General features: G+C 47.2%; 1 protein-coding gene and 1 long non-coding RNA gene across 5 annotated transcripts in view; one reads left to right on the top strand and one right to left on the bottom strand.

Moving 5' to 3' along the window:
- LOC107507342 overlaps positions 1 to 6255 on the bottom strand; it is a 6275-nt gene extending 20 nt beyond the window's left edge. The window contains exons 1-5 of one of the 3 annotated variants that reach the window (XR_001596137.2): positions 6101 to 6255; positions 5047 to 5305; positions 3588 to 3910; positions 1106 to 1215; positions 1 to 993 (exon numbers count right to left, since the gene is read on the bottom strand). The exon at positions 1 to 993 is cut by the window's left edge and continues 20 nt beyond it. This is a non-coding gene — a long non-coding RNA (uncharacterized LOC107507342). Of the gene's footprint in view, positions 1216 to 3587; positions 3911 to 5046; positions 5306 to 6100 lie in introns of all 3 variants that reach the window. The other 2 variants (XR_001596136.2, XR_001596138.2) reach the window with 2 other exon arrangements.
- Positions 6256 to 16662: 10407 nt separating this feature from the next.
- On the top strand, positions 16663 to 65609 carry BOD1L1 (biorientation of chromosomes in cell division 1 like 1). 2 transcript variants are annotated; one of them, XM_016138405.2, is made up of 26 exons: positions 16663 to 16997; positions 22747 to 22871; positions 26732 to 26922; positions 27421 to 28029; positions 28616 to 28765; positions 30820 to 30986; positions 32075 to 32186; positions 32837 to 32975; positions 33984 to 34056; positions 35900 to 41816; positions 43763 to 43827; positions 44810 to 44894; positions 48069 to 48112; positions 49427 to 49484; positions 50956 to 51026; positions 51649 to 51721; positions 53590 to 53669; positions 55248 to 55332; positions 55665 to 55738; positions 56629 to 56704; positions 56789 to 56823; positions 57828 to 57873; positions 59349 to 59395; positions 59493 to 59577; positions 59985 to 60138; positions 64409 to 65609. In XM_016138405.2, exons 1-26 carry the CDS (start codon positions 16761 to 16763, stop codon positions 64530 to 64532), a joined length of 8922 nt encoding a protein of 2973 aa, XP_015993891.2. In that variant the 5' UTR covers positions 16663 to 16760; the 3' UTR covers positions 64533 to 65609. The 2 variants fall into 2 exon arrangements, with proteins under 2 accessions (XP_015993891.2, XP_036083409.1); XM_036227516.1 differs by lacking the exon at positions 16663 to 16997 and adding an exon at positions 17145 to 17383.
- The last annotated feature ends 5199 nt before the right edge of the window (positions 65610 to 70808 follow it).

Here is a 70808-nt window from a genome sequence, read left to right as displayed (position 1 = left end):
TGCTCATATTAAAGGAGACATACCCAGGGGAATTTCTTTATCGTAGAGCATATCATGTAGGGTGCATCAGAGAAGAGATGCCGCCAACTGATAAAGAATATTCCTCCCAAATAAACGACTCCCACCCAAATCCTCCCCTCGAGATCTGCTTTTGGAAGAACCCGAATCAAGAGACCATTGATCCTGATTTCAGTCTTGGCTCTGTGCGACCTCACAGGAGGAGCTGTCGCAGCTTAGAGTCCCTGCTTTCTCATCAGTAAAACGGAGGTAATAATCAACAGTACCCACCTCACCTGGTGCCGGCGGAATAAAAAATATAGACCATTTGCAACACATCCGGTACAAAAGAAGTGCTCAAAGATGTCATCGTCTTCGTCCTTTTCGAATCGAGTTCTAGCCCCAATGTTTTTTCTTCGTGTCAGGGTGCTGTGAGCTACTCGGCCCAACATTCTGTCTTTAAATGAAGCTTAGGACAGCATTGGTGGGGAAAAGGTCTGGAAGAACACTTTGCCCCGGAAAGGGGCTGTCTAAAGCATTGGAAATGAAAGGTAAAGATAAACAACCACTTCTCTGAAGAAAAAAAGTCCAGATGGAGAATTTCTCCAGCAGTAGGATACATTAATCTCTGTGGGCACTTAAATAGATGACTTTTAAAGGGGTGTGATTATAGCTACCATGTATTGAGATATCACTATGTGCCAGGAATTTATAGTCAAAGTCTTGCTTCATCCTCACAAATCTTTAAGATAAATGCTCTTTTAAATCTCAGTTTTGCAAATAATGAAACAAAGGTTCAGAAAGAAGAACCCGTTTGCCTAAAGTCAGAGCCAGGATTTGAACCCAAGCCTACTTGACTCAGCTCCAGCTGCTGTGGTGAGCAGAATCCTGATTCAGAGCAAAATGTCAGGAGCTTGTAGCCCATGCTTAAGTTCCAAGTCCCTGTGTGATCCAGAAGGGAGGTTTTCCTTTCCTAAAGGAATGGTTCTCTCATCTCTGAAATGAGAGAGTTGAGTTAGAATTGTAGTTCTCATGGGAGTGGTACCACCCCGAAGGATATTTTAGAAATTACTGGAGATGGCTGGCACTTTGATGAGAGAACACTCACCAGCATTTCATGGTTGAGGTCCAAGAAGAGTAGACTCCCTTTGTGATGCTTGAGACAGCCCTGTCCAATGAAGAACATGCTTCATGCCAGATATATCTCACAGAACATTCCTGGAGCCAAAAAAGTTAAGCGAACCTACATCCCAACTCCATTTACATCCAAAAAGAAAGCATTCTTATGTGGTTTTGATGTACAATGAATTTTCCTTAGCCAATTGAGGGAAGGTTGTATTTTCTTTTACTAGAAATTTTACCAAGACTTGGTCACCTTTGGAAAATCATGTCACCAGCAACGCAACTCATGCTAGAAGTTAGCAGGCCATCAGATCTCTCCCCCACTCCACACCGGACTGAGCAAACGTAAGAATCTGGGTATTTCATTGTGTCTTCTAACATAGCAGCCCTCAAATATTTATATATTGACATACTCATTACCTTACCGTAAATTACTTTCTTAAAATTTTTTTTTCCTTTGTAGAATAGTTAGGATACCATATTGATTAAAAAGGAAATGCATGTGTGGACAGGTTTTATTACTTGTGAACTTCAAGATATTTAAGGAGGCATTATAAAATACTTGTTTTTAAAAAGGGACTCTGGGCACAGAGAGAGAGGTTCTGTCCTCAATGTTCACAGAAACATGACAGCCCCATTCCAAAGTCAAGTCCAAGATGCACAATAAGCAAATATTTTCATCTACTCGAAAGTGAGTCATTAGCACTGACTCTGGGCCAGAAACTGCTGTGGGTTCCAGGGGTGCAGCAGCGTCTGAGACTGGACAGCCTGAGTCTGTAGAGCTTTGTCTGAAAAAGGCAAAGGCTCAAATCTACTGAAGTTAATATTCGCCTCACCCAAGGCCTGCTAATTCCCCTATGAGGTATATACTCAAGAGAATATGGGGATATGTCCACCCAAAGACAATGCAAGACTGTTGATAGCAGCTTTGTTCATAATAAGCAAAAACTGCAACTAATTCAAATATCTTTGAAGAGAAGATAAAGAAATAAATTGTGGGGTATTCATACAATAGCTTTAAGAAAAAAGCACAAACTACAAATACAACAAAAACATGGATGAATCTCACAGACATTATGTTGAACATGCAAGCAAGATACAAAAGTGAAATGACAATTAACTTTGTTTTTTAGCTTCATATAAATGCTACTTATATAAAGTTAAAGAACAGTCAAATTTAATCAGCGGTACTAAATATCAGAATAGTAGTTATCTCTTGGTGGAGATATTATTGATGAGGCAAGCACGCAAAGGAACCTTCTAGAAAGTTGGGAAAATTCTGTACCTTAGTCTGTATCATGATGGCGATACAGGTGTATTTAAATTACCCAGGTGTAATTAGGAATTCATCAAGCTGAACACTTAAGATGACTGCATTCTGACAAACTTTAAAGTACTTAATTACTTCAACTACTTAATTACTTACCTCAATTAAAAAAAAAAAAGAACTCTATTTGAACACCCCAGTTTAAAAAATTAGTCATTGCAAAACGAAAAGCTTCTGGAATGAGATAAATCTGGGTTCAGATCTCATTTTCACCACTTCCTACTCTGTAAGACTTTGAGAACTTTCCTCAGTCTGTCTGAGCCTCTGTTCCCTCATACAAAATGAGTGTAACAGCACATTTCTCCTCAGTTTGCTGCGGGGAGTGAGACATAACATATGTAAAAGTGCCTACTAGTCCGTTTCTTCTCTAGAAATTTCACACTCCATTAGCTCCAACTTCCCCAAAGGAGGTCTTCTGTCAGGGATGGCAAATATGGGACAGTGGCCCCCACTGCTCCCTCCTGAGCCTGAGGACATGGCTAACCAACTATGGCACTCTTCCTTGCTGACCCTTAAAATCCATTTCCACACAGTTCTCCCCGAAGCTGCTTATTCCGTGAGAGCTGGCACGTGAAATAAAACCTACAAGTCATCATGACCTGTGTCATATTTATCTTTGCCTTGTCTGTAGCATCTATTACAAAGACTGGTTGAGCTTGTGCAAAATGATGAAAAAACTGATATTTATTTAGCATCTAACGCTCAACATACTGAAACCGGAGTTGAGTACCTCTTAAATCCTCGCAAAACTCCTGTTAGCAGAGCATAATTCTTATTGAACAGTCACAGAGAGTGATACTAAAGCTTATTTAACTTGGGAACACTGGTCAAACAGATCACAGGTAGCTAAGCCAGCTTTAAATCCAGGTCTGCCTGCCCCAGCGCCCAAGGTCTGTCCACCACGACATGTCATACTTCATCAACGACGGACACCCAATGCGTGTCCAACATTAGACGACAGACAGCTATGGACAAATCATCCAGAATCCAGAACAAGGAAAATAGACATGGATTATCCCAATAGGAGTGAGTTATAAAGGGAATACGGGAAATGATTTTATGTCGAGAAGTAAATAAAAACAAAAGTGAGGCCTGACGGTTAAACAGGCGCACGACAGAGTCAACATTCTGCAAGACTCACAATTTACTGGCTGCTAATGCTGCAGATCTGCTTTTTCAAACACGAGCACATCGGGCATTCTGCTGAGCGAGCAGAGCGAGCCTTGGGGAGCCCCAGGTGAAGTACGGCGACCACGCTCTCTGCAGGGTCTTGCACGTCTTCCTTGCTTTCGATGCGGTCTGCTTTCCTGCCCGCTTCGTGGACCTCATTAGAGACCAGAGGTGGGGACACGGCGCTGCCCCCTGACAAAAGGAAGCCCTCTGCTGGACCCAGCAAGCACAGACCACGTGCGTGTCTGGGCTGCTGTTCTGAATCTGAAAATACATGTCGTAATGCCCTCTCTCCTGGGGAGGAAGAGAAAACAGAACACAAAATGGGGAGAGGGAACAACGTCTGAGCCGAGCAGGCCTGCAGAGGCCACTGTGCCCGTTTACCTAAATGTCAATCATGTTCGCCATATGCCTGTACCATCTGTGGTATTATTTACTTATTCTCTTTTTTGTAAATAAGCCCACTTATTTAACTGCATTTAGCCTCATCCGAAGCAATAAATCAATGACATTATACACTTGAGGTGCTGCTTATGTTTCTCCTTATAGATAGTAAAACAAATACGGCAACTACGAAAATTAAAAATGTTCATCCAAAAGCACAATGAGATATCACTGTGCACCTGTCAGAATGGCTATTATCAAAAGGACAAAAATAACAAGTGTTGACAAGGATGCAGAGAAAAGGGAACCCTCACGCACTGCTGGTGAAAATGTAAGTTGGTGCAGCCACTATGGAAAACGGTATGGAATTCCTCAAAAAAGTTAAAAATAAAACTACCAGATGATCCAAAAATTGTACTACTGGGTATTTAACCAAAGGAAACAAAAGCACTAACTCAAGAAGACATCTGCACCCCTATGTTCATCACGGCATTATTAATAATGGCTAAGACATGGAAACGACCTGTGTCCATCAATGCATGAGTAGATCAAGCAAATGTATATCTCACACACACACACACACACACACACACACACACACACAGTGGAATATTATTTGGCCATAAAAAAAGAAGAAAATCCTGCCATTTGAAACAACATAGGGGGACCTTGAGGGTATTGTGCTAAGTGAATTAAGTCAGACAGAGAATGATAAATACTATCTGTTAAGGTAGTCAAAAGGTACAAACTTTCAGTTCTAAAATAAATAAGTCCTGGGGGTGTAATGTACAGTGTGGTGACTACAGTTAATAATACCGAATTGTATATTTGGAAGTAGCTAAGAGACTCGATCTTACACGTTCTCATCGCAAGAAAAAAAGAATTGTAACTATTTGTGGTGATGGATGTCAGGCCAGACAGTGGGAAGGAAAAGAAGAATCTCCCAGAGGCGATTCATCAGGAGGGGGCATGTGGACCAGTTGTTGGAGCACAGAGCTGGTTCCGGGCAGTGAGGAGATGATGCTGTAACTCACAGGACCGCTCACCTTGCTGGGTGCTGGGCTGTGCCGTAGGAAATACAGTTGCTCCTGTACGAAGTGGAAGAGCTGGCATCTGACGGCCCAGGCCAGTTGGAGAGGACTGTCCTTAACCGCAGGTGACCCAAGAGAAGGACGATCGTCCTGTTCTGAGGAACCACTGCCCAACTGGGGGACTCCCAGCTTCAGCGGGTGACAAGGATTCCAGGTGTTCTTCTTCTCACCTGCAGGGCCCCAGAGGGGTTCTTGGGCATCTCATGAAAGGCCCCTGAAGACAAGGGGGTGAGTGAGGGAGACTGCACCGCCTGCTAATCTGAGTAGGTGGAGCGCTGCTGTCCCAAAGTGGCTGTTGACAAAGGGGACTCGTTTTGTATATACACGAGCTGTCAGGTCTAGAGACTTTCAGGTTATGAACATATGTGCCAACTGACGCTTAGAGAGGCTTAATAAGAGGATCCCAGCCGGTCTTAACCCTCACCGCACATTATTAAGAAATTTCTAAAGCAGACGGATGCTGGGCTGAAACCCAGTCCATCTGAATCAGACTTTTCAGTGGGGCCAAGGAATCAATTATCTTTTAAAAGCTCCCCAGGTAAATCTAATATGTAACCAAGTTGTGAAGTACAGGACTAACCCAAGATAGAGAAATAGATGGTAGATGATAGATGATAGATAGATAGATGGATAGATAGATAGATAGATAGATAGATAGATAGATAGATGCCCCATTTTATGGATTAGGACTATAAGGGTTAGAAATTCGAATGAGTAGGCCAAGGTCGTTCAGTTGATAAGTAGCAGAATTATATGTCAAATCTAGGTCTGATCGCTTACCCCATATTGATTTTACTCTACCTTGTTGCCTTGAGGATTCTGGAGAATGAGGGGAAAGAACCAGGGCAGCCAAAAGAGAATAAAAAATCACCCCATCGCCCCCCACCCCTCCGCCAAAAACTTCAGTTTCCTCCCTGTTAACCTTCTTGCAGTGAATAAAAGGGAGATTTCACACACAAAAAACTCTCCTGCATGCCACCGAAAAGCCATGAAGGCCAAAGCAACATACTTCAAAAAAGGTTTTTCTCCTCACTTCTTTCTAGCAGAAACCGTTGTCAAGCTCGACGTTCCGGCGGCATCGCTGGGAGGCAGGCACTGGGCAACAAAGGGGAGAAAGTGTGCGGCTCGTGTGGCTTGGAACACAAGGGAGCCACACCTGTGCTGGGGCTCCCCGGTCCCTGGAGCCTGGAGCACAGAGAGAGAGAGAGAGAGAGAGAGAGAGAGAGAGAGAGAGAGAGAGAGAGAGAGAGCGCACGAGCGAGAGAGCGCCCCCTAGTGGGGGAGATGGGTGGTTCCGGGGCAGCTTCCAGGGCTTCAGACATCACCAGAGGGGTGGAGCCTCCCTGAACCAGCACCTTGCAAGTGACTCTAGGGCAGGAGCCCTCTGAGTGTCTGTGAAAATTTAGTAAGCATAATATTTCAAGTAGAGCTATTGAAAGTTTATAATGCACAGGGTCCTAAGCAAAGTCTTTCATGGGCACCCTCCCCGCTACCCCCCCCCCCCACACACACACACACACACGCACGCACGCACACACTGCGAGGTTGGCAATCTTCTCATCACAGTGGTGAGGAAACGAGCCCAGAGCCGTGGAGAATTCACCAGCCCAAGTCACAGAGCAGGTAGTGATGCAGCTGGGATTGAACCCCAGGAGGGAAGTTCCAGTGACCCTCATTTGCTGCCAGGACCGTGGGGTCTGCCTGACTACAGAACTCTTGGCCGAGTCCATGACGGGGAAAACTGTGGGCAGGAACTGAGTGTCGGCCAAAATTCTGTCCTGACACCCACCCCGCTGTGTTTCCAAGTCCTCAGCCTGTTCTGTAACTAGGTAGAAAAAAGGGGTGAGCGTGGGGGGCACTTGCCTCGGTGTCCCGCTAGGTGTTTAAAATGGGCTCTGCGGGGGAAAGAAAGGCCTGGTCTGTCGCACTTGCCAATTTCTGTGGTGTGACACTCCCATTGTGGCCGATTTCAAGCTACCAACTTGGCATCAACTACTTCGCCAATTTCCTGAAAATTTAACCTGAGCTATGTGAACTGGCTCCAGGACACCTATGAATTAATTCCGTTCTAAGAAAATGCTGCTTGCTCGCTAGAAGCTGGGCCTTCCTTCAACCCCAGGCCTAACTGGTCCGGAGTGTTTTAGCGTCCGTCAGTGGTGCCGGTCCATTTTTCTTCCTTGTAGCGGTAACTCACTTCGGCGTGGCAGACCCACGCGGTCTGCTTGTGTGACTGACATGAGTAACACACGCTAGTGAACGAAAGGTCTGAGTGTGATGGACCGAAGAGCCAGTGACGGTTGAGTTCAGTGGGTGAAAGAACAGATTAGAACTCTCGAAACTCACAAAGTGGGGTGGGAGTGAAGATGAGCTCCGCACATGTATCTCGGGGGCAGATCGGGTGTTCACGGCAAATCACGGAATACCAGGCTTCAAAAGCCAATATGGAGTGAGATAAATAATAATGGGACCACGATAAAGGAAAGAGGAGTGTGGAGGCTGCGGAGTCTGGCTTCCCTCAGGCTCGGGGCTGCTGCGCTTCTTCTAGGAATGCTGGGTTGACTTGAGTCTGGTCTTCCCGGGGGCGGGGAGGTGTGCTCGAATGCAAAGGCTTTGGGGGGAGATCTGTGGAATGGTTCAAATTACTCAACATTTCTAAGCCTCAGTCTCCTCGTCTGTAGAATGGCGACGTTAACGACTGTGAGAGAAGTTGCTGAGATGACTTGAGTGTGAGCATTTATCCGCATTTTATTTTGAGTCGGTTGGAAAGGGAAAGACTTCAAAGAAAACTAGTTCAAAGATCTTCCTCGGGGAAGAAAACAAATGTGACTTAACTAACAGTTGAGAGTTTTAAAAGAGGGCTGTCTGGTTTAAAGACTATTAAGACAGCATCAGGCTTAAAGAGCACCGCACCTTTGAAATCCGGTTAAAGGTTACTGGGCACATCTAAGGAACAAGAATTAGCGGAGTGGAGTCAATCGAATGTCCCAGAAGGACTTTCGATTGCATTAAAGTCCATCAGAAAAATACTCCAATGCTGTATCAGCAGCGCTGGAACCTCTCAAAGGACCAAAAATCACATCCGCCCACACAGTTCTGGCCCAGATCAGGCTTGGAATGAGGTCCTTTTACAGTCACCATCACATAGGGCTGGCGTGAGGATGAAATGACGTGGTAACAGCAGCAAATGCATACCGAGTGTGCATCCCGTGCCAGCTCTGGTGGTGAGCCCTTCGCATCCAGCGTGAAGTCATGTCATTCACCGGTTTAGAATTCTCTAGGGGCTTCTCACTGCGCTAGAGACAAAAAAAAAAAAAAAATCCCCTGTCTTGTTGTCAAAGCTCTACGTGACCCGATTCCATCTGCTATGACTCTGTCCCCCGCCTGATATCCTTCATCTGCAATGACCTTATTCCTGGTCCTCGAACACATCAAGCTGCTTCCTGCCTCAGGCCCTTAGCACCAGCCATTGCAGCTGCCAAGGCTGCTCCTCATTTCCCACGGCCGGCTTCACCCTGACATTGAGATATGAGAAGGATCTCCCCTAACCTGCAGGTTGCTACCCAGCTCATCAAGCGAGAAACCAACAAAGCTGAAATGCAAACCCAGTTGTGGCTCCATCCTTAATCATTATAAAAATAAGCGTCTTCGACTACCCTTCCTCTTTTATATACTACACACTTAGTCTAGGAAATGAAAACAAATCTGCCTTTGCTTTAGACTTAAATTTGAATTAGTTCCTCTGACAGTCATTAGCCAAAGGGCTATCTACTGCTTACATAAGTCAACATTAAAAAAAAAAAAAAAGTCTACTGTAGGAGTGAATACACCTATAATTATGTGAATATATCTTTTCTATGACTGACCTTGAAAATTAAGCTACTTAACAATTTGTTCCTGCCTTCCAAGCCCTCTGCCCATCCAGGGTCTATCATCTCTTTCAAAACCAAGTTCAAGGCCACCTTTCCTCAGCGTGCTTCGTTGACTAGCTCAGCTGTTCCAGACACCCTTCCATGTGTGCACACATTCATGTTCTTCCACTTTGCCCTCATTTCTACATTATCCGACTACCCTTATTTCATCTTACATGTCACGTGTATGCTTAACAGGTATGTTCCATCTTTCCAATTAGCATGTCGGCTTCCTGAGACTGAGCCCATGCTCCCTAGGCTTCCTGTCCTGGTCAAACCTGCCTAGGACCAACAGGACGACATAGAACACCTGTACAGTTGATTACCTAATAGCAGATAGTGTGAATATGTAAATGAAAGAGCATTTCTTTCTTTCTTCATTCCTTATTGAAAGTTCTGAATTTGGGAAATAACACAGGCGCTTTCTTTATTGCAAAACTCACTGTTTAAGCACCATTGTAAGTTATTCAACATATTTACCACTTCATTGTACTTCTGAAAACGTAAAATAGTACGAATTCCAATTTATGTTTAATCTAAAAAATCTTGGCCGTTACTCAGGCTTTTATTATTTTAACGGTTAACTGAATCTCACCTTTTTAAATCGGGGTCTCTCATTCTTGGTGCTGAAAAAGAATGTTGCAAAACATTTAAACACACCCTCTGTGCTTAAATACAGAAAAGTACAATTGTCACTTTAGTATCCGTGGTCTAAAATAATTGTCAATGAAAAAAAAATAAAACAAAATAAAAAATTGTCGATGAATGTTTATATTTAATCATCTTTCAAAAAGGGGCATGTCTTCTCTTTTTCCAACTAACTCTGATATCTCTTGAGTACTATGGTTCGACTCCACGGAAACCATTCTTGAATTAAATCTGTCTAGCAAAAAAGATCTCGCTTTTAAAGAGTCACCCCACTCAATCCATGGCCTTCCTGGACTAATATGAAAACAGCAACCCATTGACTGGAAGAATATCCGATTTGAATCAACGTTTTGATGCATGTGGGCAATGACTGGTAGCAAGTGTCAAGCCAGGGTTCAGTTTGTTTACGGAGAGGCCAACATTGATGAATGTCGATATTCATTAGGCTCCCGTACCCACTGTACCATTCTTCACAATCCCTCCTCATTCAGTTTCCTCCCATCGCCGTAACCAGGCACATTCCACATGGAACAATAGGACTTTTGTCAGTTAGGATGTTTATTGGGATTCGTCTCACGTAACCAAATGATAGGTAAGGACAAGTAGGTCTTAGGAAGATACGGAGAACACAGGACCTTGACTGTCCATCTCTCATCCGAGCTTCACTCTGTGGGTTGGCAGACTTTCCTTTTTCTTCTTCTTCCACAGACTGGCTCTGTCCACACAGAAGAGGCTGTGGGTGTTGACTGCCTCCTCCAGACATCTACCAACACTGTTGCCACAGGAGAGACACACCAGTGACCTTCCAAACTCCCAAGGATGCCTCTAACTGGTGCGACCTGGATTCGGGGCACATCTCTAGTCTATTTGCTGTTGTCGATAGTCATCTGTATTTCCCTAGTTTTCTACAAGGAAGTTAGTTGGGTTACCAGTGTCATCGCTGCCATTTGAACTTAAAACAATTAAATTAAAGGCAATAAAATTGGATGCTACCCGAGATGAGCCGGCTGGCAGCCCAGACTGATCCGTCTCATGAAGGGGCCCAGCCTTCAGTCTCACAAGGGCAGAAGGTGAATGCTAGTCCATGAAGCATGAATCTGAACCCTGGGTGGTTTCCCATTAACCAAGCTCTCTGAGCTCATGTGTGAAAGCCATTCATGGAGAGAGGGAGATGACCGCCAGGGGAAAGCTCCCTATATTTGCTGACCGCCACTTTCACTTCCTACAGGCAGATCCAAAGGTGAAGCCAAACATGACCCAAAGGTTTCCTCATGGTCAGAGTGTCTGACAAAGGGATGGATTCGATGGTCGTGGTGGCTGGAGCTAAGCAGCGAACGTATGCTCTCCAGACACAATGTCCATTCCAGACACCTTGGATCCCACCCCTCTCCCAGATGCCATGCCAGCATCTCCCCTCTGAAAAGATGCCTTATGCATCGGTAGACCATTCGCATTACTTAGGAATACAAATCGCTAGTTCCAGTCACTGTCTTCTCATCCCTCTCAGAACGTCTACCCAGATGACCTAGACTGGATTTGGGGCATTCCGATCTTATCACAGCAATGCCACAGATCTTGCTTCCATTCCTAACTGTTTCCTAACTTCATTCTTGGAGGTGTGATTTTTTGTTTTCAGTGCATGTACCATCTAGAACATTCAGGAAACACACAACACACACACACACACACACACACACACAGGCTATTTTTAAAATAAAAACAATGTTCTTAAAGACTACTTCTTCTAAATGCAAAGCTCCTTTCCATTTTTATAAGCAAATAAGGAGTATCTTTTATTTCAAGCCATCTGCCATATTGCCAGCCCAATTACCAAAATAGCCAGCAACATTATAACTCAGAAACATTAATAGCTACTGGTCATTTATCTTCAAAATGAATCTTACTTCTGTGAATATGATTGCTATTGGTACCAGATTAACTCTTAAAAGCAAGAAATGTGAAAAAAGTAATGTTACCTGCATAAAAGGAGTATCCTCTTCTGGAAAAAAAAAAAAGTTTAAACAAGAAAGCAAGAAAGAAAAATATAACAAAAAGGCAATCAATCACTTAAGGAAACTATAAATAGCCAGCAGAGTTCCCCAAACATTCTAAAATAACCGTGTTTTAGAATTCTTTCTCAGGATATCCAGCACTTCTCTCAAAACCAAGAGCAATTTCTTCATAAAGTAGCAAATCTGGGTATGTGTTAATCAACAGTTTAATATTGATTGATGGTTGTATCAGAGACTATTTCTAACAGAAATAATATAAGCATATGAGCATTTACTGAGCTCGTCATTTGTTGAAGTAAATGAGCATTTATTGAACACATCGCATAAGCCTGATACCAAACCAGAGACCTGGTTTTCTGCCTTGATTCTTAGCATGACTAGAGACTCTGTGACAAACTCTGACCCTTTTCCTTTCTTCTGCTCTTTCCTCGGCATGCAGAACGTCCCCTCTCTCTTTGTCCAAACTCCACCTATTCCCAATAATCCATTTCATCTCCATGACATGTGACGAAGCATTGTCATTTACATGGCCTGGCTAAGTCCCTACAACAACCCTGTGTGTCAGGCATTATCTCCACTGTTTCAAGAAGGAATCTGTAATCTAGCGAGAGACGTTCTTAAATACAGGCTTGCCAACTCCAGTCACAACCACACCTTTGCTGCATCCTTTTAACCCAGGGGTTGGCAAACTTTTCCTCTAGAGGGCCACGTGGTAAATGCGCTCAGCTTTGCAAGCCCCATAACCTATCTCAACTCTGGCCTTACAGCAAAAGTAGCTATAGACTAGAAATTAAACAAACCCAATGGAAGTGTCTATGTTCCAATAAAACTTTATTTATAAAAACAGGTAAAGCAGACTGAGCCTGCAGGGTGTACTTAGTCTAGTCCAATGTTTTTCAAACGATAATCTATCAGCATTTGTTAAAAATGTGAAGCCTCAGGCCCTGCCCCAGACCTACCAATCAGAGACTGAGAAGGGAGCTGCCCCTGCGTTTTACCAGGCCCTCCGGGAGATTCTGCTGCTTGCTGAAGTTTGAGAACCACTGCTAACCTTCCCAAATGAGCACATGGGACTCCCCTATTACATAAAGTGTGAATAACTAAGGTGACTGATATGCCCCGCTGCACCAGAGAGCCTCTCTCCCCTACCTCCTCCCCATCACCATTTTTCTCTTCCTCTCTTCCCGCTCCAACATCCTGGTGGCTTATGAAACCCAATCCCAGTTCTCTGTTGCCATCACTGCTACATCTTGCCATCCCAAACCCAGCCTCCCTTTCCCACCAGCTCGAATCCCCCAGCCCCCTTGAATTCTGCAGCACCTCCAGGTGACCCGTGGCCACACGCCTGCCACATCCGAAGCACCCCTACCCTCGGGCACTCTGACTGGCAGGGAACGAGGGCATTTCCGGTCTCTGCTACATGTATAGAACCACCCCTGCCCCTCTCCACCCTCCTACCATCTCCCTGTGCCACTCTCATCGCCATCTCCCGACCCTAGTTCTCACAGGGGAAAAAGCAATCCACTTCCCACATTCATTTTGTGTGACATTCCGCCTTACCGCCAAGTCCACCTTCTTCGGCTATTTTATTCTGCAATAGAAGTAGAAAAATAGCTGAGACCATGGAGTTTGGTTTGGAAAGGTAAATGATACACCTTCTCCTCTTCCCTCCCTTTACAGAAACTGTTAGTGGGGTGCTTTGAACCCCACCCCCAGAACATGTTCCGTAATAGAAGAAGTGAACTTCCAAAGTTTGACTGGGCTTTGGGTTGATGAAGAGTCTTTTAGGAAATGAGACTCATCAGTCTCTTGATGATGAAAGGCTGGGCCCCTGGCCTGGTTTGGTGGGGATGCCCTGGAGTTGGAAGGCCCTGGGGATGTGAGGGAAAGGAAAGGAACTACTCTGCCTAGTACACAGATGGCTCCCCGGAGTTCAGAGACCAGCATATTGTAAACCAATGTGTGCCTTTTATTGGATTAGTCCCCAGAAACAGGCTTTAGATTGGATAGGCACAGTGGGGCATGCTGGACTGCAGAAAAGAGAAGAAATCACAGGAGCCAAATACTTGGCAGGAGTCTGGTGCCCAAGGGAACAAATGGCTAATACAAGGACTGCCATGATAACCAACCATTGTTCCGCTCATTCCCAAACTGTAAAGTTTAACTTTCGCCTTAGCATGAGGCTTAGGAAATAAATTCAGCATTGAATCACGTTCACAAAGAAAGTATTTCATCCTTGTTGGGATAGCCTGAATTCAGACACACACACAGTGCGGCAGGGGGGCGATGGCAATTGTTTTTGAAGACTTCACCTCTTCCGTACCCTTGCTACTGTCAAATATTACATTACTCTTTCTAAAGAAACAGAGAACAAAGCAAAGAGTGCTTAAATAGCTTTTTATTTTTTAAGATTTAAATGTATGCTATTTTACCCCATAGGTATTCACAATACTCATCCTTAGGACCTGTCTTGAGTGGAAAGAAAAACATTTTTGAACAGCCAAAGTAGTACAGACCAGTAACTCTCACTCTTTTCAGTGTAGCTAGAATGTTTTCTAAGGCTATAAAATTGTTCAAGTTACACTGTATCCAGTACATGTGTACCCGCTATAACTTGAACTGATGGATATAAATATTATGTTTTTTCTCTTAGATTCAGTGTGTATTATTCAATAAGTCAATTAAAACACATTTTATAAAATCAATTGTGAATTATTTAAGGTATAATCAATTCTCACCTTATTACATTGTAGAAAATATTTACTGTTTCCTATATGATGTTCACAAACATAAAATTATTTTCTAGTCACTGAACTTATTTTTAGCAGCAATACCTTATTGTTTCATTTTTTTTTTTTTACATTTGATCATCATGACTAATTAAATTGTGGGGTTTTGCTGAATTTTGTGGATGATTCTTATTGAGTTATTCCCCAAAAGCCAAATAAATCTGATATATAGCTATGAACTGAAAAAATACCATGTTCTTTATCATACTACACAGTTAATAAATAACATACATTTAGCAACATATATTATGCTGTTGGTGATGAGGTAAGAAAAACACCTTGTTTTCATAACTAATTTTGAAAATGGATAAAACAATGATATCTTACATCATTTTAATCTTCATCGTTTTTAGTAATAAATCTTTTAAGATTCATTCCATGACTTTGTCTCTCTGCAGTCTTCATTATACTCCTCAAAATGCATGAGCCTTCTTTGAATTGAAACAACGAAGTCAAACTGTTTCTGTGGGAAAGTAATATCCAATTTGGTTAGTTCCATGATGAAAACAAGCTGTTAATTAAGTTACATGACAAACATTTTTCACACTTGTCAGTGTCACCTTGAATGAGCTGTACCACTAGCTGAAAAGTTAGTGGTACAAAATTAAGCCACCTAACGACGACAACAAACATTTTATCCAAAACTATTTATGAAAATGAAAAACATTTTGATTTTCCCCAAAGTTTGACCATGTCAGGTTAAACATGGAACATCTCATGGGGGGGGGGGCAGGGAGTGAAGAAAACAAAAAAGAAATTTATTTAATGGTCATTTGATGTCTCGATAAAACCTATTTAGTATATTTCCCAGAAACTGGAAAAAGAGAAGAGAAAGAATGAGGACTAAGTAAACAAATCCTTTAGCAAGTCAGGTGGTTTTCAATTCTTTGCTTTCAACAAAATTGGAGGGCCTAATGGAATAGTCAGCTCACAGATCATCAGACGTAATTTTTAGAGATCAAGAATTGAGTGACATTGCTACTATAAACTAAATTGTGGGGGTTTGCTGAATTTTGTGGATGATTCTTGTACAGTACTTGTTTGCATGAACAGGGTCTCTAACGGCAGACAGCTATAAAAACTGGAAATAGGAATAAACTGTTGCACAACCCTCTTGTTCTACCAATAAGACATATTTGTCCACGGACGTATGAATTTTTAAAACAATAATATCCATTTCACCGAGATGCATTTTCTAATAAATTTTATATTCTACTTAATAATTTTGAAAACTTGTAATATTTATGTTGCTTTGATCATGTACTAATGATTAAAGATAACTCAGTCCAGAATCAGGCACTGTGCTTTCTAGTGTAACCTTCGGCAACTTCCTTAATCTCTCTGGGCCTCAGTTTCCTGCTTTGCAATTCGGGGACAATAGTAGGGCTGTGTCGTTGCAAAGACTGTATGAGTTAATGCATGCAAAAGCTCTTAACGCCATGCCTGGCGCACACTGCGCGCTGTGCAAGCGTGGCCTGCTATTATTATCACAGTAATCAAGAGCCAGCCCGTTAAAACTAAAAGCCTGCGGGTTCGTCTCCGCCGGCAGGAAGAAGGCGCTGGAGGGGTCGGGTGCTAGTCCGCAGGCCCCAGGAAAAATGCGATGGGCTGGGGAAGAGGGACAGTAGGCGCCCTGGAGCTACCTGCTTGCGGGGAAAACAGGGCAGAATCATAGGAGAACGAACACAATTGGGAGCGTTTGGACCAAGCCGTTCCACGTACAGTTTGCATTACAAATGTCTATGCATCTCGACGGCTCCGCGAAACAGGAGCAGGAGCGTCGGGGCTCCACGCCGCCGGGGGCGGCCCCGGGCCAGCGCGCGCTCCCCGCGCGGGCGTGCAGTGGGCGCGCGGGCCCCGGGTCGCGTGGGCCGGACGCAGGCCCGCCGAGGACGGCAGCCCTGCCCCAGCCCTGCCCCGGCCGCCCCGCCGCACCCGACGGCCACAGACGCCCCAGCCGCCCCGCCGCACCGCCGCCCCGCCGCCCCGCCGCCCCCGCCCGCCCCCGCCGCCCCGCCGCCCCGCCGCCCCGGCCGCCCCGCCGCCCCGCCGCCCCGCCGCGGCTGGCCACGCCGCCTGGCCTCGCGGGGGCGCCCGCGCGCGCCGCGGCCGGAAGTGTCCCCTCGCGGCTCCCGTCGTCGGCCCGTCGCCGGCGTTGGCGCCGCCTTTTCCTGCCTTCCCTCGGTTCCCTTTCACTTCCGGGGCTGCTCTGGATCCGCTGGTTCCGTGACAACATCCCGCGGGCCTCCCTCGGGCGGCGGGACCGGTGCAGCCGCCGCCTCCCAGGAGCGCCCTCCCCGGCCCCGGCCGCCATGGCCACCAACCCGCAGCCGCAGCCGCCGCCGCCCGCGCCACCGCCGCCGCCGCCGCAGCCGCAGCCGCCGCCGCCGCCGCCCGGCCCCGCGGCTGGCCCGGGCGCGGGCGGAGCGGGCGGCGCGGGGGCCGGCGCCGGGGACCCGCAGCTCGTGGCCATGATCGTGAACCACCTCAAGAGCCAGGGGCTCTTCGACCAGTTCCGCAGGGACTGCCTGGCCGACGTGGACACCAAGGTGCGGTGCGCGGGCGTGCGGGGCGCGCGGGGGACCCCACGGCCGCCGCCCCGGGCAGCGCCCCGCGTGCGTGCACCAGCCCGCCGCGCCGCGCCCTCCCAGGCCGGGACCCCCGTGCAGCGCGCCGCCCCCCGAGCTCCCCGCGGAGCCGCCGCTCGGTGCCAGGCCCCGTGCCCGGCACGGCGCGTCCATTCATTCTCCGGTCCTTCCCCCGGTCCCGCCGCTCAGGCGCTGGGAACTGACCGGTGAGCAAGACCAAGTCATTGTTCTCACGGGGACACGCTTGGAAGCAGTAGCCAGTACTTTCATCTCTGTTTTCTTTCTTTTTTAAAAAATTTTTTTCCCGCGGTTTATTTTGCATCCTCTCTCTTGAAGATTTCTGTGCGGTAAGATTCATTGTCCTTTGGACAAATTATTGAGAGTCGAATCAAATTATTTCCAGTGTGCACTGCTGGATTGTGGGGGGATGGGGTGCAAAGACAAGGAGGTAGAGCTGGACATCGAGAAGGTGGATTGAGGAGATCGGGACTTTAGTTCCTAACCAGCGACTGATTTAGGTAACAGGCCAAGTCACTTCTCTGAAGTGAGGAAGGGGCGAGGGTGGAGCGCAGAGAAGGGAACCTAGCCGTTCCGTGGGGAAAGGATGGAGAAGAGGTGACAGCAGATAGGTGAAGTGGAAGGACGGGAAGGAAGAGTTAGCGGCTCGAAGGGGGCGGGGCTTTGTCCCAAAGGTCAGAGTTGAAAGGATGTTAGCAGGAACCAGGTAATCTTGAGCAAAGGATGAGCAAAGGACGCCAAGAAGAGCAATCTTGGTGAGCTGCATGGAAAGCCAATAGAGTGTGGACTTCTGGAATCAAGTGCAAGAGGCGGGAAGCTTCGGTTGGAAACAAATGGAAAGTCGTTGAGTTTTTTGGTATCTTGGCATTTGGCGCGCGGGGCAGGGTGGGGGGGCGGGTGTTGGTCTGTTGGTTTTGGCTTAGATCTGGTTGGGGCGAGGGTTTCCTCTTAGCATGTTTGGCCGTTCTGAGGAGCCTCGTTTCTTTAAGAAGCAGGTGTTTGCCGTGTCCACCAGTTCCTCCCTGTGACTCGGTATCCACCAGGCTTTGAGATGATCTGCACGCAATTCCCCTTCCTCCTCTGGGAAAACCTTGGTGAAAACCTAGGGACATCTTTCCTTATCAGGGCTCTGTTCCCCACAACCCCCCACCCCTCCGGGCCATGTAGACCAGAAGTACAATGATCTTTTCAGCGTATTGGAGTTTTTTCACCACAGAGAATTCAGTTTACTCGGGATGTGTGTCATCGCAGGAAGTATAGCTTTTTCTCACTTTGTTTTAGGGAACACGCACAGCCACCTTTTTTAAAAATAATGCCGATTGCTTTTTTTTTTTTTTAAATGGGAGATTAGACACAGCCAGGTCAATGTTACCCAGATAAAGCTGGTTATTTGTATCCTGCAAGTAGAGGTTTTACTTCGCTGCTCTCAGAAGCCTACAGATCTCTGTGTTATTGTGTATACAAATTAAAGATTTAAATACACTGATGGAGGGGTTACGATAGATAAGGCTCGGCTTTATCTTCATCTCATACATTTAGTACAGACCCATTTATCACTGTGTGTCTGTAATATCCCTACCAGTGCCTCTCAAAGTGGAGACTTAAAACCTTTCTTGGGGAGAAGGAGGTAAACACAGTTTTGTTTTGGTTTATTGTTGTTTTGGTTTGTTTTTGTTTGTTTGTTTTTTTCACAGTCAAATGAAAACTAGGACTTTCTCCCAGGAAAAAATGCACATATACGTATAAAAATGCTTATTTTGTAGTTCGAAATGGTCGGCCATGGGCAATTTCATGTGAATCAGCCTACTACATAGTTTTGGGGAGTTTGGGTACCACAATTAAAACAAGGACCCTGTTTTAATGTTTGAAGCTAGAAAAGAATCAAACTGAAATGATAACCCCCTCCCCGACGGAGGAGGGCTGACTCCTGCATGTGGTCTCATGTTCTCTCTCTCTGAAAAAAAAAAAAAAAAAAAGTAAGTTTGAAAGTTAAAACAAAAAGTGTAAAGCCAAAGTCTTCTTTGATATGAACTTAACATTACTGTCAGCGGGTTGCGTGGGCGAGGGGAGAAGAAAGAGTCCCCCGGGCAAAGGAGCGTCGCGTTAGTGGAATCCTCGGGTCTCACCTGTCGGGCACACTGTGGGATTTAGACTTCTCGAGGTGTGGTGCTTTTGATGTTGAACCCTGAAGACCACTGTCAAACTCTGACCTGTACGATGCGGTGTATAGGGTGGTAGCTGTAACAGGATTGTCTGTCCTGTGTGTCGTTAAGAATCAAGACATTCGATACCTACCAGGTGCTCTCCAAGAGCCACACCGTCATCCAGCCCAGTGTGTTCAAAGAAAGATGAGAGCTACCAAAGTCGGCTGCCATGCCAGAAGACCGTAGAACCCCTCAAGGTGGCCTGGAGTCGTCGGTGGTCGCTAACCAACCAAGAGAGTGACCCGAGGGGACGAGCCCTCCCACCCAAAGAACTGGAGCCTTGGGGCAGGCCCAGGGCCAGCTGGTGCTGAGGCGCCTCTGCCACAGACTGCCACTTCCAGCCCCTGGAGCACACAGAGAGCTCGTGAAAGCCCTCTGGCCCCTTTGCACTGATTGGCAGCTGGAGAGTGTGGGCGAAGAGTCAAGTGGCCTGTCATTCTGCCTCAGGCAAGGAACTCACTGACCAAGTGAATATAGCTCTTCTCTTCCTGGGCAATAAAGGCCAGTTTTTGGATACTTTCTCAGTTATAAATGACTCCTGGTCGCTGTGATTACCGGCCTTTTTTTTTTTTTCTTTTTAGATTTAAAAGTACTATCAAAGACAAAAGTATGTAAAGTTATTCACCCTACAAATATTTACGATGTATCAGGCACAGCTTTAGATGCCAGGAACAGCAGTGAACAAAAAGGCCTTGCTGTTGTAGAACTTACATCCCAGCAGGGAAAAACAGACAATAAATAATGGAATGCGCGATGGGTCCTATGGAAGGAGTAGAACAGGATGAGGGTGGGAAGGACTGCTGATGTGTTTTGAGTGTGTTCAGGGAAGATTTCAGGAAGACGCAATTTGAGCCATCACTGAAGCAACTAGGTGAGCTGCAGCTCTCTCTGGGGCTGAGTATTCCAAGTAGAGACCACAGCAGAAGCAGAAAACCGAAGGCAGGGACAACTGAGGGGAAGTGGAAGGAGGCGGGGTAGGAGTGCCCCTGTCTCCCTGCGCACAGCTGGCACAGCTGGCGGGCCTCGGAATCCAAAGTAGGATTTTGGCTTTCACTTGAGCTTAGAAGCCATTGGCGGGTGTGCATTAGGAGGACGTGCTCTGACTTCTGCTTGAAGTGGGTCGACCATGTGTAATTGTTAATAGAGTCCCCTTCACACTAAGTCATGATCTGGTTTGGACGATAAATTATATGGTTGCCCTGATTTTAGAAGATTTGCACTAGCTGTTGTATGAAAAATAGGTTTCAGTGGGCAAGGGTAGAAGCAGGGAGACGGGTTAGCGTAATCTAGACAGGAGATGAGAATGCCTTGGACCAGACTGGTGGCAGGAAGTGGTCAGAGTCGGGATGTACTGTGATGCTAGTGCCGACACCATTTGATGATGGTTTGGATGCCGGGTGGAAGGGAAGGGGAATGAAGAATGGCTGAAAGGCTTTTGGCCAGAGGACTAGAAAAGGAGAGAGAAGCAAAGATTCCCAGAAATATAATGCAATCCAGATTTCTCTAATCACCAGGCTTTTTACCAAAAGAACTTGGGAGCAAGGAGAATACCTGTTGCAGTTCAAATTCGAGCTTGATACGGGGTGACTAGCATGCTAAATGCATTGTGATGCATGAGCCCAATGTTTCTGAGATTTGGGAATACTGGCAAGAAGAAATATCTTTTACAGTTTTGCTGAAAATCTTTGAGGGGAGGATTAGTTTTAGTTCGCATTGATTTGGGATAAATGGAGAAGAACATGAGAAATGAACAGAGACTGTTTCTCATGGGATCAAAAATAGGAATCGGCAAAAGTCTGGAAACTGGAAGGGATAAAAGGGCTTCACAAAGGGACGAAAAGTTCATCATCTGTGTTGGGGATAGTTACCCAGTTATCTCACCTAACAACCGCTTTTTAATCGCTTATTCGCCAAGAAATGTGATAAGCTTGCCAAAAACAAAGATCGAGGGAATGTGATGGAGCAGGCTTACACTTCAACGCGAAGATGAATATTGCTCCCTCCCCAAAATGCAATGCAATGCAAGGATTTCCGGGATGATAGTACATAGTGAAGACCAGAGGAACGTGGGAGAAGGACCACGTGAGCCTACCTTGGGTGTGAGGATGACCGCACAGATTAGAGTCAGCTCTGATGGTGAGAAGTTTGCCAAAGGGACAAGTAGAGGGCATGGTAGGTGCAGCACATCAAAGGCATAAGAACTTACTGTCGGAGTATGAACTCTGTAGGGTAAGGGAGCAAATGGCAGAAGATGAAGCTGTACAGGTTTGTTTAAAATCATTCGGGGTCACTCCAACTCATCTGTTAAAAGCCACATAAAAGGAAGACGTAAAGAACGTGAGCGTTGGGAGCAACTAGGAACGGAGTGTGCCGTCCTGGTCAAACCTGTCTCTTAGGCAGTGTCCTTTAAGTAGAGATGGCATCATACGGGTTCTCTCTCCTGCTTCCCTGATACCTGGTTGTCGGCCTCAGCACTGTTAACGTTTCGGGCTGGACGATTCTTTGCCGTGGGGAGATCCCCCTGTGCATTGCAGGAAGTTCAGCAGCCTCCCTCCTCTGATCACTGGATGCCAGCAGCAGTGTCCTCGTTGGTCTGCAGACATTGCCAATATCCCCTGGGGTGGGGCTGGGGGGAAATGACTCCCAGCCACTGCTGTACTCCAAACGCCTAGTTCCAGCGGTTGTCCCTCAATCATTTCTCTTGGATCCGTGCCTTTCAGCCCATTTCTGCCACCCCAATACAGACCTTCATCACTCTAGTTATTGCATTTTTTTTTCCTAAACATATTTTGTGTCTCTTTCACTGTAGGATTAATCATCAGAAAGCTATTACATATCACTCTGCTTATATGTGCAGTAAGTTACCGTTCTCTACCCCATAATTCCAAACTTCTTGTATAGGTGCCTGAATCCTTCCAGCCGCTGGCCCCAAGCTATGTCTCCAACCTCATTTCTCTACTTTTCTGTATTCTCTTCTCCAACGAGATTGGACCTGACAATTGGGGGTGCCAGAAATGCTCCCAACCACACACTTTTTGTTCACCTACTTGCTCTTTGCTTATATCATTGGCTCTACCTGCAAGGCGGTCTTTGGGATTCCCAGCTGCATTGTGACACCTTGAAGGTCGCACTCAAATGCTTCAGTCTCAACAAAGGCTTTCTTCCTCTGCCTATCTCCCATTCTTGGTTCCTTATCCTCTAATGGTGACATTTATTGGTGTCTTATTTCCTAGTCCCTTGAGTACAAATGAGAGGTATGTCTTCTTTGTACTCCTCATATCTCCAAACATCTTGTCTTAGGCAAAACAAGCAGTGTTTGAATGTGTAAATTATCCTAAAGCAGGACTATCACAAGCTATGAAACTTTGTTGCCTTTGATACTCCGAAAAATGTTAACACTGAAAGACACTCAGATCCCACACTCAATGCTGAGATTGTGTAAGGTTGGAGATATGCAACATTTCTGTCTTTTTTTTTTTTCTCCCTAGCCTGCCTATCAGAATCTGAGACAACGAGTTGACAACTTTGTTGCAAACCACTTAGCAACTCATACCTGGAGCCCCCACCTCAATAAGAACCAACTAAGAAACAACATCAGACAGCAAGTGCTCAAGTAAGTGTCCCAGCTACAGCGTTCCCAGGCGGGCTTGACCACGTCACAACTGTCACAACTTCCTTTGCCTGAAAGCAGAGACATTACTCAGAATTTCGTTGGCCTTATACTAATTTTGTCGGGTTTGGTGTGGCTACTTCATATTGTGATGCAGTGTGATTTTAGAGTGGGCTCTAATCACTTCCTATTTCCCCTATAAATTTTAACAGTCTGATTTCTCTGGAGACCTTTGGAAATGTTGAGAGAAGGGAACGACAATGTGACTTAAAAAAAAAAAAACCCCACCTAGATGTAATATTAATAGATCGTAAATGCCAGGTTATCCTGTACAGTTTACCTTCACAACTATTTTCTTGGCCCTAAAAAAGTTCCATTTTCTAAAGACATTGCAGGTCACTGAAATTAAAATATTTTCCCCTGATTTCGAGGCCATGTCTTCTATCTTCTAAAACAGCCCATCCCCTTTTTTTCTTTTGCATTTCATTGTGATTTTAACTCTGCTTTTTACTGATGATACAGCCAAAAAAAGAGGACAAGTGCATTTGGACCCGTCAGAGCCGTTTTGGGATGAATGTAAGATAAAAAGAGTAAGAGCTGGAATGTTTAGAGGGACCAAAAAAAAAAAATCATATTCCCCCCAAAATAAAAGCAGATTTACAACATTATCTTGTTCTTGAATATAAATATTTGCCAAGACGAAAGGACTTGGACCTTCTGTTCCTTCTTCGGCCTCCAGAAAAGGTGACTGAGTTATTTAAAGCACCTAGTCTTCCTGCCGTGACAAATATTTATGTTCAGGCACATCTTTTAGAATGAAATGTGGCTTTTAAACAGTTAAACAAGTCTGTCTTATACCGGACACCTCTTAATTCCTTCTCGTCCCATGGGAACCCTGCAAATGCTACCCCACTGACAGTGCTGACCCACAGGGAGCCCCACAAATAAAACGTCACCACCCCCCAACCCCCGACTCAAAGACTCATTTAGCCACAGGCAATACTGGAAACAGGAGCCTGGGGACTCAGACTGTGTCTCCTGTGAAGAGGGCAATTTAACAGTAACTTTGTCGTCTGCGTTTTAAAGGATGTTCGAGGAACCTGTCAGGAGTCCAGGTGAGATGGAAAGATGCCCTCAGAGGGGTCGTTCCTGAGCAAGCAGAGGCCAAGGGCTCTGTCAGGTTACCAGGCCTGGAAGGTTACTCACTTTCAGGCCTTCAGGAGAACAATAACCAAAATAGTAGGGGGCTGGGAGACAGGGCTGGGGCAAAAGCAGGGATGGGGGTCAGGGTCCCCCACACTGTCACCCGCACGTTTACACAGAACGTTACTGATGACAGAGCTTTCACTCAGCAATCTGCATAGCTGCCTTCGTTTTCACAAATGATTCCATTGCGTTAAAAGCGTGTTAGTGGTTTTTTCTTTGCATGTAGAGACTAAATGGAAAGCACGTTTCCCGGAACTGCATTTGCTCCTTAGCATACAAACCTGTGCAGTGGGGAAGCAGTCATCTATTCTGGTCTTTTAAGGGCACTAAACTCAGTCTTGCCCGTATAAAATCAGACACTTACAATTCTTGTTGTACCAGTACAAGACACTTCACAGAATCGGTGTTTGGCAGGGGGTTCTGTGCACATCAGTACAAGGTCCTTGTGACCCTCAGCGATCACCACTAGTCTTCCTGTGGGTGACGAGGGCCCTCCCCTAGACACATCATAGAACGGGGAAGCACCGTCTCTTAGCGCTCTTCCTGAGTCATATGGAAATTTTCTTCTGGTGATGATATTTATTGTTAAATGAACTGTTCTCTTACTTAAATTCCATCAGTAAAGTTTTACATTACTGATGATAACATCTTAAAGCTTCCCCAAAGAGCCTATTTAGTTGTGTCTAACTAATGGTGTATGGTTGCACTGGCTCCTATAAATACAATTTCAAACAGTTTCTCATATATATATTTTAAGAACCACTCATTTGAGTCTATTTTGTTGAGACATTTTTATAGGACAAAAAGTCTTAATATCAGCAATTTTGGATGGCTCAACTTAATAGCTTATCTGCAGACTCAACAGGGGCACAAATCTTATTCTATTAATGCATTCATTTGTACAACAGAATCTTAAAAAGCTAAGTAGCTCAGAAATAGTGACCTTAACAGAACAGGATTTAAATGGAAGATAAGGAAATAGCTTGAACCGGGACAGTGCAGCTGCTGGCATTTGGCTTTGCCCTTGAACCTAGAGTGTGGCTTCTCCTCCAGTGAGGCAGCTGTGGCCACGGCTCATGAGCCCAGAAAGAACATGTGGTCATTAGCACTGGCCTCCAGTTTTATTCACGATCGGGGCTGACCAACCACTGTGACAATGACCGAAATAGACCAGGGGCCAGAATATAGGCAAACAGAGAGACCGAAGCAGTAATTTGGGCCGAGTGGGTTTTATCTATTTTATCGTTATACTTATACATTAAATCAAAACACTTTTAAGATGGATTGTCCCTGTTTCTTTTCTACCTGATACATTTTAAAGACACTTCTAAGATGTAACAGTGCTTGCAGGATTGCATATATATATATTAGAGCTTTAAAAAGCAGGTTACCTACTTTGTGCAGTGGTTGGCTCATTTTTCTCTATGGCCCACATAAGTAGAATTATAGTATCACAGGCCATAAGGTGCCTTAGGAAATGAAAATCAACTTCATCCTCCACTCCCGACAGAGACACACTCAAAATAGCATTTAACGCATTCAGAGGGGTTCCTCAGGCACTCTGCAAGGAGCCCGAGGCGGAGAAACCGGAAGGGACCGGCACCCCGCCCTGCCGGCACTGTCCAGGGACCTCCTCATGTTCTCTTTTAGGAAGAAACAAGGCTTAACAAGGCTTAAGTGCATTTCTTAAAATACACATCTTCTCATTTTGCCCAGGCGCCTTCGTGACTTTCTTTGCATGTGGCACTTGGGTGCCCCGTTTGCTCCTCGGTCTCTTGTCTGTGACATTTTTTTAAGATCTTTCTTCTCCTGTATGGAACTGAAGACTTGGCTCAAGTGTCTTCCTTTTGCGAAGCATTCCCAGGTCATCCCAGGCACATCTAGTAATTCTTATTCCGCTCCTTCCCTACAGTAGTGTGTGGCACGTCCTAGTGCCTGTCGTCTTGTATTTTAATTGTTTGTATCCATCTCCCTTATCAGAACAGGGACCAGGTCTGATATGTAGTGAGTCCGTGGCCTCCATGGTGCCCGTCACTGTAGAGAACACTCATAATTGTCAAGTGAATAAATCATCCAGTTTTTTTATTACAAGGAGATAATAAAAAGGAAGCCAGAAGTCTTAAGTTTTATTTTGGTTCTAAAGTTTTTTTATTGTTCTGTATTTTCTTTTTTAAAGTTTGATGAAATTACACTTTGTGTGTATTCTTCAGTTTTTCTGGAGACTCTGGTACTTTTAAATGGCTTACATTTTTCTGTTTAAAAATAAAGGCGCAGGATCCATTGATTTATCGTATACCCAAAACTCAGCTTCGGTGCTCATTTATTCCAGTGTGCCCTGGGCAGGATTGGGGTAAGATAAGCATCACCTAGGGGCCTGGGCTCTGGATCGTGTGCTGTGTCTAGTCCTAAGGTGTTTTAATTTTTTGTTTTGGCCACTTTAGTGTTTCCACTAGTGACAGTGGTGGAAAGATCACGGCGTTTTTGCAGTGCGGCGTATCTAAGTGCCACTGCAGCGCGAAACCGACTTTCCATTCCCTCTTCTTTCTACATCCAAGCGAATGGATTGGGGTTGAACATATATGTACTAGTAAGTAATGCGGATAGTATGAAATTGTTATTATTATTCTTAACTTTCTGTAAATCACCTTGGGTTTCAGATCAGGAATGCTGGAGTCCGGTATTGACCGAATTATTTCTCAGGTTGTGGATCCAAAGATCAACCACACATTCAGACCTCAGGTGGAGAAAGCCGTGCATGAGTTCCTGGCCACGCTGAACCACAAGGAGGAAGCGAGTGGCAGCATGGCCCCCGACGAGGAGAAGCCAGACTCTTCCGCCGTTATACAAGGTGCTGCGGCTTTGCTCTTGGTCAGCTCCATTGCTTTCCTTCCTGAACTGAGATCAAGTTAGGACCGTTTGGTCTGAAAACACTTTTCCCCTGGGCCACTGTAGCAAAATTGTATATTATTATAAATATCACCCGAATTCCTCAGCTGGCATAACTTTTTTTTTACATTCGTACAAAATAATAGGCATTTTAGTAAGGTATTGGGGGTACACGTATGTTTCAGCAGAGGGAATAATTAAAATAATTAGAGACAGTATTCTTTTTCTGAAAACTAGACTGTTCTCGGATTTGCATGGTGCCTTTCAAAGATACGGCATTAGAGAGGTGGAGGAGTTAGTGTGTGCTGAGAGCTGGCCCTGGTACCTGCAAGTCTACAGGTGTGTGAGTGCTCTGCACAGCACGTGCAGCCTATAGATACCACAGTGGGACGTGGCACTGATTCAGCCGGGGTTGACCTCCTGCAATAAACGTATTCTAAAACTTGTCTTTCCCTCGAAGGTGTCCCCGCTCCTGGGCCCAGTGCTAATGTGGCCAATGATGCCATGTCGATCTTAGAAACCATCACTTCTCTCAACCAAGAAGCTAGTGCTGCCAGGGCTTCGACAGAAACGGCAAATGCTAAGACCAGTGAGAGAGTATCCAAGAAACTCCCGTCTCAGCCAAGCACTGACACTACTACTGAGAGAGAGAAAACTTCAGAGGATGTGGCTGACAAAGAAAAATCGCCACCCGACTCTGCAGGGGAAGGACAGGAAGCAGCCCCCAAGTCTGAAGAATTGAGTGATCTCCCTTGTCCGGTCGAAGAAATTAAAAACCACACAAAAGAGAGTAATAGTTCACTGCTGCTAAATAAGGATGTTCAACAGGAAAGCAGTGACCAAAAAAATAAATCAACAGACAAAGGCGAAAAGAAACCAGACAGCAACGAAAAAGGGGAAAGAAAGAAAGAAAAGAAGGAAAAGCCTGAGAAGAAATTCGATCACTCAAAAAGGAGTGAGGATATACAAAAAGTAAAAGAGGAAAAACAAGCAAAAGATAAAGAAGTAGAGTGTTCAAAACTTCCTTCAGAAAAAAACAGTAATAAAGCTAAAGAAGGGACAAAAGAAGGTAAAAAGTTGCAAAAATATACCAAGGGTTTAGAGAACAGACTGTCCGTTGGGGGGAGTATCAGATTTGCCTTTAAAATTTTAATCAATTTTATTCTTTTATTTCAAAAGCCTGAGAATATATCTCCTTTTTGCTATAAAAAAGAGCCACAAACATTTGTGTTTCTTTTCTGCGCTGGCGTAACCAGTTCACAAAGTAAATGAACAGAAAAGCTCTAAACCTTATGATTTTAACTCATAACTCATTGTCATGCATTATGCCTAGCAACTTCATTCATAGTTGTATATCTTAATCTTTAAAATATTAAATAATTAATATTCCAGTTATGTAAAATTTGCTTTTGTGTCGTTTACATCTTAAATTAATTGTTTCGTTATTTTTACAGGATAACGGTTTGCCTTTGTATTTCCTGGAAGCAGCTCTGCCTTATGTGATATGGTTGCTAATGAGAGATTTTTATTTCTAAAGTGGAAGTTTTGGGCATATAATTAAAGCGGAAAATCTTAAATGTATTTTAGAAATTGGGTTCTGCCTGTGTTCTTATAACGAGATGGTTTACCTTCTGTGTTTTATTGTTTTCCTGAAGATTGCTCTGCGATAGAGTCTGATGTCGATGGGCTTACAGACATTACAGTTAGCTCTGTCCATACCAGTGACCTTTCATCGTTTGAAGAAGACACTGAGGAGGAGGTCGTGATGTCCGATAGCATGGAAGAAGGCGAGATTACGTCAGATGGTAAAGCATTTCACTTTCTAGTGCCCCTGTGACGCTTCCCACCCAGCAGTGTTTGTGCGTTCAGATGGCTGGACCGTGAAAGACAGTGTGGTGTAGTGGCAAGGGCACGGGGCTTTGGAGTTGGAAGATTTTGCTTAAGTCCCAGCCCCAAGGTTCCCTGTCTGAGCAAGCTCGGTAGGCAGCTGAACCGCAGCGAGCCTTGGTTCTCCTGACTTCATCTGCTCGGATTGTTATGAGACTGAGATGAGATAATGCACGTGACATGCCCTGTGTGTGTGAGAGAGACGTGTGAGGGGGCGCAGTCCACAACACTCCCCTCCTGACTGCAAGTTTTGTGTCCCCAGGACCTCTCGTAGGTTCGATAATTTGCTAGGACTCCCAGAACTCACTGGAACCTGTCACAGTGCGTTACGGCTGGGGGACACCGATTAAGTCAGCTGAGGGAGGACACGCGTAGACCAGAGTCAAGGTTTCAGACACAGAGCCTCCCGGCGTCCCTTCCCTGGACAGCATTTCTTTCCTGGCACCGACGTCTGACAGCACTCACAGACTGTCACCAGCCAGGGACGCTCACTCAAGCCTTGATGTCCAGTGTTTTTATTGGGGCTCCATCATGGCATAGGTGACCATCCATGTGTCTGGTCTCCGTCTCCAGCCCTCCAGAGGCCAAGCTGATACTCCGTGACCCAAAGCCCCCACCCTAAATCACGCTGGCAGGTGATTTGTCTTGACGCAAGACCCCTGGGGTCCCAGAAGCACTCAGGCCCGGCATTCCAAAGGCTTAGAGATGACCTCCCGGAAGCCAGGGGCGAAGACCAGACCTCTCTCTACCAACCCTTTATCAGCACTTACTGTGTTCCGGGCACTGTGCTAAGTTATTTCACTATTCTTTCTAATAACCACAGTCCTCAAAACAACCCTGGGAGGCAGGTCCAGGTGAAGAAATCAAGTCACCGAGGGAAGATCACATAGCCAGGTCTTGTCCAGGTGGCACAGCCAGGGGGCACCGGCGCAGGTTTCAGACCAGGTCTGGCCTGACCAACACCTTTGCTGCTCTTTCCCACATGATTAAGTTCTGTTTATGACCTTTTTAAAAAATCAAAAATACCGAATATTATTCTCAATTGCCGGTAGATAGCATCTTGTAAATTTGATGTTTGCTTATGCTTAGAATACCTAGAGAGAAAAATAGAGGAGGGAAATATGCTTCTCAGAGTCTCCCATTCTTTTTTTTTAGTATCCATGAAAAAACTGAGTACCAACCCAAGAAAGCAAAACACTCCCCACGTTCCATGTCTGTCCTCGCGAGGTCAGCTCTGTAGTATGCCGTGGGAAGAGTTCCCCTCAGCTATGAGCTCTCCACTTTCTCCAGCCGAACTAGCCGAAGTCCTAATTCTAGACGCTTTGCAGTCTTTCAAGTTTTTTCTTGGTCAGGGCTAGATTTTATATGTGTGGGATAAAAAAATAATAATAATAGGATGGCTGTTTTGAGAGTACCAGGTGGTAGGAAGTGAGCACCTTGTCCACGACATTTTCTTCTTGCTGTGTCGGGGGAGCACTCGCCCCCTGCCCCCTGCGGGTGGAGGGTTTGAGTGTGTCCTTGGGGGAGGGCCAGCTGTTGATTCTTGCCTCGCCCGTAAATGAGAGACTCACAGGTGGTCATAAAAAGCTCCAGTTTAAAGTACGGTTTCACGTGAATTCGTTCAGTTTAAAGCATTCATGTCAAGTCCACTGACATACGGATAATATTTTACTATTTGTCAAGAAAACAAGTAACTATAAGGTTTCATTTTTCTTTGCTGTCTTCCTTTATGTGGGAGAAGTTGATTGTTAAGAAATAAATTAAGATGTGGAGTATAGCCTTTAAAAATGTCAGTTTCTGCGAAAAAATGTCAATTTCTGATTTTCACGTATGGATATTTCCCTGTGGGACCTAGAAATGAACTTGAACTGCATTGATACTGCTTTTGCTGCTCAATGTCGATGAAGCTTAATGCTGATTTTAATGGGGATTCACAGAGCACTCACTCCTCTGTCCATTGACTTTCTTCCAGATGAAGAGAAGAACAAGCAGAATAAAACAAAAGCTCAGACCAGTGAACCTAGTGAAGGAAAAGCAAAAACTGTACGGCATGCTTATGTTCACAAACCATATCTCTACTCAAAGTATTACAGCGATTCTGACGACGAGCTCACCGTAGAACAACGGCGACAGTCCATCGTAAGTCTCGTCGATTGTTGCCTTTCGCGTTTAATCGCTGACAGACTTGACTAGTCCGAGAGTACGAGGTACTCATGAGCATATGGAATAGTGACTTAGGCCCTGTTTTCAGGAATCTTGTCATGTAACTAGGCAGCATAGACACAAACATGTGACAGAGGCGTTCATGTCATCATGATTAATAGTAGTGAAAAACTGTTAAGAACTGACGTGTTTCATGGTATGGAAATGTTTGAATCAAGTATGAATCGAGGTATACAGCATATGGCGTTCGACCATGAACACAGCATTAGAGGAAAGTACAGTTCACAGATTTACTGGATGTGAAAATACTTCTAATGAGATCTGTTATTAACAACAGCTTTTTAGAGGAAAAATTGTTTACCTCATCATACGTGTATATCAGCTTTAAGAGGACTTAGAATTTCAGAAGCATTAAACATGAAGATATGGTCATCCTCGAATGAGAAAATATTATTACTTAGAAAAATGATTTCAAGGAAGTACTCTCAATGCTAACAGTGGCTTAACTCACGACAAGTTTACTTGGTCAGGAGTTACGCCTATGGCACTTTGAGACTTTCAGGGATGGTGGGAGTGACTCACAATGACCGGATTCTCCCTAGCTTTGAAATCAACAGCAGAAAGCCCTACATCTAAAACGTAGGGCCTGAGAGTATAACCAGCATGCCACATTTGTTGTGGGCCTGGCCTGTCACTTGAATCTGCATTTCATTGTGTTCTTTTAATACTAATTGAAAAATTATGGAAACCTACCTATGTTCACTTGATGGTCGTGGGTATTTTCACAGTTATCTTTCTCATTGAAGTAACCAGTTTATTAAACCACCATTTCTCAAAATGATACTTTTCCCATTCTTTCATGACATTCTAAAAGAGTAATGGAAAATTTTTTCGCTCTGTTGTGTTCTTCTGGTAGCTTCCAAATTCCACGTATTCTGGTAGTGTATATGCACTTTTGCAGAGCCCGTTAATTTGTGAGAACATTTGAAGGGCAAACATTTTTTTCAAGAGTGTTTTGCTTTTGCCTCATAACCAGAATAATTGTGACTATTTTGTGGTTTTAGGCCAAAGAAAAAGAAGAGAGGCTTTTAAGAAGGCAAATTAATAGAGAGAAACTTGAAGAAAAACGAAAACAGAAAGCAGAAAAGACAAAGTCTTCGAAAGTTAAGAGCCAAGGTATTAGAGAAGTTAGCTTTATTATTTTAAACTGTCTTATATGCTTCATTATTTTCTGGATATTTATGTTTCTTATGAATAGGATTATAAAGTAAAATGATCTAAATTATATTTTAGTAAAGCTTTTATTTTAATTATATATTTTTAGGTGTGAAAGATTTGCTTTTTAATCTAATGTGCTTGGTCACTTTTTATTATTTCTGAATTTATATTAAATATTCTATCAAGTACCAGCTTACACAACTCACATATTAGCAATTCATTTTCCAGTGACCGGGGAATGAATTATCAGTGGAAAATGGATTATTAACTAGCAAGTAATCAAGCCTTGCTGGTGATAGTAATGGAATTAATTTATAATTTATATTAATTAAAGTGTCAAACATTTGTGTGCAATATTTAATTGAACTTCCTCTGGTCACCGATCCTGTGTAATAGACAAATACATACACATATGTAAGCATTTGAAATTAAAAGATGATAAGACTTCTCCATCTAAAGTATTATTTTTATTCCAGCACAACTTAAAGTTATGAAAGCCATTTTGCATTTTTACAGTGATTAGAAAAACGTTATGGAAAATAAATAAATATTACACCATTTAGAAGACTCTGTTCTGAAATACAGTTTATCGGTTGCTTCTTTACTAGGCAAAAATAGTGTGGACTTAGAAGACTCCTCAGCAAAGAGTTTGGAACCTAAAGCCCCCAGAATTAAAGAAGTCCTTAAAGAACGGAAAGTTTTAGAGAAAAAAGTAGCCTTAAGCAAAAAAAGAAAAAAAGATTCAAGGTACATGTTCTACCTGGCAGCGTTCCCACTGTAACGTCCTCCCGGCGTGCTTTCAGAAGTGAGCCACCGAAAGTGGCGGCAAGAAGCCAGGCCTCGCGTGTGTGTGTCGTTGCATGTTTATCAAAGACCGTAGGGTTTCGTTTTCAGTATCGCAATTCATCGTGTTAGCATCTCTAATATTTCAAAGTGTTCATCTTTTTCCGGGGCGATCCCAGACCTTTCTGATAATTTCGAAGGAAGCTTTGGACTCTCATCCCAGGAAAAAAATGCACGTGCATCAACACACAGCTGTCCCTAGAGCTTCAGAGGGCGTACGGACCCCCAGACGCACCCAAGAAGTATCCCCGTTCCGGGCATTCGGTACCCCTTCTTTAGTGATCGCCTCCATTTTCCAGTTTTTCTAGACAATTCGCTTCATTGCATACTGTACTTCTCCCCATGAGCCAGAGGTCTGAGCCGAAGTCTTTTTTAGCAGTACGTTATCATAGTTAATTCTAGAAGAATGGGAAAGCCGAAGAGACAGAGTGGCTATGAAGACGTGCGAGCCAAGGGCTGTAGTTTCCTGTCCCATCAAGATGCGATTATGTAAATTTATCACAGACTTTAAGATAGCTCAATCACTAATTTGCAGAACTCAGCAAAAGAATCAGCTCTCGCTTACCTTATGGTTCCTTCTTCCTATCGATCTGAATATAAGACTGCCCTATTTGCTCAAAAGATGGCAAGACTTTCAAAATATAATTGTAGCTCGCAAAATACTCAGTTCCGAACAACAATTCAGGAATTGTTTCCAGTATACTTTAGCACCATGTCGTAGAGTACTCCATGTCATACTGGGGATCGTATTCCAATCATGACTAGAATAGGATTTCAACTGACGCATAGCAAGCTTCTATTTGTGGATCAAGTGTTTATAGAAAAGGAAAGCTAAGGTTCTTTTTTTTTAACCTTTCTGAAAATTTCTTCATTTGATTCAAAGTTCATGGTTGACTTTTTCCCCCCACATAGGAATGTTGAAGAGAATTCTAAAAAGAAACAGCAAGCTGAAGAAGATTCGAAAGAAACCCTCAAAACAAGTGAGGTGTGTCTTAATTAACGCATACCCGTTTTAAACGCTCTTTTGCAGATATAGGCTATTCAGTCCTTTGGGATAAAACTTAGAATGCAGTTTGTTGTTTTCCAAGTAAAAAAATCCTCACATTCAGCATTCTCAAACCCCCATCCTATTATGGTATGAATTCCTCACTTTGGCAAGTCAATCCATGTGATTATTTATCTAGATAGTAGCTGCTTTTCTACTCCCCTTCACACACACACACACACACACACACACACACACACACACACACACACTGCTTATATTGGCAATAACAAAATTGCTGGTAATAATAGTGAAAAAGAGAAGGGGGGATGGCAGAACTCCCTGCACCATAACACATCCGTTTCGTTCCCTTTCGTTCCTTGTCCACAGAGGTACATGCATTTGTAGAGTGGATGTGATGTTGCAGAACATTGTTAACATTCACGCTTACTCGATATCCTGTTACCCGTAAGCTTCCTACTCGTCATATTTAACAATTGCCTCATGTTATATATATAGTGAATGGCGATACCATAATATAAGCGTTTCTTTATAGTTGAGCACTTAGATTATTTCCCAGATCTGATCCTTTTGAATAGTAAAAATACGTGTAATGGGGACATTTCTTCACCTTTTTGGATTTTTTTCTTGGGGTAAACTTTTGCTTTCATTGGTTTTAAATCCTATTTATAATGTCAGTTTTATAATTCTTTAGCCAAGCTATCTTAACACTTTTAAGGGAGAAAACTAATAATTTAGTGACTGTTTATTCATAGCTAATAAACAATCTTCATTTCTTTACTCAGAAATTTGAGGCATGTTTAAGTATGTCCTGATATTTCGATGGCATATTTTTAAATATTTAACTTTATTTGGTGATAAATTCCTTTGACAAATGATCTCAAATTTTTATTCACATTAATTGGTTAGAACTTACCATAAAATTAGGTTGATGAAATTCTTCTTAGTTCTTTCTTTGAGGAATTGAATTTTAAAGTATTTTTTTAAGATCTTGCTATGTCCTTGTCCCTATATCAGGGCAAGTGCATTAATCTTTGTGTAAATTGTAAGGAGGTGTAGTGGTAAACAACCCAGAGACAGAGGTCTTTCTGAGGACTAGTAGTCAGCAAGTCTCTATCAGAGCGTGTTTAGTCACCATTCACTCCTTAACACTAATCTCTGCCATTCTGCGGGTAGAAGGGGCAGGCTTAGATGCTGTGAGTTCTGCGTATCTTCCCTGGGCTGCAGAAATGTACACATCCATTTTATAGGACCTGGTTACCGATATTGTGAGTTACTGTGTGCACATGAACCATTCTAAGTAGACTATCCACCAAGTAGCCTAAATTCATGAGGTCTCTCCATAAATCTGGTTTTTAAATAAATATATAGGAAACCTTTGTTTCAGTATAAAATTTTTCAATTGACTTTAACATTAGGTGTCATGTTCTTGGACCGAAAAGAACATTGGATTGTCATTCATTTAGTTTCTGTTTATTAATGACTACTGGGCATTTGCGGGCTCTACTGACTGAGAGTGACAAAAGGCCTAAATGCATGGACAGATCTCCAGAGAAATAACTAGTCTCTGTAATGATAACTGCGACATAGTAGGAAAAGTACTAGACTTAAAATGACATCAGCTAAACTCTTCAAGTTATTGAATCATGCCCAGCTCCACATTCTTGGTACATAAAATGAAGTTTATGATCCCTACCACAGGCCGCGTAAAAAGATTAAGTAAGGTGTAAAATATGTGACAGCACTCAACCTATTAAATGCACCCAGGTGTTAAATTCGAATGTAAAAACCGACTTACATTTTAACCTTTACTTTCTCACAGCATTGCGAAAAGGAAAAGGTGTCTACTTCCAAAGATTCGAAGCATGTTCATGCAAAGAGTGAACCCAGCAAACCTACCCGGAGACTCTCAGAGTCTTTGCATTCAGCTGATGAAAACAAAAATGAATCTAAACTAGAAAGAGAACATAAAAGACGGACATCGACCCCCGTCGTGGTGGAAGGGGCACAGGAAGAGACGGACGCGCGAGATGGGAAAAGGCCAGCGGAGCGCTCAGACGCGGGCTCAGAAGAACCCCAGAAACAGAAAAGCTCAGTCAAAAACGAAAAGCATCTGAAGAAAGATGATTCTGAAACACCACATGTGAAAAACCCACCTAAGAAAGAGGCAAAGTCCTCCAAGGAGAAGCCTGAAAAAGAGAAAACTCTGTCGGAAGACAAAGTGTCTGTGAAACATAAACATAAAGGGGACAGTGCGCATAAAACGGGGGATGAGGCGGAGCTTCACCCCGCTGAGAGAGGGTTAAAAGTCGATGAAAGTATTCAAAAGCCGAGTCCGCAAACCAAGCCTTCTGCAGATGAGAAAGCTGAACGAAAAAGTAAGCATAGGAATGAAAGGAAATTATCAGTTTTAGGCAAAGATGGAAAGCCAGTTTCTGAATATATTATAAAAACCGATGAGAACGTTCGTAAAGAAAACAACAAAAAAGAGAGACACCTGTCAACAGAAAAAACGAAGGCTGAACACAAATCAAGAAGATCAAGTGATTCTAAAATTCAGAAAGATTCTCTGAGTTCCAAGCAACATGGAATCACATTACAGAGAAGAAGCGACAGTTATTCAGAGGGCAAGTGTGACACGGACTCGACTAATGCGGATAATAACTCAAAACCAGAAGATGTTCACAAGGAGAAGCGAAGAACAAAGAGCTTGACAGAGGAGAAACTGGTGTTGAAGTCCAAATCCAAAAGTCAAGGCAAACAGTTACGAGTCGTTGATACAGAATTGCAAGAAGGTGTCACAAAGCAAACAGCCACTCCCAAGCCAGAGAAGGAGAAAATCACAGAAGAAAATGACCTAGAGAGACCGCGGAAGTCTAAAGTGGAGGACAAGTCTTCTGAGGAAACCGGCTTTGAACCTGGGTCAGAGAGTGCCGCTTCTTCGGCACACAGCACGCAGAAGGACGCTGGTCACCGAGCTAAGCTGCCGTTAGCAAAGGAGAAACATAAGGGTGAGAAGGATGCGAGCTCCTCCAGACTTGAGAGGAAGTTATCAGACGGACACAAAAGCAGAAGCTTAAAGCACAGTAGTAAGGATGTGAAAAAGAAGGAGGAAAACAAATCAGACGACAAGGATGGTAGAGAAGGTGACAGTAATCACGAAAAGGCCAGGGGGAATAGCTCAGCCACGGAAAAGAAATTAAGCAGAAGGCTGTGTGAAAACCGAAGAGGAAGCTCGTCCCAAGAAATGACCAAAGGAGAAGAAAAAGCAGCAAACGCTTTGGCCACTCCGAGTACTTCCTCCCTTCAGAGACCAAAAAAGAGTGGCGATGCCACCTCGATCCCTGAACCAGAGCCGATGGAAGTGGATTCCGAGCCCGCTGTGGAAAACGTGCCTGAAGGATGTAAAGCCCAGGAGAGCAGCAGTGACGGTCCCCCGCCGGACACCGACTCTGAGAACGCGACAAAAAACCCTGCAGCCACAGCGCTAAGGGACGAATCGAGAACTTCCCCAGTAGACACAAAACCAGCAGCTCCCGCCTCTAAATCGGGACGTGGAACAGGACTCATTGGTAATTCTGAAAAGCATGCTGACCATAAAAGCGCCCTGACCAAGAAGGCGCATGTCCAGAGTGCCGCGTCCAAAGCAGACGCCGGAGAGAAAGAGCCCACTCAACAAGGAGCCCGTGAAGCGAGTGTAGACTCTGCAGCGGGTCAGAAGGTGGAGCCTCGCGCCCTGTCAGAGAGCGATAGGGCACCAAGGACCTCAAAACACACAAGAGCCACTGAGGAGTGTGTTACTCAAAGAGATGCTGTTCTTGAACATTCCACAGATTTAGAGCCCTCACCGTCCCCAAGTGCAGCGACTGCTGCGCCTCAGACACAGTCTCAGGATTCGGGTGGAGTTCCTGGAGGTGACAGAGGAACTGTTCTCGAAGGTGGCACTGCCAGCGCCTTGCTTGCAGACCACACCAACAGCCCTAACCAAAGTCTGACTGTTAGGGAACCAGAAGTCCCTAGGACAAGCGACAGCAGAGAAGGGGGTGCAGTTTCCACTGCAGATGCACCAGCGAAAGCCGGCCTAGGTAGCAAAAGACACATTCCAGAAGGTTCCCAGGCCGCCACAGTGCACAGTGCACTAGGAAAAGTAAACGTGCCTCTTGGCGCGGAGTTAACAGACACAGTCACGGAAAATGAATGTGTTAGCAGAGAAGGTGGCTCCAAGGACATGGGCAGGAAAGAGAGTGGCTTAAGTACCGAGCCCACTGCAAAGCAGGCAGTTAGAACCGCGGCGCAGAGTGGCAGAAAGGATGGCATCGCTGTCGACCACGTCGTGGGCGTGAGTACCAAAGAAGATGCTGAAACCGTTGAAGCTAAGCTCAGTCACGGCCCCGGTGAGGCGGAAAACGCGTCCTGTGCCGTTGGAAGACGGGATGAGGACAGCGAGGTGGACACCAGTGCTGGAGGTAGCGCGGCCGCCTCGGTTCCTCCCCAGAGGGGCAGACGGACCGGGACTGTGACCGCGGCGTCTGGCAGCGCAGAAAAGACTTCCATCACCACGAGCACTGAGGGCGAGGACGCAGGCACCTGCTTGAACCTGGGGAAAGCCGGGAACGCCACCGCCACTTCCTCCGAAGCAGGCGAGGGGGCGGCGGCCGTGCCGTGCACGAGCATCGAGGCAGACGAGGGCCTCGTGACGGGGGCCCGCGCCCGACACACCCGTCCCCGGGTCGCGGCCGAGGCCAGCGAGTGCACGGTCTTCGCCGCGGCCGAGGAGGGCGGCGCCGTGGTCACGGAGGGCCTCGCGGACAGCGAGCCTTTCCTCACGAGCACCAAGGAGGGCGAGAGCGGAGAGTGCGCCGTGGCCGAGTCCGAGGGCCGGGCCGCAGAGCCGGCCACCGCGCAGGCCGGTGCGGCGGGGGACCGCGCCACCAGCGCCGCGACAGACGAGAAGGACGATGCCGTGACCAGTGCGGGCTCCGAAGAGAAGTGCGGCGGCTCTTCCAGCGGAGACGCAGAGCTCGGCGGACGGACTGTCGCTTTCGCTAGCGAAGGTGAGAGCGACGGCGCCGTGACGAGCGCAGGGACAGAAATACACGAGGCCTCGTTAAGCAGTGAAGAGCTGGATGGGTTCCGGAGAGACGTGGCGAGAACGGGCCCCAAGAAGGACCCCGAGGGCACCGTGACGTGTACGGCGGCCGCGAGGGGCAGCGACGGCTTTGCCACGTGCGCGGTGACGGGCGCGGGGCCGCAGGCGGAGCGCGCGGTCACGGGCGCGGCCGCGGCGCTGCTGGACACGGGCGCGCCCCCGGGCGCCGGGGCCCCCCAAGGGGGAGACGGCTCTGCGAACGACGGCGCGGAGGGCGAGAGCGCCGTCACCAGCACGGGGATCACGGAGGAGGACGGCGAGCGCCCGGCCAGCTGCTCCGGCTCCGAGGACGGCGGCGACGGCTGCGCCCGCGGCGCTGAGTCCGAGGACAGCGGGGAGAGCGCGATGGACAGCACGGTCGCCGAAGAAGCCACGAACGCGCCGTCGGCCGCGGCCGGGCCCTGCGACGACGAGGGCGTTGTCACCAGCACGGGCGCCAAGGAGGAGGACGACGAGGGCGAGGGCGTCGTGACCAGCACTGGGAGGGGCAACGAGGTCGGGCCCGCGGCGGCGGGCGCGGGCGCGGAGGAGGAGGGCGAAGGCGCGCCCGTCTGCGGCAGCGCGGAGGCGGGGGACGCTCGCGTGGGCACCGCGGCGGCGCTGGCGGCCGCGGAGGCCGGGGCGGCCGCCGCCGGGGCGCTCGAGGGCGGCGTGGACAGCCGCAGCGGCGCCGCGAGGGGCAAGGACGCAGAGGCCGAGATCTGCTCCAGCGCCAAGGGCCTGGTGGAGAGCAGCGTGACCGGCGCGGCGGCACCCGCCGCCCGCGAGGGCCCCGGGGCCAGCGCCGCTGCCGCGCTCGGTGACAGCCAGCTCGCCAGGAAGGACAAAGCGGGAGGCAGCACCACGTCCCCGGGCCTGGTGGGGGGCAGTGGCGACGGGCTCGTGACCGCCGCAGCCCTGGAGTGCGAAGCGCGTCGCTCGTCGCCGGGCGGAAAAGAGGACGAAGGCGTCATCACCTCCGTGGAAAACGAAGAGTGCGACGGCCTCGCGGCCACCACCGCCAGCGGCGCCGACCAGACGCGCGCGGCCGCGGGCGGAAGCCGAGGCGCAGGCCTGCTGATTCCCACCAGCACGGCGGGCGATGGCGCCAGGCAGCCGGGCGCGGCCGGGGACACGGGGGCGGCCCGCACGGCCGCCCTGCCGACGGAGGAGACCGCGGGCAGCGCCACGGCCGACGCGGAGGACTTCGAGGCCCCCATGCCCAGTGCCGGCGCGGGCGGCGAGGACAAGGACGAGTGCGCCCTGATTTCCACGAGCATCGGGGACTTAGACGTCCCCGTCTCGAGCGCGGCCACCGTCACGTGTGCCGGCAGTCAGCAGCCCGCGGCGGCCGTGGAGGCGCGCGCGACAGGCCCGAGCTCGCCGAGCGCCGACGACTTCGAGGGGCCCACGCCCAGCGCGGACGCGGACCGCCCCCGCGCCTCCACCAGCAAGGACGACAGAGACGAGTGCGCCCTCATTTCCACCAGCATCGCGGAGGGGTGCGAGGCCTCCATCTCCGGGGCAGCCGCGGAGAGCGAAGATGAGCGATCGCTGACCGTCCTGGAGGAGAAGGACGGGAGCGCCATCATCTCGACGAGCTCCGGGGAAGACTGCGAGGGCCCGGTGTCCAGTGCCGCCCCTCGGCAGGAGCTCCGCCCCTCGGTCACGCCAGCCGAGGAGATAAGCGACACCGCCATGATTTCCACGAGCACCTCTGAAGGCCGCGAAGCGGCCATGAGGGGTGCCGCCCCGCACGACGACGATCAGCCCACCGCCACGAGAACGGAGGACTCGAGCGACACCGCCATCATCTCCACCAGCACGGCCGAGTGCGCGCCGACCGTCACCGGCCTGCACGGGCACGAGGAGAGTCGGCGGGCCGCCAGCAACCCAGAAGGAAGAGACGGCCCGGCCGCCGCGAAGGACGGCAAGGGCGAGGTCCCTCTGCCCAGCCCGCCGGCCGAGAACTGCCCCCAGCGTCCTGGGCCCAGCGCAGGAGAAGGGCCTTTCGGGGCGCCCTCTGCAGGGGCAGGCCAGCTGGAGGACGGGAGTGCGTCGTTGAGCTCTGTCCAGAGGAAGGAGAAAAGCCACGAGGCAGGGGTGGCGAGGGACAGCACCGCAGCGCCTTGCTCAGCAGGGAGGGGCTTGGAGAGCACGGCCGACTCCCCTGCCAGTCGGAGGGGACCAGAGCAGACGTCCGGGCACACGGCGGAGGGCTCCGTCCACGTCCGCTCTTTGACAGCAGTGAGCACCGGCGCTAAAGTAGCCAGTGACGCGCCACATGGCAAGGACGCTGCGGCGGCACAGCCCTCCCTTCCTGCCGGCCAGCGGGGGCCCGAGGGCAGCGCGAAGGCCACCGCCTCTGAGTGCGCTAATGGTCAAGAGTCAGACTTTGCGCCTCCCCATCCAGCCCCTCCGGCTGCCGGCGCCGCGGCTCCGCCAGCGCCCAGGTGTGAGCAGGGTGTGACCGGACCCGCTGATCACGGCGGCGGCGGGTGCACCGCCCAGGTGTCCACTGAGGAAACGGGAGGTGGCTTGAGGAAAACATTCCCCAAGGACGGAGACCCCGAGGGCACTGTTTCTTCAGAAGAAAATGCGGGTGACATAGGTGAGAATCTCTCTAATTGCAAATTTTAGCCTTCTGCAGAGGTGGTTGTGTGTAGAGTACATCTAAGACAGCCTTCCAAAAGATGGTCTGGGTTCCAGAAAGTCACAAAATAGCTCATTAGACTTGAAGATCAGGCTTCTCTAAAAGAAACTTGTGTTTAAAAGCGTAAAGCCTTAGACCCATCTCTCAAGGGCGAGGAAGGCAGTGGCGGGCTGGGGGATGCAGCCAGCTAGCCGGGCGTCATCAGCAGGGCTGCTGCAAGTTACTAGAACTCGTGGACCTCAGGTTGTCATCAGAGCGAAGGCTACCTTACAACAGCCCTGTGAAATGAGTATTTTTTTATCACCCTTATTTTACAAATGAGCAAATAGGTTCACAGAATTTAAGTAACTTGCTTGGTATTTGGGTGCCTTTTAGAAAACGATTACCCCTGCACCTCAGTTTTCCGTTGTATGAAATGGGGATAATAGTACAAAAACAGGCGTCATTTCAACTCTCAGCCGACTTAGAGATTTGCAGTGTGTGTCAGTTCAGCCCAGCTGGCTGCTTAGTCAAGGGAGCACGTTTTTGTGTTTTGGTTTTTTTTAACTGAGCTTATTATTCAGGTAAAATCAGTTTCTGGTTAAGAAAGAGAAATGGGTGAAAGAGAAATGAAACGTGTCCTGACAGAGTTCAGAGCGCTGGTTTTGTTAGAAATGGTCAGTAACTTTCAAGGGGTGGCCTTTGAGCCCAGTCGTCGCTGACACCATCCAACTACCACCGCGCTAGGCCCAAGATGCAGAGACGAGTAGGCAGAACGGGAAGACAGCTGTGAACCAGCCGTACGGTGTAAGCAGGCCGTGGCCCTAGTGTGGCAGGTCCTCAGAGTGGGGTTAAGCACAGGAGGCAGTGAGGACTCAAAGGGACGCGGGTGGGACTTGGGGGGCTCAGGGACATTGATTGTTTTCCCATCCGGGCTGTACGAATTGTAGCCCGCTGGACTTTTAAACCGGAACGGACCTTAAGTATCATCTGACACAGCCTCGGAAAACAGGCCATTAGATTTAGTTTCATGTGTTATAAAGACTTAAACAGGAGACATTAAAAAATGTTCCAAGGGTTAAAATAAGCAACTTTAAATTTTTTCTTTCATTTAGCCTGGGTAAATTGACTGCTCTACAAGTTTTTGTGACCTAATTGTTGCTGCAATCTATTGCTCCTTCCTCTTCGCCCCCTTTTTTTCCCTGAAGGAACAAAAGTAAAATAACTTTAGCAAGGAAAAGCCTGCAGCCTCTTGGAGAAAGGAAAAGTTTTCTCTGGAGGCTTATGTGTGGGCAGGTGAGAGGACCTGGAAAGCCACAAATTGTAGGAGGACAGGGGAGAGAAAGAAAAGTCCCAGACCGGGATGGACTTGTCTCCACCAGAGAAAATCCACCCCCCCACCTGGGTGGGTGGGTGGGTGGGTGTGTGTGTGTGTGTGTGTGTGTGTGTCTGTCTGTCTACGTGTCTACCTACCTCACAGTTTTTTAACACTGTGTTAATTTTGCTGTGTCCATAAAGCAAGCAAAGTGAGGCTATTTGTAAATTCCTTTCTTTTTCAAGAGTGTTCCTCGGTTGCCCAGAACATTTTCTTTCAGGGACCAACTTAATACAGGTCACTGTAGAAAAGGCACCGGAAAACGATTTCTCCACAGGTAATATTGTATCATTCCTTCTGGGCAGTCATCTTACCAGCAGGAAACTGGTAATTTCACATATCCCTCCCCTCACTCCACCCCCTCAAAAAAGTAAATGACCCCGCCTTTCTTCTGGGCCTTTTTTTATACACCCTTTTAATTGTTTCCTACTGACCGCAGAAGGAAACAGCAGAGGGAACATGGCTAGATAAGAACAGTCGTTACCTTTTGTTTGAGGATGTGTTTTGTAAGCAGATTCTGAAATTGGTTTAATGGTCTGAATTTCATTAGGCAATGAAGAGTCTCCATCAGATATTTTGGGAGGATTGGAACCGAAAGCCAACCTGGAAACTGAGGTATGATAATTCGGTTATGTTGAGGTGTGTGTGGTGTAAGGACCATTTCATATATATACACACACTTAGGCAGAGTCTAAGCAGAATATAGCTTTGGTTTTCACTGTATTTAAGGCACTTGAGTAGTAGTATTGTTACATCCCAGGGGGGAGGGATGGCAAAGAACCTTCTGTAATCTCAGTAAATAGTGCCATCATCAGTCTCATTTACTCAAACCAGAAACCCAAGAATCACCCTCAGTTTCTCCCTGTCACCTCACATGTAAAATCCACTGCCAATTCTTATAGGTTCCATTTTAAGAATATAACTTGAGTCCATCTGTTTCCGTTTCTACCATTGGCACCTAGTGTAAGCCACTGCTTCAGCAGGGTCCCCCTGGGCTTCCTTCCTCTGCAGCCCCTCCTCCCGCCTGCGAATTTACAAGGCCTTGACAGACATAAATTAGGTCATGTCATTACTCTGCCTACAGTTTCCAGTGGCTTCCCACCACACTTAGACTGAAGTCAGGTTTCCATGGTTTGGTCTCCATATCTTCTTTCTAGCCCCATCTTATAGCACCCTGCAAGAATGCGGGGCCAGACAGCGGCCAGCCGGGGCTGCGAGCAGTGCGGGGGGCTCAGCTCACCCCGCAGGAGGAACGGGGAGGCGGACGGCCGAGTGGCGCTCTGCAGGTAGAGTAGAGGTGCACCAGAGGAGGAGGGAAGGAAAGAGCCTTCCAGTCAGAGGCGTGTTCTAGACACAGAGGCCAGGGCCGGCTGGGGCCCGGCAGCAGGAGCGCCGTCAATGGGCGAAGTGTGAACTAGGTCGATTTTTTATTTTTCGTGTTTAAAGACCAGCATGTATGCTTTTTTTAATTATTCACAGAATTGAAAGTAGACTTTCATGTCGTTATGAGGTGTTTAATTCACTTAAGACTAGTCTTACCTTCTTGTTATAAAATCCTCAGTCAACTTATTTTTTGTGGTGCTTTGGACTTTTTCAGACGTTTGTACCATCAGAGGAAGAGAAAAACCATGAAATTCTAGGGCCGTCAGAAAGTTCCTGTGGGAGACAGCCAGTTGGAACAGGTAAGCGCCTGTTACCCATCGTTCCCGTTACGTTTTCCTCGCGTGCGCTTTTACCCGTCGTTGCAACCGAAAATCAACATCCGATTCGTAATAATACACTGCAGGCCGTGGGAATTTTTAACATTTACGTCGTCTTACGAAGTGTCAATTAACTTTATCAAAAGTGGTTGTTCCAGTCTGGTATTTTCACATCATCGTGGCAAAAAGAAAGTTCCCTGAGCAAACTCCTGCTCTATCCCCAAAACGTGCCTCTGCGCCTTCCTGCCCTTCCAGGCGCTGTCATCTCAGCTCTTTTCCAAAAGGCAGGTGTGCAACCCTGGCGCCTGTAACCCCAGCGCCACCCCGCTCTTGGCCCTTGACCTCTGGCCATCGCCCCAGTGACTGCCGAAGCTGCCGCCGGCCTGCGTGGCCTCTTCTCTGCCTCTGTGTGCCGCAGCCTTCAGTGTCCGCTGCAGACTCCCCCGGGGGGAGCCTCAGTGTCAGAGAGGACTAGGGCAACAACTCTCGCAGTCTGATCCTAGGACCACTTTACACTCTTAAAAATCATTGACTCCAAAGAGCGTTGTTGTATGGATTATACCTGCTGACACTTACCAAATAAGTTAGAACCGAGAAAGCTATAAAGTATGCCTGAATTCAATATAATTAGCTCGCTGTAGGTTAACGTAAACAACATAGTTTTTCATGGAGAATAGCTAGGTTTTCCAAAACAACAAAATTTAGTAAGAGAGGTGACATTGTTTTACATTTTTGCAAATCTCTCTAAGTCTAGGTTAATAGAAAGAAAATAGCTGGTTTCTCATATCCATTTCCATATTTGGTCTGTGGCTATTTGTTGTTTTGGTTGAAGTGTATGAAAACAATCCAGCATCAGACGTTTAAATGGTTGCATTTAAATAGTCTTTTCAGATAGCTGTGGGTACGTCATGTGGCTTCTGGAAGACTCCATTGTGTACTCACAAGTCTAAAAGGTGAATAACATCTGAGTGTTATGGCAATGGCTTTGGACCTTGTGGACCCGTTAATGGAAGGTCTCAGGAGCTCCCCGGGGGCCTTGGGCCACACTTTGAGAACCACTGGGTCTCTGGGTTAGGGAAGTGGAAATGAGAAGAATCGTGACAATAATTACTTTTGGTTTGTACTCCGAGTCATTATTTTACCTTGTCTTCTGATTCGCACATTAACTAGAAAAAATAATAATAATAACCATAATAATAACCTTAGAGTATGTGACCAAATTTAAGCAAGTTGTCTGTGTGTGTGTGTTTTTTTTAAAATACAGTGTCAAAATGTCTATACAAGTCACATAGAATAATCAGGGTGATTCTGGTTCCAAGTAACAAAACCTTATAGATATTTGCTGAAAGGAAATTGAGTAGCTCGTTCATTGTCTTGGTTCAGCCTCTGGAAAAATATCTCTCTCCTGTCATTTTCGGCCGAAATCCTAAGTCGCTGTGTCTGCACAAACCTAATCACTGTGACCAGGTGAGCGTTAATCACCGGTTGACTGAAGCCCAGTGCTCTGTTCCCACATTGTGCTGGAGGGGCAGCCGCTGTGTCCTGCAGTCGCCGCCGCCCTGTTCCTCGGGGTGATGGACCTGTTCGTCGGGGTGATGGACGTGACCCAGCCAGGGGAAGCGGTGGGGACTCGCTGTGGCAGGTGTGGCCCCGCCCCCAGGGGCTCGTGCAGATACAGTGCAGATGGACAGTGCAGATGGGGGAGGTGCCATCCACGGTACAGACAGCCTCGAGGCTTTGGGGTCACTGTGCTGCGCCGGGCCTGGGGAAGGCCTGGGTGTGAGCTGGCCCAGTCGCTCTCCTTCCTCCGAGTGTGGAAATTAAGATACAGAAAAGTGTGTAATAAAGTCCCCCTCCTCATGAATACCCCCTAGACACAAGTCTGTAGTTAGACAACAGTGAAGTCATAGTATTGGCACCGTGTTATAATTTATTTTTGGGTTTTTTTGCTCAGCCACATGGTGTGGGCATCCTTCATTGTCACTATATGCAGACTGATGTCATCTGTTAGCTGAATAGCTGAAACAGTAATCTGGAATACATTTTCCTGTTCGTTAGATCTTTTAGTAACCTCCCGTTTTTGTAGTTGTTACTATTGAAAATAAAGCCACAGTGAACGTCAATATGCACGTAACTATGCATTTCTCCAAGGATTTCCGTAAAAGTTAAATGGGAGGAAGGGGTCAGAGCATGCATACCTGAGATTGGAATTTTGACAAGCACGCGTCACCCTCACTGTCTTGGAGCGGAATATTGAAGGCCGTGTAGGTGTGCACTGGGCGGAGAGCCAGAGAGGGGGCGCTGTGTGAGTCCTGCGTCTCAGTCCTTAACTCAGGACAGTCTGGGCGGTCAGGGCGCGGACCCTCCCAGGCAGCACTGTCGGAAAGGGCAGTCTTCAGAGTCTGACAGCGAGAGCCTTATAAGCCGGCCTGTCAGGCAGTGCAGAAAGAGCCCCCAAGACCCGGTAAGCCCTTCATGTGACGTGTGAAAACCCCGACAACGACTAATCTCTCCAAAACTTGGACAGACGCGTTAGTTAAATGTGGGTGTATGTGCTATAGTGGAAATAATTAGCATCCCGTTTGTTAATTGTCAAAAAGGTAACATTTGGGGAGTTCTGAAGTCCTCCGGTCCCACAGTTCCAGTTCCCATCCCTGTGTACAGGTGCGGTTCGGTGAGAGCTCGACTTACGTAAAAGGAAGTTGTTTAAAAAGAAAAATGTGTGCTCTGTCATTGTTGAGTAGAAACAGTACCTTGTGCTTCAAGTTTCCGAAGAACATAAATAGACCTTTGCCGTTTGAGGGGAGAGGAGCTGACGTTTCCTTGGATGGATGGTTTTTAAATGACCAGGCGTTACACTGTCGGCCCAGGTCCCCACCTTCTGAGCTTCACATTGTCACCACAGCAAATCCCTGCGCTCTGGCAGATCGCCGCCGCTGTTGTGAAAAGTCAGGCAACACCGATTCGTGTGTTTTTTCCGGTAGTGTGCCAGGACGTGGCTTGTAGCAACGATGGGTCAGAATTTCATCATTCACAGAGGCGGCGAGGCCACTGAGCAACACCCTCCTACCTAACTACCCTAAAAATCTCTGAATGTCCTTCTCTGTGGTTCAGAAACAATACTCACTCTCCTGATTTCTTTCTTTTTGCGAACAGCTGAGCTGCAGAAGGAGCCTTCGCCGGTGCGTGAATCACTGAGTGTAAGTCTCTGTGACGGTCAGTTTTATCATCGTTGCACTAGTTTGGTTTGGGGTTCTGAGAGAGGCCGGGACTGGGGTTGTCTCGAGGAGGGATTGTTGAGCATTTCTCCGGGAGACGGGAGGCCGTTGGCAGCAGGCTTTCCACTGCAGTTCACTGTACGGATGAGAGTTCTTCTCTTTTCCACATTCAACTGTATCCACCGATGTCATGAAATGTAATTGTTTTCATCAAAAAAAAAAAAAAAAAAAGTCACTGAATTCAGCAGCACTGAATGTAGGCCAAAGCCACGAAGCAGAACAAAGGAACTAGAAGGAGGCCCAGATCATCAGACTGGGAAACTCACCTGGCAAAGTCCTGCACGAACTCCAAGCTTTCTGCTCGTTGTTGCTATAATGGCATGAGCGCTGTAGACAAAACAGATTTTATTTTGAGAACTAAAGTTCACTCTGTGTTATTGGAAAGCTCTTCTGAAGATGCTAAAGTACAATTGCCACATATACATTTTTCCACGTGTGGCTCTCACAATCCCTTTTCTGCTTGAAGGAATTTTATTTCTGAATGCATTCACAGGGGACCTAATATCATAACCAGATGTGAACATTTTATAAAATGCCTGCAGGCCTCAGGAAGCCATGTTCGTTCTGGTGCCCTAGAGGACTTCTCCCAGACAACTGGGGCATCAGAGAGCTTGGAATGTCCTGTTTTGTAGCGAGACACCCGGACACTATCCACTGATCAAGAAGGATGAGAAGAGCCTCTTGATTTGGGTCGGGCTTCGCCTCCAGAGCCAGCGAGGTGCCTTTCCTCATCCAGGCGTCACCATCCTTTCTAAATAATGTGATATCCTATAGCTTGGACTTAGAACGTTGTAGGATGTTCCAAGACTTTTCCCTCAGTGAGAAAGAAGACAAAGTACAATTGACGAGATTTGCCAAAGGGAAATCTCATGACAGAATGACAGAATCCTTTAGCACTTTTAACTAAAAAAAAAGAAAATCATGAGGGATGATTGGATGGGAAGAGAATTCTTACAATTCAGAAGTATTGTCTCTCATTTCTTTCTCTCTTGCCATAACCGTTTTAAAGACAAGGAGAATAAGCACAGTCAGATAAGTCATTAAACCAGAACTTGAGAAGGCAGAAGGCAAAACTAAGAGGAGCATGTGCTCCAGCTCCCAGCGTCCCACGGACAGCCAGGCTATGTGACTCACCTTTCTCTCTCTTTCTCTCTTTTTCTCGCTCTCTCTCTCTCTCTCTCTGCCTGTAAACCTTGTCAGATTATCCATAAACGACCTTTTCTCTTGTGTGTTTAGGTCGAAAATCCAGGCTCAGGAACAAGTGAAGAAATTCACAGCATATCTAACAAAGAAGGTAAGTTAATGAACTTCATAGCAGTAATTTTAATAGCAATTATCATTACCACGTATTGAGTGTCTTCTATGTGCCAGGCCCTGTGCTAATCACTTTGCAATTTTCTCCCATAATGAATGCAGTCTGTAGTGAGTGTTAACAGCAGCATCACATCTGTAGCGGAGGAAAGTCAAGGGTGGAGAGGCCCAGCGGCTCGTTCAAGGCCGTGCAGCCCACACGTGGTGCCTCGCCTTAAGTAGCTGCTGACTTTGCCAGTAACCTCACAGTGGGCCCACTCCGATGCGATTACAAAATGTGTACTCCCCTGCGGTTTGCGCCAGAGAAGTTCTGTGCTGGGTACTTAACTGTGTTAACTGCCGGCTGGCGGTCTCAGTTCAGTACAGGTCAGCACGACACATTTATATAGGTCTTTTGCTGGGGGTTGGGCCTCATGCCACACAACCCGTGGAGGCCACCACCTGCAGAGGGTAATTCGCACACAGAACATAGAATTTCCTTTATTCCTACTGATTCTGTTGACTTCCTATTCCAAAAATGGGGAAAGATGTCTTAACCTCTTCGTATATTCAGGTCCAAAATTCATTTATTAGTAGTTATTTTTATTATGTGGTATGCCATCCATAGTTTTGTCATATCCTAAAATTTACTTGCTTCGGGTTCTTTTTTAAAACATTACAGATACAGTTGAATCCACATCCACATTATACCCCTCTCTGATCCCACTCTCTTCCTTTCATCTACCCCAAAGGGAACCCCAGTTCTGCACCTGCTCTGTGTGTTTCTGTAAGCAGCATGTCGCACTGCGCCGCACGCTTTAGGGAGAGCTTGTCACCTGGAAGCTGTCTCCACCGTGTCCGTTCGTTCAGCGTCACGTTCTGAAATTTTGTCCCGTCGATGCGTGTGACTGTCGCTCCGTCACTTCAGTTGCCATTTCGTATCCGTTGTGTGAGACGCCGGTTATCCTTGTTCGCGTACCATGTTGGTGGACATTTAGGTTTCTTGCAACATTTCTCGGTTACAGAGAGCGGCCGTGTGTGATCCGGAGCCCGTGCATGCGCAGTGCGCCTGTGACGCCCGGCCTGGGATCGCCGGGTTCACGGGCACCTCTTCGGCTTTACTGAACATGCCAAATTGTCCCCAGGTGGTGTACCAGCTGTCACTCCACACCTCCCGCATTTGGTACTGTGAGACTCGTGGCATTGGGTGTGTCATACTTCTTGCTGTGCTGCGACACACGCTGGACGGGCATGGCTGCGAAGTCAGCCGAGCAAAGTCCAGTTCTCATCTTCCTTCCTCCTCTGCTCACAGCTGGACGTGGAATCCATGGGCTTCCCTGACGCACATGTCGCGAGGGTCCCGTCACAGTCGTTTGTAAAGCTTCCCTCTTAGCCTTCCCCCGCCACACGCAGCCCTGAATTAAGGATTAGAATGAATAAGTATTTAAGGTGGTTTTTTTGTGTTTATCACTCAGAGCTATCCAATGGCAGCAAAGAAAACACGGGAGCCGGGAGAGGTCACAGTGTCGAAGCAAATCCTAAAGAGGTGGGTTTTCCTAAGAAACTCAAGATTTCCTATATCGTGCAAAGCGGTTTCACCCATGCACGAAGACTTCACTTTGTATATATTCAAAATAAAATGGGCCTGCTGAGAGTTCACCATGTCACCTTCATCTGTTTATGTTCTTAGAATGCTTCGGTAGGTGGCGGGTGCCGGGGTTATTTGGGCGTCTCCACATCGTGTGGTCGGGGGTGTATTTCACATGCTGCCTGTCATCAGCCCTTTATTGGGCCACTAAGAGGAGAAAAACAGCACCGATTTCTTTATGATAGGCCACTTGGTAGACAGAGCTTGAATTCAGAGATGATAAAATGAGAAATATATATATTTCTTTTTAATTTTAAAACTGTTGAAGTATAGTATGTAGCCAGAAACAGATTTGGGTATTTTCTATGAATTTACATTCGAATCCCCTCCCCCCACCCAAAAAAAGACTCAAGCCTAGAAAATGAGTCTAATCCAAATCTAGATGCCAAAACTGTCATTCTAGATTTCTTTTAATTTATATAACAATATAGTCCCAAGGCGAGACGCTGACAGTATGCCCCGTTTCGGTAGATTTGGATTCACATGCTGTTGCTTTTAACACGATCGTTCTTCATTCCAGACTGAAGAGGAAGAAAGGCATGTTCCCAAAAGAAAGAGAAAGAAGCACTACCCGTCTTCAGAAGACGAACTGGGTATTTAGAATATGTATCTTCCCATTTCGGCCATCTTTGAAAACCATATTATTTTCACGTCCAAAGTAGTGGGCCAGTAACAGAAAATTCTAGAGGGTAGGACAACTGACACTTGATCAGCACGAGGGGTAAGGGCCCTGACCCCCTGTGCGCTCGAAAACCCGAGTGTCACTTAGGTCAGGCCACATTCGGTTTCCCAGCTGAGGACCAGAGATCTGGTTGACGCTGAGCCATGCAGTGTGACCCGCGCGGGTCCACGTATGTACAGATTTGTAAAAGCAAAGGCCACGTCGTTCAAGGGTCAGGTGTCACTGTCTACTTCACAGCTCTGGAGTCTGGTTTGTTTCCAGACTGGCTTGACACCTCCAGGGTCTTTCTGGACTTGACCTAGGAACCACATTGTTTCTTGCAGAAGACGCAGCCCCTGCACGCACACAAACCCAGGCTCTGTCACCTGGGCCCGGGATTCAGCCAGGCGCCGCCCAGTTCCTCATTCTGGGTCATAAATGCCCCGCAGGGCCAGCGTAGCCCTGCAGGAAAGGCGCACGTGTGGCCCGTGGGTGCGTCGCTCTCGCCCTCTCGTGGTCTGTGAAAGGGCCGTGCAGTCGAGCCGCTGCCGTGATGGGGCGCGTCCTGTGTTTGTCCTCTCCGGCGCAGTAGCCACTTGCCACGCGTGACCGCTGAGCACTTGCATGCGGTCATCGTGAATGAAAGGCTGAATTTTTAATTGTATTTAATTTTAATTACTGAAGATGCCAGTAGCCACATGTGGTCGGGGGGCTACCGTATTGTGCAGTGCGGGGACTTTAATACCTTACACGAAGTACAAATCTGATCAATACTTATTAAATAATATGTGAGAAATAATGGGCAATCGGAGACTGCTTTTTTAGTGAGGAACATGCAATTATTGTAGTTGCAAGTGTACAACACAGTGATTAGACATTTATATATTTACGAAGTGATCCCCTCGATCAGTCTAGTACTCACCCTGCCCCGTACATAATTGTTCCAATATCGTCGACTGTATTCCCTGTGCTGGACTTCACATCCCCGTGACTCTTGTAATTATCAGTTTGTCCTTCTTACTCCCTTCCCCTTCTTCGCCCAGCCTCCCAATCCCCCTCCCACCTGGCAACCATCAGTTTGTTCTGTCTGAGTCATGGTTTTGTTTTGTTCATTTATTTTGTTCTTAAGATTACACATATAAGTGAAATCATATGATTTTTGTCTTTCTCTGACTTATTTCACTTAGCGTGATACCCTGTAGGTCCTTGCACAAGGATTCTCTTTCCTTTATAGCCTCTCCAAACTTGTTTTCAAGGAATATGTAATTATAATTATCGAGTTTATACTATATCTAGGTATTATCCATGGTAGTTTATACCCATTCACAATAACTATGTAAGTTAGGTATTAGTGCCATTTTATAAGTAAAGAAAGTAAGGTTTCGAGAGATTATGACTTCATCTCCTCCACATAAATCTGATTCCGACCCAAGCCCGTAGTCTTCATCACTGAACTGTACCTCTCAGGTCACTCGTGCAGGAGGTTAGAGTGCCTCTGGGGACTCTGCATGCCCTAAGCCCTTTCCATAGAACCTGCTGTCTCACTGGTATCATCTGAGCATTTGCAGATTTTTATATTATTATTTGGAGGGCTGGGGTTGGGGGCGGGGTGGGGGGGGCTCTCCCAGGGCTGAGGCCAGTGTTCAGTGTTCATATCACATGATATAAATTTAGAATGACTTTGGCTTCACTGTATCACAAGCCTAAGAAAATAGTCTCTAACTGTCTTAATATAGAACTGCGCATTTCATTTTTCATTTAGCTTTATTCCTTTGCGATTCTGTTCAAACCAATTTACAGATGATAATCTGGATGTCCTGGATTCCAGAACAGAAGCAGCACAGAGGCCATGTTCTGAAACTGAGCCACGAGAGGCAAAGGTATTCCATCCACGTGCGCACTTCAAATTTGGGGGATGATCTAATTATATCACTGTGAATACTTATATTCTTTCCAGTGTTCCTTTTACTTTATGTATCTTTATAATAATCACTGTTTTATAAAGGTATATGTTTTTGAGGCTTTCAAAAAAATGTTGCACTTTATAATTTTATACTCTAAGGTTGGATTTTCTCAGTTTAGATATAATCATTGTTTAGCTTTTTGTTCAGTTGTATTACTGACTTCTTTAGTTTTCTACCTGCTTTCTTCCAAAGAGTAATGTGTTTTATTACAGATGTACCAAAACAGTGAAATACAGTGGCGTCTTATTCTAAAATGTTAACATTCTGCCCTCCCTCTACCTTACCTCCTACTCCTAAAATATATGTAGTCCAAGGATGGGCCTTACTCATTAAGTTTCTCTCCTGTGAGTTATCTCCACCTTGTGACCCCGGGAAGTGGCTGACAGTCTTTTACGTCTGCCGCTGCCGTCTCTTGTTCTAGGCCCAGCTTTCTCCCGTTGCTGGTAGATTCCTCCTCTTGGCGGTTCTGCCGTTTCTGAGACTAGTAGTTACTGCCTGTTCTCAGCTAACTCCACCTCCTCATTCTCTCTTTCCCTAATTTATATTTTTCCACCTTGTTCCAAAAGGATGTAAGTCAGCTTCTAAAAATATATGCAGCTGACTTCCAGCTCAATGAAACCCGTCCAGAGTCTCTTTTTCCCCTAATAAGTGATGAACTAAATAACGACTAGTAAAAGACTTTTAACAATCAAAGAGGACAAGTCACATATGGTCATGAATTTCAACGGGTCGTAGCCAGGAGAAGAAACAGACTTTTAAGGCCATCACTGCCCTGCCCGATCCGGAATAAGAATCCTGAGACAATGCTCGTCAGTTTAGAGAGAAGCACGTTAAAAGGCATCTTCGTATTTTCCCTTCAATTTTTTTATGTGGAATTTAAGTAAACTATAACTTAATCATTTTCAGTAAAGAAATCACATAAATATTTTAATATTATGCAACCATACTCTAAGTTTAATTTATATATTTTTGTTTACATGTTATATTAGTGTTATAGGATAAACATTTCAGTATTTCATGCTCAAAACTTTTTTGCAACCAAGGTGAATAATTTTGCCGTTGAGAGATTGTCGCTGTGAATCAGCCCCGCCGGAGACCCAGAAATTCTCTGTGGCACTTGTCTCTTCCCCACGGTTCTCCGACACCCCCCTACAGAGGAGAAGATTTGTTGCAAGTTCCTATCTTCATTTGGGGTTTCTATCAAAAGGCAGAGGGCAGCGTGAGAGAAGAATGATTTCCATTTTGCAGGCGGAAGAAAAAGAACGGCCTTGTTGCTTTATGGCTGAACCTTATCTTGTCTTTTTCTGCCCTCAGAATTTATCTTTTTTATAGTCTCACTAGCAGCAACAATAGTTACTTTTTTAAAACAGTTTCCAACAGACTATTCTAAAAGACCCCTAGGAAATTGTTCTTCAAATAGAAAAGACAACTTTGGGAGGATAAATGAAGGCCATTTGAAAACGAAGCTTCTTGCCTTGTTCAACCTCCCTGCAGGAAGAGAACTCTGGAGATTCGGAGGAGCCGTCTAAACCAAGTCCTAACGCAAACAGCACCGCCTCCCGGGCCATGGAAGAGAAAGGTGAGTGAGGCGGCCGGAGAAGAAACCGGTCCTTCAAGCAGCCAGCCTCTCGCCGGGCTTCCCCCGCGAGACCGCATCTCTTGCGTTGCCTTCCCTATGTGCCGCAGGCACACACTGCTTCCTGTCCGTAGGGCCTGCGTGTCGGTTCTGATTTGGGTCCTGTCACGACCAGAGTGTGCTGCTCGGGTAACCAGCCTCCGGCTCACGAAGCTGGGTGGCGCAGGCCCGAGAGCACAGTGCGGGTGCCCGTGTGCGTAGCTCACCTGGGTGGTGTCGCAGCGGTGAGGCCGACCCTGGTCCCCAGCACTGACTGAGCTCTGCCCTCTCTGCAGATGGGTACAGCAGCAGTGGCCCTGCCGGTGACAAGGCGGAGCAGAATGACGAGGACAACGTGAAATCGCAGGAGGTGAGAAGGAGTTTCATACTTACTAGTTCAGATTTATTTCAGGGCTAAAAACAAATCAAGTGCATGAAATGCTGTTCCCTCAAGTTTTTCTTGAGTACTTTTGAAGGAGTTGCAGAGCTTTTTTTTTTTAAGTGCAGTGGGACACCATTTCATGCAGTGCATTTTATCAGTGTCATTTTGATTAATTTCGTTCTCTTCCTCCTCATTTCGCCCACACATTTGTATGAGGCCTGTTTCTGTCACAGTCACACAGGATCAGCCCAGAGCTGTACCCCAGCGGCCACATCAGGTTCCTGACCTGGCAGCTTAGCACAGCCAAGCCAGGTCCCAGTCCTGGTCAGAAAATGGGCTACCGTGCCCCGGAGTCTACAGACAGGACAAAGCGGGAGGAGCAGGGCGTGCAGAAGGCCTGCAGGGAGTGCCACAGGGGACCCAGTTTCACGAGGCAAGGGCAGAGACTCCTGGGAGGCTACAGGAGCAGGGCGACCTCCAGCCTGCCTGCCCCCAGCCCGTCTGGATTTGCACATTGCCCAGCAGGACACGAAATCGCAGTGGTCTGGGGACAGGCCCATAAGTCAAGGAAAACAACCTGTACTCCGGCCAGATCTTCTGGAACACCATTGCCACGTTTGCCGGTCTAGATACAACGTTTTAATAGTTCTGTTTTTTCATACTCCTGTATGAGAATGCAGAGGCCTCCATTAGCTTTATAAGGGATAACATTTGGTCACAGACAACTTGGACTAAACTCAAATTAAATGAACGTACATTCGGAACGCTCAGGAAGAAACCCTGAATCTCATTTCGAGACGATGTGATCTTATTTGTGTAATAGAGGATAAAATTATTTTTTATTGGTGTCTTTTTTTTTTTTTTCTTTTTCTCCTTAGGAAGATCACCCAGTAATTATTAAAAGAAAAAGAGGAAGACCTCGTAAACACCCCGTGGAAACAGCGCTGAAAACAAGTAGGTGTATGGTGCGTTTTCATTTCACACACAAGAATTTTTCCAACTGATTTTCTAAGTGAGATTTGTTTTTGTGTTTTTTAGAAGAAGACTGCAAAACCGATACTGGCACTGGCACTGTAAGTAATTGCAAAAGATAAGAAATCTTAAAATATTTGCTCTTGACCTAGAAACACTGCAGTATCTAGTATTTTGAACTTTATTTTAAAGCTTTAAAAGAGTTAAAGAAAACATTGACTAACCCTTTAATAATATCTTGATTACTAATATCTTTATGGAAGCATAATTATATTAGTTGTCCTTCAGTCTGATTCCTTCCTTCCGTATGAGTTTGGTTATATATAAGGGACTTACCTTCTTGTCATCACCTTTAATTAAAATTAATAGAAATGTGCCGTATTCTGTGGCGTTGAGATAGTGGCATCTGATCTGTCTCACCCTCTTACTGCTTTCTGTGGTGTTCCTTTTGTAATAAATCGTACACTGATTTCAGTGACGAAAATCCTCAGCGATACTTTTTGTTAAACATTCCTTATCTTTGACCCTGAGGTTTATACCCAACAAAATCATTGTATCCAGGTTTCGTTACGTGAGTTTCAATGACAGCATTATTAGAAAGACAAACTCATGTCCGCTGACCTAACAAAAGCAAATGGGATTGAAGCCTCAGCTCTGCCACTTACTCCCAGGTCTGTGACATTGGGCCAAATCACGTGACCCTCTTGAGACTTCATTTCCTTCCATATAAAGCGGTATCACAATACCCTATCGCATAAAATTATCACAAGACAGCAAGCCCAAAGAGGCACATGTGAATGCGTCTACCAGCATGCGAGCCGGTTTGCCGGGGTCGGGGCATACTAACAGTGGGTGTGTGCGTCCCCTCAGGGCCCGCCCCCAGCATAGCAGCAGAGCGGCTGGGGATGGCGGGACAGCCCTAAAAAAGCGTAGGCGTCCACGTCCATTTGGTACACTTCAGCAGCTGCAGAGCATGGGCTCCAAATAGTCCTCCTCCGTGCAGGCATAGTAAACGAAGGCCCCAGTCCTCCTGCGCATCACTGGTCGGCCTTCTGTGACCTGATGACCAACTGCTGACTTCAGTTTTTTGTTTGTTTAAATTTAGGTGGAACAGTCTCCACCTGGCGGCAAACCGAAAGTAATGCAGACAGGTGTGTATGTACAGCTCTGCCCCGCGTGACGTAAGGAAGCAGCGGGGAGGCCGTGGGCCTCGCTGGAGAACACGGTTGTCTGGAAGCCTGTCAGCTCTCCCTGCGGTCTGGGATCGGCGCCGTTCTCAGTTTTCAAAGTCAGGGAAGCCTTCGGAGGGGAGGGCGAAGGCGAGAAAAAGCAAAATAGGGAGGGAACTTCGCCACGTGCAGACCATAATTTATTGGTTATGCACGAAAGAGAAATAGATCAGCCTGGGAGCTGGACAGTCTCATCAGGAAGACGGGAATTCAACTTGAGTCTGTTCGCAGAAGAATTTTGAGAGCAGCTTACCAAGCCAGGATGCAAGAGAGAAAATTGTTTCAAGGACGTTTGTCCTCATTCCAATATGTCGATAAGGATTAGCTCTTGGTGGTAGGACGATGGGAACGTTCCCTGCCATCTGTTGCCGTTGCCTGCATTTTCCAGAATTCTCACATGTATATATTTATTTCATGGTTTAACATTTTTTACATAAATCAAGAAGAGTCATTGGTGGGTTTTAAAGGGTTGACAGAGGCAAAAAGATGAATGTGACAGCTATTTTGGATCAAATAGATCAGGGTAGGACATAGTCTGATCACCAGGGTCGAACAAATATAAAATTTAATAATTCCTCCGCATTTAACTATGCGTGACTTGTGATCATACTTCAGTTTTTCTTATCGCTTAGAAGATTAAGGTTTGTTTGATTTTTTTAAAGGGAGACCAGATTTTAATCACACTGTTATAATATTTTAATTTTACACAAAAAGAATTTTCATAATGTGACTACTCTAAAGACTCTAAGCCGTGTGGTTATGTTGTTATTGAGCCGCAGTCTCCTGAATCTGGTGATGACGATGTGTCTCAAACAGCTTAAGGCAGAGTTCCCTTGTCTGCCTTTTTCCTTGGTCCAGCCCTTCAGTTCACACTAGTATATTGAACTTCCCAGAAAGGGGACTTCTCAGGTCTCCTCACTAATAAGAAACACCTTTTCCTAACTATAAAATGGGATCGTAACGTGTATAGAGCTGCAGTGAGAATTCAGGGAAGGCTGCAGTCCTGACCTGCGGTTCCTGGTACATCTCGGAGGTTCTCTCGATGTCCCCTTCCTCCTCCTCTTCTGGGCTCAGAGCATCTGAGCTGAAAGGGACCATAAAGATGGTCTGACCCAACTCCTTACAGATGAGAAAAGAGAGGCTCAGGGAATGTAAGCAGTTTGCCCCGATCACAGCTGATTAGTGACAAATCTTCATTGTCTTGCTGTCTCGACTTGCATTCCATTCCAGTTGCTCTCTGCCAGGTGTCCCGACTCAGACTTCGCTCGGCTGATAGAAAACGATGAATTTTATAACTGTGTGCCAACACTGCTGTGTTCATAGACAACAGGCCAGGCTGTTGACGTTTACTTTTATACTAATAAAGTATTAACACCGAGGTTTTCCTTTTCTTAAAGATGAATCCAATAAAGACACAGGCATTCCTCAAGAAAGAGTAAGCAATGTAAGTGTTAATTTTCTTGTCAATATATGTTCTTGAGAAATAAACTCAGTAACTGCTCAGGGGAGAGCCCTTTCGACTTTAATTTTATTGCTTTTAGGATGATGGTGAAGAAAAAACAGTAGCAGGTATGCGTCGGAGAGGAAGAAAGCCCAAGCGGTCACTGACGTCATCCGACGATGCCGGTATGTTCGTAGCAGGTGCTTAATTACAGAGCCTCACCCTTTCACAGGCGCCTTTTGAAGAGTTTTTCTTTGGATGAGGGAAAGTTCGGTGGGGTATAGCGAGTATTAATAATACATAAATACGTGCGAAATGGCTCTAATCCCGTGTCAGAAATGGTCCATCCCAGATGCTTCTCTGAGTACATGTGAATTTCTCACGAATGCTGGCTGTGAACTGCCTAAGTAAACTCTCCCGGATGTGTTTGAGATTAAGTTAAACAGTTGTGAATCTGCAGTGCAGAAACAAGAAGGAAATGGAAAACCAATTCTTCTGCCTCCAAGCCCCCGCGAGTCCTGCGTTCTCGACGCCACGGCTCTGGCCTCTGGGATCGCACATCCAGCTGTGCCCCTCCTCTCTGTTTGAGCAGAATCCTCAGAGCCGGAAAGAAAACGCCAGAAGTCAGTGTCTGAAGCAACTGAGGACAAGAAAGACCAGGAGTCTGAGGAGGAGGAGGAAGAGGAGGAGGACGACGAGCCCGCGGGAGCCACCACGCGGTCGGCCACCAGATCGGAGGCTCAGAGGTAAGAGGTAACGGGGCAGCAGGAACTTCTGGAGACTTCGCCGGTGTCTCCGTCCGCAGGCAGCTCCGGGTGTGACGGGACTGTCCGTCCGCTCACCCACTTGTGCCCCAGTACGAGCAGTTTCCTTGGTTTGCCCTCAGCAGAGAGCACATGCTCTCAGCCCGCCGACATGCTGGTTCCTGGGGAACCTGTTTTCTATCTTGAACCATTATCAAGGATCGCTTCGGAATCGATCCCAGGTTTTAGATACCTGTTGGCCGGGGCCTGTTCAGTTCCCTGACGAATACTGGCTGAGCGAGCAGATGTCCCTGATGCTGTGCTGAGCGCCGTGGGGGAACACACAGGTACCCACACCGCCCTCTGCCGCGAGCTTCGCTCCCGTGCGAGGGGCGTGGGCCTCGCCGTCACCGTTGGACGGTGCGTCTAACGAGTGCCACGCGAGAGGCCGATCACATGAAATCGCCTATGCACAACCTTTGTAACTTACACCGTGGGGAATTTCGTGTTTCCCAAACCCTAGCTTAGAGGACGGCCACGGTCAGATGAGTTTGGGGAACACCGTGTGGACTCTCCACCTCAGCCACGGCATGCGTCACAGTCTGCAAGGCTCGGCGTGGCCCTTCGACCCGGCCGGAGCACTCAGCGCTCGGCCACCGCGCTCCTGCCCCGTGCCCTGTCTCCCCTGCCGCCCCGGTCCCCGCTCCTCCCCCACCGCACGCCGGGAGAGGGCGCATCGCTTTACGATTTAACCGCTTTTTCTGAAGCAAGACCGTTTCCCATTTTCGATGTGATTCACAAACTGTTAGTCTTGGTCTTATCTTCTATAATTTCCTACCCAAGATTAATCAAAAAGTTCAGGAACAGGCATTTCAAGTTTATCACTTAATAACACCTGTCACTGTAGCATAATGGTAAGAATGTCTTCTGTTTCATGAAGACTTAAAATCTACCTGTTTCTGACTTCCACACTTGCACGTTGTTAGCCATCCGTGCCATAGTTTAATTTTTCAGAATCAGAGTTTAGAGCTGAAAAGCTGTGGGAGCCGACGTGGCTAGAAGGGAAGGTGGCGGTCTCATATCTGTCCTGTAGATGGGGCAGCTCAGGTGAGTGGAAGTCACAGAATCGAGATTCCTGCTGACGGGCCAGGGTGCAGAACACGCCACCGGCACCCTCTTAAACAGTCATGGAAAGGTCAGCCACTGCGGTGGGGCCCGCCGCGGAAAGTGGCGTGGCCTTCTGGGCATCGCCGACTGTGTCGAGAAGTAGCTCCCGGGTTCGCCTTTAAAATTCACTCTGCCGTGCTCTTCCTTAGTGTTCTTGAAGACGTCACCTACGAATGGATCCTCTTTAGTTCGGGTTCCTTGGCGTGGGTTGATCGGTTCCAGGGCCCCGGCGTCTTCGTCATCTCAGACCCTCGGGGTCCATGGGGGCCTCGGCGGGCCGGTCCTGCCAACCCATCAGTGCCCCAGTCACCGAGCCGGCAGCTCCTCTGGAAAGGTCTTCGTGCTTCTGCACGGACCTCAGTGGCAGGCAGAGCCACCGCCTCCGGGCACCGTCTCCCCGTGTCCGGTAGCAGCGGGCCCCCTGCGGCTCCCACTCGGGGCCTCCGGCCAGCTTGCCCTGCGCGGTTCCAGAGCGGCTGCCGGGGCTCCCCTTCACCCCCGTTCTCCTCGGCTTCTCTGCCTCACTCTGCTCCGAGTGCGGCTGGTGGACGCGGAGGGGACCGTCCCATCTTACGCTGTAGACCCTGTGCTTCACCGTGCAGCCGGGTCGCGGGCCCCGCAGCCTGAGCTGCAGCCCGCTCAGCGAGGCCTTTGCCCGGGAGTCAGACCATCCCTCACCCGGCCCTGGCTTGCGCCGTTGACCCTGTGGGCCCGGTCGGGGCCCTCACACTCAGCCCGACGAGTTGTGCTTTCACAGATCTCGGCCGCTTTTGCCGCTGAGCACTTTTGGGATCTTTATCTCGTCGGCCAATACATTTTCTGTGTATCACAGATTCATCTTTCTCCAAATCACTCCAAAGTGTCTTACGCAGAAAAAGCGACAGTCTGGAAAACCAGCCGTTTCCCCGCTTTAGTCCTAGGTCTCTGACTCAACATGTGAAGCCTCGCCTTGCCACAGGGCCCCGGGGCCCGAGCGGTCAGTGCCCCCGCTGCCCAGTGCCCCACAGCCTAGCTCAGAAAGTGCCCGAGCCAGCCAGCTACACGTGCGCCACCCAAACACAGCAGCCCACAGCCAGTCTCTCCTAGAAATCGCCAAAAATTGGCAAAGGGGAAGTTACCTACCAGTGAAAAGTTAGTAAAGCTCCCCCGGTGGGAAGCCAAGCTCCTGCCTGCGCTTCATAACATCTTCAACCCCTGAGGCTGTTGGGTCCTGTGACGCTTTCTTCCCAAGTTCCTTGAGGATGTTTGTCTCGCCAAATAGCCATCTTCGAGGATCCTTGGTTTCCCACATGGAAACCTACTCCTAACGGAACGGGAAGGGTGCATGCAGAGGGAGTCTCGGTGGCCTCGCCAGGCTGGCCTCACCTCGTGGCCCGCCTGCACAGGCTCGTCCTCGACTCCTGTGAGCCTTACGTGCCGACTCTGCTTGCCAGGACTGAAGGCGTGGTTCCCCCTGGGTGGTCACAGACCCGAGCCCTTGGTTAAGTCGGCGCCTCCTGGTCGAGCAGCCAGAGTCACTTCTGCTTTGGCCAGGGCCCTGGAGAGGCGCGAGGTGACAGAGCACCCACTTCGGGCACAGCCGCCCGCCAGCTTCGTGCCTCCCGCCGCAGTCTGACGCCCGTGCCGCCGCCCAGGTTGTGCTCGCACTTTCTGGGGCGCCCTCACCACCAGCCCTCGCCAAGCCAGGTCCTTCTCTCCTTCCTGCTGCACCTCCGGCCAGGACATGGGGACAGTGGCGTCTGCCGTTACTTAAGGTGTATTAGTTTTGTTTCTCTGAGCTACAAGTTTCGTCCTTGAGATCAAGGACTTGTCTTACTCTCTGTACATTACGTGGTAGCAGCAAAAAATACAAGACTCCTCACAGTATACGAAAGCCGTCTTGACACTTGTCACGTTTGGCCTTCAGTGCGTCCCTGCCATCTCCGTGTGGTAGGACGGGAATCAGGCCGCGGTCCCGGGCACCTTGCGCACGGATTCTCCCGTTAATCCTCATGAAGTAAAACACAGTATTTATCCTTGTTTTGTACGTGAGGAGAAGAATCTCAGAAAGACCTGTCCCCTTATTCCTCAAAATGGAGTGAGCAGACCAATCGCAGAGGCGTCTGCCGAGATGCAAACTCCGATCCTGCAGGTCCGGGCCCCGCCTGAGAGCCTGCAGCTCCGCAAGCTCCCAGGTGACGGCGGTGCCGCTGGTCACAGACCACACTCCGGGAGGGAGTGCGGGGCTCGTGCTGCAGTGGCTGGGGGCTCGTTTCGTGAGCGGTGCCTTTCCCAGTGGCTTTCGTAATGCTCGTTCTCAAGTCACGTGTGGACGACATGCCGCTGAAACTGCATCGGAGGCAACCGTGTTTAGTTCAGTTTGGGTTTATTTACTTTTGCTGTCAAAGGAACAGTAAGCAAAATGTGTCTTCATGTTGATAGTCTGATTTCTCCATTTCCTGCGATTTTAGTTTTCCAGGTCTTTTCATTCTGAGGCGACATTTATTGCTTGCCAACATGTGTCAGGGACTGGGAACACTCTGGCGGGACCCCAGAGAAGTCGAGGGTAAACGACAAAGGACTCTGCGTTGTGTTCTGGGTGGCCTTATCCTGAACACAGCCAGGAGCCGAGAGATAAACCCGCAGACATAGAGACGCCTGTAGGTGTAGATCTGGATCAACTGGGTAGTGACAGGGTGAACCGACGTGTCCGACAGGTGATTGTGGTGGCCGAGCGGAGCGCGGCAGGAACTCACGGCCGCCCCTCGTCGCCAGCAGTCGCGCCGAGAGGCAGGCCCGTGTGCTTGCGGCAGTGCGGGGGGACTTGCTGTGGGTTATTTTATAGATTAAAGAGCCGAGACCCAGTGAAGAGAGTCACTCGGACCAAGGTGCTCACCGGGACCGGAGCGGGCTTCCGACTGCGGCCCCGGCGCCCCGTGTGGGCGTGCGGCGGCCCCCAGAGAGCAGCGGGCGCGAGCCCTTCTGCGTTGTCCTGTGTACACGTTGCCCGGGTTTTTTTCTCCGTGGCTCTCGAGTTCCGAAGTCTTTCGTTTTTAAAAATGCTCCCAAATCACTTGAAGCAGCGCCTTTTAACTCTCGCCACCGCCTCGACTTCTGTTCCCTGCAGATCAAAGGCGCAGCTGTCCCCGTCTATGAAGCGCAAGAGAGAGGCCAGCCCGCCCGGGGCGCGCACGCGAGGCCAGCAGCGGGTGGAGGAGGCCCCCGCGAAGAAGGCGAAGCGGCAGTGCTGACCGGCCGCCCGGGCCGCAGGCTGTCCTCTCAAACCAGGGGCAGGACACGCATGTGCTGTGAGTTCCTAGGCGCAAGCTTTTTCTTGTTATGTTTTACACAGCTTTATAAACTATTGTTCATAGAAGATATTATGTACATTTATTTCAGATAAAGGAAAATAAGTTTACTTTGTATCTGAACTCAAAACAAAGTAGTTGTATATTTTAACATTCGAAATTGGGATTTCCCAATGCAACACATCACTAATGCAAACCCTTCCGGCCCATCAGACACCAGGCCGCCTACTGGTCATCTGTGTACAGTATATAAACATGTAAAAATAGGTTGTATTTTACTCTGTGTATGATGCTAATCAATGAACACTTTATTTATTTTACAGAGAAAACTTATCTGTGAACTTTACTATATATCTGTTTATTTTATTTTATTATTTTTTTTAATAAAAAAGGGTTTTAAATGCTATGCAGTCATCAGTAGAAGCGTTTTTAGGTCCCTGCCTGCCCGCACCTAACTGTGCTCTGGCAGGAGACAGACTCGTGCATGTACTCCAGTAAGTAGCTCAGCCCGGGGTCGCCATTGCTTTTCTGTTCACAGTTGTGACTCCGTTTTTTAAGAATGTAACTTGTTTTTAGAGTGTGCGTGGCATCTGTGGCTTGACCGCCAGCCTCACCGGCATAAGAGGCTCTGGTTCAGGCAAAGCCACGCCGTGCCACCTGCGGCAGAAGCCCCTCCGTCCCTGTCCGTTCCTCTCTGCCCTTCCGAGGCTGACCGTGTCCTTTCCGTAGTGTCAAAGGGAAACTCGTTGACGATTAGGTCACTCCTCCTATCATGCTTCAGGATTTTGTGTTGTTTGATACATAATGGTTTCAGGAGAAAATGGCTTTATTGCCAGATTCTTTTTTAAACATCTTTTAACTCCCATATGAGCAAACTGTCCAACTTAAGTTTTTCATAAGATTAAACTTTTCTTAAGATCAAATTTGTGTCTAGCAATGTGATGAGTTGCCAAATAATTGACATTATTTTTAAGTGTTTTATTCATATTCTTGTTTTATAATTAAAATTTACATTCAGTGTGTGACTTTTTTTTTTGGATTCAATGTAAAGTGGATATTTCTGTCATTTTACATGGTTTCTTACTGAGATTTTATATATAAATTATAAAATGTTTCCCAAAACTTTTGTGGTAAGAATCTTCTTTTTCCGAACTTTACAATTTCTCCCTGCGAAATCCGTTTCTTCTCTTTAAATGATTGGTCTTAGACATATGGTCCCACTTTCACAGTCACTGTGAGTCACCGATGGCATCTCTCTCGGGAGGATGGGACGTCCGCTCTGGAAGGGTCCTCGGGGACGAACACGAGAGTTCCTCGTCGTCGTTTATAGGGATGAGTTTAAGCAGAGCTCAGAAACCCAAAGGGCGTCGTCTCAAAGCTCGCGGAGGGCGGAAGCCAGACCGGCCCCGAGGCTCCAGCGTCGACTGGTGCTCCTTGCGCCGTCAGCGTTGGCTCGGCCCGCCTGCGAGCGGGTTCTCCGTGTTAGGCCAGTGTCACTCAGCGTAGGCATGCCCACTCTGGCCGTGGCCCCGTGGGGACGAGGTCGTTGGGTTGTGAGGAAGTGCTGCCTCTTACCAGAGTGGGAACTACACATGGAAACGGCACGCGGATGGCAGCTTCCAGCGGGTCCGACGCCTCGGCAGGGCCCTCCGGCGGGCGCGGGAGGCGCGCGAGAGCGGTCCTCGGTGCCCACGGCGGTCGGTGCTGCCCGTACGCAGTGGAGGGAAGGCAGTCAGGGTGCCGAAGGTCCTCCAGCGCCCAGGACAGTCCCCAACTCCATTTCTAGGGCCGGGAGGTCTAGCGCATAATTGACGAATTGACGGCCATGGGAACTGACGTTGCACAAAACTTCGAAAACGTCACTCAGTTTCCGAACCCCGCGAAGGCCTATCGGACACCCCATGTTATAGTGGGAGAACTGAAGCTCAGTGAGTGTGCAACACACACAGACGGGCATCGCTGGGGCTGGAACCGCGATGCCCCGAGCCTCGGCTGAGGGTTCGGAGTACTTGGCGCCAAGGCTCACGGAGGTGGGCGTGCTCCTGCCTGCCACGGCGGGGCCCGTGTGACCTGTGCAGTGGGCCTCAGCTTCCCTCAACATCCTCTTAGCAGTACGCTTGATTTTTTTAAACAAGTGTTATAAAATCTCAATTTTTCTAAGAAATAATATTTTTGTTCTACAACTCAAGTCTTGATCGTAGAAAAATCAAAGGTAACAGTAAGCAAAGGGGGGAATCACTTGTAATTCCACGAATCAGACATATTCTCTTTTAATATTTTTAATTTTGCTGTTACAGTTGGCTACAACATTATGTTAGTTTCAGGTATACAACATAGTGATTAGACGTCCATATAACTTAGAAATGGTCACCCCGATAAGTCTAGTACTCATCCAACACCCTATATAGTTATTACGATATTGACTGTATTCCTTACGCTGTACTTTACTTCCCCAGGACTATTTGGTAATGACCAATTTGTATATCTTAATCCCCTCCGTTTTTTTCACTCACCTCTCCCATCTGGTAACCCTCAAAATGTTCACTATGAGTTTCTGTTTTATTCATTTATTTCGTTCTTTAGATTCCACATTGTAAGTGAAATTATAAGGCATTTGTCTTTATCTGACTTACTCCACTCAACAAAATACCCTCTAGGTCCACCCATGTTGTTGCAGACGTAAAGATTGATTGAAACAGCCTTTCTTTTAAAGTCTATTTTGTCTGGTGTAAGCAAACCCTTCCGGCCCATCAGACACCAGGCTGCCTACTGGTCGTCTGTGTACAGTATATAAACATGTCGTATTTTACTGGTCGTGTTTTACTCTGTGTATGATGCTAATCAATGAACACTTTATTTCACAGAGAAAACTCATCTGTGAACTTTATATCTGTTTATTTTATTATTTTTTTTAATAAAAAGGGGTTTTAAATGCTATGCAGTCATTAGTAGAAGCATTTTTAGGAGTCTGCCTGCCTTCGAGAGATTTTAGTAAAGTCCACAGTATGAGCCATATCAGACCATTTGTACGGAAAACACCACTGGAGGCAGCTTGGGTGAGCCCAAAAGCTCGAGGTCTCAGGGAATCACCTGGGCAGGGCGGCCTGTGTTAACCAGGTTGATGGAGATTCACATAACGGTGGTCGCCTGTGTCTGCACACTGCAGTGGGGGGCTCCACCAGAGAATAATATACCAAGCAATTTATTTACCTATGACGGATCTTTGGGTTGTCTCCAGCTTACATAATGTTTCTATAAATGGTTTATGGGGAAACCTTCCCAAACGTATCAGTTTCGTTGTGCATATAGAAAATGATATTTGCAGACACACTGAGGCAGGGGGAAGGACAAGGCTGGTTGCTACCTCAGGAGATCTTTAGCCTGCGAACGAGGAGACTGGGCCGCCCAGCCACTTTGAAGGTGAGGTGGTTAATAAAACCCCATCCCCGCACCAGGACGCACCCAACTTTCTCCCCCAAGGGATCATCGCTAGTTCCAAAACTGATTTTCAGCTTTCCAAGAGGATGCCAAACTGTGTCCCAAAGGCTTTCCCCCCGTTGCATTCCTACCAGCAGGGTACTCCTCTTCCTTGACATTCGGGAGTATGAGAAGGACTTCTTAATTTTTGCTCATCTCGTAGGTGGAAAATGCCTGATTGTGGTCTTTATTTGCATCAGTTACAAGGGGGTTGAACATCTTCTCCATCCTTGTTTCCTCTTCTGTGAAATGCCTATTCATATCTTTTGTTCGTTTTTCTGTTCGATTCTTTGTGCTTTTTTTATTGACTTGTTCTCTTTTTTTGTAATATAAAGATATAAGCGTATATGTGCAGGATAACTTTTTGTTTATATGTGTTGCAAATACCACCCCCTGAACACACACACAGACACATAAACAGAATGTGTCATTTACCTTTTCACTTCTTTTATGGCATCTTTTGGAGAATAGTTTTTGAGTTGAATGTAATTAAATACAAAATTTCATTTCGTGGTTAGCTCTTCTTGTGTCTTGGCTCAAGAGCTATACATGTGACCCAGGAAAGCCAAGTACACAAAAGAATCCAGGCCACACTCTCCCAGGCACCACTAGATTTCAAAAGATGATCCCAGGCCAGAAGGCATCTTGCTAAAAACAGCCCTGAACTTCACAGTTTCTCGCTCCCGTCTGGACTGGCCACCATCGCACCCCGGGGTCTCCTCAAACCATTGTCCTGAGAATGCCCTTCACATCTCTCACCTCTAGGATCCCTGAAGGTCTGTATCCCACATCTTCCTCTTGCTTATTTACTCCCATGTTTTGATGAAGCACCAAAGGCATTCTGAGAAATGACGTCTTCAATAACAAAGACTCATATGAATGGGAGCTCATACCCAGCATCAAGCTTTACTAATAATTTCAAGGATATAAGTGGTTGCTGGGAACAAGGGAAGCATAGCGGTCCGGGGCAGCCACCCAGTTCCCGGGCTCTTTCTCAGCAGACCTCACACGTGCCCAGATCGACACATGACGTCTCTGAAGAACACCCGCGGCTCCGTACGCAGACAGAAGCCCTTCCAGTCATGGACCATCTGTACTCAGATGGTTACAAGGCTCGTGTGATGTTTTCCAGGGAGCCAAGCTCCATAAAAGGTGTGCTGCCCGTTTGGCGATGTCTCCTACAAGACACTGTGGCATGTCTCAGAGCATGGGGCATCTGGAACCAGCTTGAGCTGCAATCAGCTGCCACTTGCTGGGGCGAATGAAGAACCATCGCCGAGCAAAAGAGTGACCAAACGAGAAGTAAGTACCTTCTTGAACTTTTTCGTGTCTCTACGTGGAGAAGCAGCTGGCTAAGGAGAAAGCAGTTCAGCACCACAAAAGCAAAAGAGAGACGGGCGGATTGGAGGGAAGAGACAATGGCTTAATAACCGGCACAAGCCACACTTCTGCCCACTCACGCCCACGCCGCCTTTCTATGCATACTTAAATTTCCACATAGAAACAACTCGCTATTAATTCCCCCTGATTCCCTAGTAAGCTCAGCAATCCGCTTTGCATATGCAACTCGAGTATGTAATTAATCCAGCATCGGAGCGGTTTGCTGCAGCGGGGCCTTGACAAACGCCTAAGACAGCATCCTTTCTAAAGTAGGAACTCCACACACATTCCAGTCTTCTGCAGAAATCGCACGTCCCCATTCGCTCTGTTTCTGTCTCCTGAAGGATCAGCCTCCCTGTTGGCTTTTTCTTTTTTTTAAATTAGTTTCAAGTACGCAGTACATCGGTTAGACATCTATATAGCCTCTAAAATGATCTCCTTAATTGCTCCTCTCCCCCGGCCCTCCACCTAGCCGATGCATTAATGCCGACCGCATTCCCTCTGCCGAGCTCCCCATCCCCGAGCTCCCCATCCCCATGACCATCCATCAGCTACTAATTTATACTTCTTTAACCCTTCACCCCATTCTTCCAGTCCCCCTGCTCCCCCTCCCCTCTGTCTGTCACCCCTGTTAGCTTTTAATAAATGTGTTTCCTATGAGTATTACCAGAATCTGGTCCATGCTTTTTTTTTTTTAATGTCATCTTTTCAAAGTGAGTTTATCATCCAAACTCTCAGTTGTTCTTATTAGCGGAAACCAATTTGTCAGTCTTCAGCAACTCTTGCTTGAAATAGTCAAACTCACATTTTTTTTTTTTTCAACCAAAAGGAACTATTCAACGAGAACTTGCCTTTTTCTATTTTTGGCTCCTGTGTCTCTGTTTACCCTCAAACATTGTTACGAATGTCATCCCTGTCATGTCGGGGTTCTCTGGTCTTTCCAAAAAGATTCTTTCCCCAGGAAACATTCCGGGAGTTTAAAAGGATGTAATAGGTCGTTTCAGATTCTTAAAATTAAGATGTAAATCAAACCTCGACGTGAAATCCACGTCCCCGTAAACGTGTCCGCCTTCCACCCCACAGATCTCTACCTCCTTCCGACCGGAATGCGGATGGATTCTAGGGAAGCGGCTCAGACAGAAGGTGGCTTTGCCGTTCCCTTTGACACGCCACCGAGGGCCCCTCCGAAGCTACGGGAAGCACATGTCCCAGCTCCCGCTCACCTGGAGCCCCCTCGAGCTTCTTCCTTTGACAGTCCCCAGGACAGCTCCGTCCCATCTGCTCACTTGACGGTCCATTAAGCCCGTGCGCTGCCGCGACATCCTGTTTTCCCCTTCCTGTTTCTAGCCACACTCACTCAGA

This window comes from Rousettus aegyptiacus, unplaced genomic scaffold (genome assembly GCF_014176215.1).
Source record: "Rousettus aegyptiacus isolate mRouAeg1 unplaced genomic scaffold, mRouAeg1.p scaffold_m13_p_10, whole genome shotgun sequence".
NCBI lineage: Eukaryota > Metazoa > Chordata > Mammalia > Chiroptera > Pteropodidae > Rousettus > Rousettus aegyptiacus.
The sequence above is the reverse complement of the archived record's forward strand: the minus strand, read 5'-3'. Positions and strand labels throughout refer to the sequence as shown.

Bases quoted from the DNA above. Each gene is read 5' to 3' on its own strand.
- BOD1L1 (XM_016138405.2), top strand. From the start codon at position 16,761: ATGGCCACCAACCCGCAGCCGCAGCCGCCGCCGCCCGCGCCACCGCCG. The intron at 49,485-50,955 runs GTAAGTTAATGA...TTTATCACTCAG, and splicing joins CAGCATATCTAACAAAGAAG to AGCTATCCAATGGCAGCAAA. The intron at 59,578-59,984 runs GTATGTTCGTAG...CTGTTTGAGCAG, and splicing joins GACGTCATCCGACGATGCCG to AATCCTCAGAGCCGGAAAGA.